Source organism: Hemicordylus capensis, chromosome 1, assembly GCF_027244095.1.
Source record: "Hemicordylus capensis ecotype Gifberg chromosome 1, rHemCap1.1.pri, whole genome shotgun sequence".
Lineage (NCBI taxonomy): Eukaryota > Metazoa > Chordata > Lepidosauria > Squamata > Cordylidae > Hemicordylus > Hemicordylus capensis.
Window position 1 is genome coordinate 276,650,009 of NC_069657.1, and position 72,089 is coordinate 276,722,097.

The 72,089-nt window shown below is 44.7% G+C and overlaps 1 protein-coding gene and 1 long non-coding RNA gene across 5 annotated transcripts; one reads left to right on the forward strand and one right to left on the reverse strand.

Moving 5' to 3' along the window:
• The first annotated feature begins 7,985 nt into the window (after positions 1-7,985).
• LOC128340388 (uncharacterized) lies at positions 7,986-28,178 on the forward strand. The gene is made up of 2 exons (XR_008313670.1): positions 7,986-8,827; positions 26,156-28,178. It is a non-coding gene; the product is annotated as an uncharacterized LOC128340388 (long non-coding RNA).
• Positions 25,624-32,723, reverse strand: MYCN (MYCN proto-oncogene, bHLH transcription factor). 4 transcript variants are annotated; one of them, XM_053285407.1, is made up of 3 exons: positions 32,610-32,723; positions 29,203-30,164; positions 25,624-27,149 (listed from the first exon to the last, which is right to left on the reverse strand). In XM_053285407.1, exons 2-3 carry the CDS (start codon positions 30,044-30,046, stop codon positions 26,551-26,553), a joined length of 1,443 nt encoding a protein of 480 aa, XP_053141382.1. In that variant the 5' UTR covers positions 30,047-30,164; positions 32,610-32,723; the 3' UTR covers positions 25,624-26,550. The 4 variants fall into 4 exon arrangements, with proteins under 4 accessions (XP_053141382.1, XP_053141378.1, XP_053141381.1 ...); XM_053285403.1 differs by lacking the exon at positions 32,610-32,723 and adding an exon at positions 31,762-32,571; XM_053285406.1 differs by lacking the exon at positions 32,610-32,723 and adding an exon at positions 31,462-31,739.
• Between the last annotated feature and the right edge of the window lie 39,366 nt (positions 32,724-72,089).

A 72,089-nucleotide genomic window follows, 5' to 3' on the forward strand; every position in this document is an offset into this window, starting at 1 on the left:
TCAAAGTTAATGAAGCTTCCTTTCCCCACTAAAACGTTACTACAAAAGCCCTTATTCAATGTGAGCTTGATTCTGTAAATACAAGTCCAATGCTTTTCAGTTTTACCCATTGTCAGCTCATTTTTGAACAATCACACTTTAAATTCATAATGAAAACCTTGCTTTTCATATTCAAAATATTGTGCATTCTCAGCAGAGACTAAGGTCATTCACACAATCAAAAACTTGTGTTCTACCTAGGTTTGGTTGCTGAGCATGCTCCCAATTTTTGGTTGTGTGAAAGCAAGGTGAGAGGAAAACCTGGGTAGAAGTGATTGTATGGAAGCAAAGTAGGAGGAAAAGCTACCCAGGTTTTCTTCCTATCTTGCTCCCACACAACCAAAAATTGGGAACACACACTGCTCCCACACCTGGGTAGAACACAGTTCTTGACAGTGTGAGGCTGTTCCCATATGCAGCAAAGACCGAGCGAAGGCAGCCAAGCCCAGTCTTTGCTGTGCATGGGAACTGCTGGGAGCCACATGGCTTCCGGCAGCAGTATGGCAGCAGCAAACGCTGTAGGGAGCCCTACTGTAGCTGTTAGCCAGGGTTAAGGGCACAATCATGTACTGCTGCCATGTGACTCCACGTGGCACCTACACACAAGGAGGCAATTCTCATGATCGCCAAAAACCGAATTAAGGGAGTCTAGCCTGCTTTTTGGCAATCGTGTGATGCCATGCGAGCCGTGCAGCTCCCAGAAGCAAACCGCCAAAACTACCTTTCCCCTTAGCCGAGGTTAACGGAGCAAACGCTCCATTATCCTTGGCATTCTGCTCGTGTGTCACTGTGGAGTGCTACTCCCTGAGTAGCTACCAGACGAGCTGGTGGCAACTGCAGACGAACCTCTCCTCCTGATGATCTCAATGGGCGGTGGGATTCATGACGAAGAAAATTTTCTCTTAAATACCCAGGGCCCAGGCTGTTTAGGGCCTTATATGTTATAACTAACACTTTGTATTTTCCCTGGAAACATATCGGCAGCCAGTGTAGCTCCTTCAGTACGGGAGTAATATAGTCTCTCCGAGATGACCCAGAGACTAGCCTGGCTGCCGCATTCTAGACCAACTGTAGTTACCGGTCTACATACAAGGGCAGCCCCACATAGAGCGCATTGCAGTAATCCAGTCTGGAATGTTACCAGCAGATGTACCACTGTTCTGAGATCGTTCATCTCAAGAAACAGACGCAGCTGATAGAAGGCACTTATGGTCACTGCTTCAACCTGGGACACCAAGGAGAGGCTTGGATCCAGAAGCACCCCTAGACTGTGTACCTGTTCCTTCTGGGAAAATGTGATCCCATCCAGAACAGGCAGATCAAGATAATCTCTCGAGTTCCGACCCCACACAATGAGTACCTCCGTCTTATCTGGATTCAGTCTCAGTTTGTTATCCCTCATCCAGCCCATCATCGAAAATCACTTACTTGAAGGCACAGTCCAATATCCAGGATTAATTAAACTACTTCCATGACCCAAAAGGAACATAAGACTGTTTGCACAAACAGCAGCCTCTCTCATGCTGCATTCTGTAGCAAATTGCTTTTGAAACTGAGTAGAATTTCAGATGCACTTTGTGATATGGCATGAGTAGGGTGCCAAGTTGGATTCATATCTGAGATTTCTGAAGCAGGGCCTGGTGATGGCACAAGACTGCTAACCAGTGTTCCCCGTGACAGAGATTCCCAGATGTTGTGGACTACAACTCCCATAATCCCCAGCTACATTATGGGAGTTGTAGTCAACATCTGAGAATCCCTGTTACAGGGAACACTGCTACTAACCCTTGAACATTTGGGGGAGGGGAGAAGTCCTGAAATAAGAAGGCAAGAACAGGAGCATCCCAAATGCGGTCTAAGATTAATTTTTGTCACTTGTCTGAGAAAAAAGGAAAAAGCTGAGGAACAGAGACATATTTGGCAAATTGGCAACTCTAGGCATGAGGATCTATTGTTCAAATAAGTAAAAAATTCCTCTCAGGTAGTGCAAGTGCCTTGTCTGAGCCTAAGCAGCTCTTTGGAAACCAGAACTTTCCAGAACTGGAGGTGTAAATATTGAAGCTATTCTGACGATCACTAGAAAGTGGGCTAAGGCAGCCTAGCCTGCTTCCTGGTGATCGTCGGAACCACTGGGCTCACAGGCGAGCCCAGTGGTTCCAAGGCAGCTAGACCACCTAATTCCCCCTCCCCTTAAACAAGGTTAACAGAGCAAGCGCTCCATTAACCCTGTTTTTCTGCTCGTGAGCCGCCACAGCCCGTGGCAACACACGAGTAGACCCCCGACCAGGAGGCTGCAGTCAGCCTCCTGGGCTCGGGGGTCTCTTCAGAATACCCCGCGTGCTCGCATGGAGCATCCTGGGACTTCCAGGGGATAGGCGGCCCCCGATCCCAGCAGCCCCCACTGGCTCTGTGATGGAGCCAGTAGTTGGCTGCAGACTTGATTGCTTGCGGGGAGAGCAATCGTGTGAAGTGGGGAGAATGGGCTTAGCCTGCTCTCCCCGCAAGCGATCAAGTCTACTAATTGTGTGAAGTGCCTCATTGTTTAATTAATAACACATTTAAACTTGTAAAAACTTAATCATTGACTAATTATGGTCAATTATGACTAATTATGGTCAACCATTATGGTCAATTCCAATAAAACCATTCACAAATGCGGGATATGGTGAGGAAGGTGATCCTGATGCCTGCCAGGGACCGCCTCAGAGCAGTATTAAGCCAGAGTGGTATAGGTAGGTGAAACGGATCCAATTTCTGGAGCACTGAGCTTCTTTAAGTTAAGTTACCCTCGGTGCAGTGGGGAAATGACTTGACTAGCAAGCCAGAGGTTGCCACTTCGAATCCCCGCTGGTATGTTTCCCAGACTATGGGAAACACCTATATCAGGCAGCAGTGATATAAGAAGATGCTGAAAGGCATCTTCTCATACTGCGTGGGAGGAGGCAATGGTAAACCCCTCTGTATTCTACCAAAGACAACCACAGGGCTCTGTGGTCGCCAGGAGTCAACACCGACTTAACGACACACTTTACCTTTACCCTCAAAGTGCTATGGAAAATTAGCAACATCACATGGATTATCATGACAAGAGTCTAGCAGATACTGCATAGGCAGTAACATGGAAAGACTGATTCAGATTTACATGGCGCCCAACAAGGTTAATGTCGGGGTCGTAGCAAGAAAGTGCCTGCCCTGACATCATCAAAGAATGTGCTGATGTATCCTCGGTATGTCTTTTAATTGCATGTGAGAGCACGTAGAGAGGCGATTCTGATGAACATCCCTCAAATACAATTAAAAGTCATGCCAAGAACATGCCGGCACATTCTTTAGAGAAGTCAGGGCAGACATGGCCACAACATTATCCCGTGTAAAGAGCCATGTTCATCTGAACCAGCACAGAGTGATCAATGGAGTGATCAATTATCGAAATAGGAACACTTATTATCTAACTAATTTTAAAGTTTAACTTTCCTAAATAGTAAGACCTATCTTAACAGTTAAACACTTAACTATTTAATGCTTTACATCCCAATCCAGAACCAAGGGGTGATATTAGTTAGAAGACGAGATGGACAGTGAATTTCTGAGCTGGCTGGTTGGTAGAATCATAAATATTCACAATTTATCATAATAAGAAAATGGGGCTTATACAATTTCATGGAGGACAGGTCTACCAATCGCTACTAGTCTGGTGGCTATAGGCCACCTCCAGCCTCACAGGCAAGATGACTCTGAATACCAGTTGTAAGGGACCAACAGTAGGAGAGAGAGCATGCCTTCACCTCTTGCTTGTGGGCTTCCCAGAGGCATCTGGTGGGCCACTGTGTGAGAAAATATGCTAGACTAGAAAGACCTTGGGCCTAATCCAGCAGGGCTGTTCTTATGTTAGGAAATACAGTACATGACCTGTTGTGTCATTTTTATAATGACTGAAGTCAGTATATCTGCCCCACAACCACTGCCTCCAAATGCTAGATCTTGTACATGCAAAAGCAGGCTTTTCTCGTTGTATTTAACAGAGGAATCACTGATCCAGTTTTAAGGGATTATAAACAAAGATTTTATATGTTTGTTTGCATTATATTCAATTTCTTGTTAAACTAGATGTGTGTTTTTTTAAGATCAAGGATCAAAAGAGTTGCATTCATTCACAGAAATAACAGGAGAGAAAATATCTGATTGTGTCAAAGAAGACTGATTTATTTTTTAAAGTTGACCCAATTTGTTTCAGTCTTACCCTTCAAAAAGCATGGCAACAAGCTTGAAATGCACTGGGTCAACATATAAAAATTAATCCATAGCACCCATTCCACCTGTTTGTACTATTTTTGAAAAGGCACACTATCTGACATCCCAACTAATGAGAAATGAGTGAGCTTAAAGGGACTGTGAGGATGAAACAAGGAGCCTCACACAATTTGAAACCTCACACAATTCCTCCAGCCCATTAGAGTTCAGAGTGCTCCCCACGCTACAGAAGCGCTCTGCAAGATCAGAACTATGTTTCTGGGGTTTTTATTTGTTTTGGAGGAGAGATTAGTGGAGAGTTATGGCATCTTTGTAGCATTTTGTTTATTTACAAATGTTTATTTACAAATATTCAGGTTAAACTTCAGGTGGAGGTGAACAGCACACACTCAGACAATGAGTCCACTACCTCATCTCAGATCCCCCAGAGAAATATCCCTGTAGCTACAGGTGCATTCTGTCAGTTCTCAGATCAGTCTTTTTCTATCACCTCGGCCTTAAGTTCTACACTCTGTACACTTATACACCAACCCCTCCCATCATCTTTCAGCTCTGGTAGTTTCTCCACATTCCAGACATGCCCAATTATCTGTACATTACCCAGCCATTAACCCCCACCCCCAATGAAGAAACATCTATTGGCCTCCTGGACTATTAGCCAGGAATTTCCCTAACAAAAAATTGGCTGAATTGCATATTTATTTGGAAGTAAGGCCCATAGAACTCTACAAGACTTACTTCTAAGTAAACATGCTTGGGATTACACTATGTATAGGCTTGGTCTTCTCCACAAACCTTTATCACTGTGCTTCCTTCCCAGAAGTTGGTGCTGGACTGAGGAAGTATTATATCCTTATGTCGAGAGTGCAAAAGGTCTCATATGGAATACGGATTCTTGCACATATATGACAATGTTCATGCATATGGCAGCAATGGATAAGCAGGTTTTGCTGCCTCCATTACAATGTTGTCTCCAAGTCTAGCAACTATTTCCCCTCACATGTGTGAACAGCAACAATCTGTATAATTAATTCTCGCAGACATGCCGGTGGGGATGCATGGGAATGTGTGGCGGAACTCTTGAGAGAGTGGCAGCACCCTCGCAAGAGTTGCAGTTTGGGCAGGCGGTGGAACCACATGGGTGGCAGGAGGCGGTTGGTTGGCTAGCTGGCAGACTTGGCCTTGCCGGAGGCGACCGGCCAGCGAAGAGGAAAAGCAGCGCTGCCGCTGGGCCGGCTGGCAGAGAGAGAAAGCACCTGCAGGGCTGCCACTGGGCAGGCAGCGAGGGAAAGCGGTGCCACCACCAGGCCAGCCGGGGAGGGAAAGCACCAGCCAGGCACTACAGCGCAAGGTAGTACCCCGGGTGGGGAGGGAAGAGAAAACGGCATGGGGGTGGGAGAACAGACTGGGGCTGAACTGGAGTGGGGAGAATGGACTGGGGCTGAAGGGAAGGAGGAGAGACAGGGTGGACTAGGGAGGCCAACTAGTTCACTTATATTCTAGAAAGTAAAGAGCCATAGTCAGAGGCTAATTCTGCTCAGATATAACACTGTTTTGTGTTTTTCCTTTTACCTATGAAAACAAGTGCGGTGTTGAGATGGGGTAGGTGGAGTTCTGAAACTGAAACAGAACAGTGGACTGCATCCCGTCTACTGTTGTGCTAGTGCAAAGGCACAATGATGTTGCAGAAAGAGAAGAACATCCGTTCTAAACAAGTCCGTAAGCTAACAGAAGATGTTGACATGCTACACAACATATTATACAACAGGTCATATGGTACACTGCACAACGTGTTGCAGAACCTTGCATGTCTCTTGGAGAAAGTCTTGCACTAGTGGTTGCACATGCTGTGGAGTGCCACAAGTTCATGCAACTCTACAAACTTCTTTAATGAGCACAACTTCTCTCATTGTGCTAGCACAACATTAATCTGGATGTCAGCCAGTGTCCTGAACATGCATATGAACTTTCAGTCTATATCAGCCTTCAAGTGAAAGATCAGAGATGGTGGGGTGTTTACCTCTTTCCTGCCCCACCTTGAAAAAGGGTGAACCCTTGAGCTGGGTTCAGACTTGAAACATGAACAGGTGTCCAGAATGGGAATGCCAACTTTTATTCGGATATCTCACTATTCAAGGGACACATCACATTGTGGTGTGTGTGTGATCTTTCCTCTGTTCTGAATTATGTACTAAATTTCATTCTGATATCTCAGTGTTCAACAGAGTAATCACACTGCAAACAAACTTACTAACAAATTGAATCAGTAGGGAAGCTAAACCAAAGGCTTCATTTTGTTTGGCCACAGGACTGCTGTAAATGCAAAAAGACAGTTAATTGGTGACCACCATACATACAATATTAAGTTTGAATGGAGTGTATGTGCATACATCAGCACAGAGATCACTTTATTTGTACAATGCCAGTACCTTTTTTGAGGCAGAAAGACTACATGCCTGATGCTCAGAAAAACTATATGCCTGATGCTCATGTTTGTGGGCTGACCCTTATCTAGATATGTGAAGGCCCAGAAAAAACTCAGGGGAAAACAGCGGGGTGGGGAACAGATTTTTTTCTGGGTTTTTCTGAAGGACATTTTTGTTTTGTCTTTCAAAAAATTTGAAAATTGGAAAAAATTGATTATGAATATTTTCTTCTGAAATTATGAATAAAATATTTAAGAAAAGGTGTTCAAATATTTTCAATAACTGTTCTGCCTTTACTCTCTCAAGCTTCTTGCTTACTTCAGATTCCTCCATCTTCTACAGCATATGAAAGAAATTGGTCTAAGCTCGGAAATATACCAGATAAAGAAATAAAGGAACATGTGAAAAAGTAGAGAGAGGCATGTCTCAAGCCAGGCAATTCAGTTTTCATAAGTCATTAAGATGATAAAAATGAAGTATCAGAAGAAGCAGAAACTACTGATAGTCATAGCTCAGAAAAGGAGACTAAGAAATGTTACATGTGGAAAAATTATTCAATAAGTCTTCCCCCCTGCCTTTTCTCTTTTTCTGAAAGTGATGAGAAGTTCATCACTGCAGCAATGACACAATTGTTATATAATGACGGAGCCTCTGCAAGCATGGCAGGAGCAAGGACATGGTTTGGGGATGTATGGAATGAACATGCTTACCTCACCCCACCCTTCAATTGGCAGGGTGCTGCACTGTATGTAAGCCAGTTTTTTTCTGTTTTCTATTTTAACTGTTTGCCTGCTTCTCTTAAACAGTTTTTGACAGTTTATGAGAAGCAGGCAAAAAGTTGATGTTGAAAATAGAAGAAACTGGCTTACAGAGATGCTGGACTCCATGGAGTTCATCAGATTGCAGTTCATTTGTAACAAAAATTAAATAACATTTAAAAGTAAATCACTGCATTTTGACCAACGGTCTGAATAAACTATATTTCTCAATGTAATATACCAAACATTATCCATGTTATGAGCAAAGCAGGTTGTACATAATGAGCCCTTTCTCACAATCAGTGAGAAGGTCTTGGTGGTGGGTGGTGGGGAAAGCAACAGAAGCTCCCCTTCCCTGCAGACAATCCAGGTGCCAGGGCTGGGAAGGTCAGAGCGTGCGATCCTGCGTGCCCAGAGAGCCCACTGTTTCCCCTGGCAGCACAAAGGTGGAGGAGTTGGGAAGTGTCGCCGTGTCTCCTGGAACTCCCACAATGCACCACACAAGTGCACAGTGCTTTGTGGGGATCCCTGAGGATCCTGCTGGTGCTGGTCAGGAGCCTGCTCCTCTGTTGGCACCATGTGGCTCCACATGGCCACTTAGTCCGAGCTAAGGGGGCCCTTGCTAAGCAGCGGGCTCCCTAAGTGGGTTTCCTGCCTTGCTGCCAGGAGCCAGGTGGCTCTTGGCGATTCTCATGCACAGAAGACCAGGCTTGGCTGCCTTGGCCTGATCTTGGCTAGGCGTGAGAACAGCCTCAATAAATGCTCCTAAAGAAACAATGTGACTTTAGAGCTGTGAAGGGTCCTAAAAAAAACCAAGTGTTGCATATATTCCCCCCTCCCCAAATCATTTTCTTCCGGGGGGAGGACAGGAAAAAAGTGTTTTTCCATGACTTCAAAATTTTTGGAAATTTTACACCTCTACCCTTGTCCCCCACTTGGACAGTATTTCTACTTTGCCAACCATGCGAACCTTTCTAACACTTTAGGGCAAAATTCAGGGATCGATAGAGCCACTTGCCTGGTCATCTGTGGTAAGAAAGAACTGACAGTCTGTGACTAGGTGGAGAAGTTTTACAAAAGCTGGACTGAGAACGGAATGGGAGGCTGTGTTGTTGTTTTGCACACAAATGATTAACAAGTATATAAATAGGCAATGGGGGGGAAATCGGCTAGTGATTTTTGTGGCCTAATTTTGCAAGACTGGTGAAACTGATTACTGGTGAAGACTAATGCAAAAGATTATTAAATTTATTTCCTATGTGGCTAGGCTGACTTACGACAGGAACATTCTGGGAGGAAGTACTAACTGGGACTGATGCGCCAAGAATCCATATGAAATTATTTTCCTAGAAGGTAAGAAAAACAATTGATAATGGCCGGGGGGGGGGGGGTGGCGATCCATTACTTACTGGAAAAGGAATAGTATGTTTTTAACTGCTAATTATGTATTGCAGTATCTAAATTATTTTATTCAGCTTTGTTGCTTTGTATTTTCTTCCTCTTTAGATGACATAGGAGCTAGATAAGATAAAATAACCTATATATAAGTTTAATATTTGCATAAGTACTGGCAAATGAAAAGCGTGAATGAAAACAAATGTTATTTATATACTGTTATGAAAAGGAATTATCGCCTATGGTATCACAATCTTGAACTTTTGTTATAAGTGTGTGTGTGTGTGTGTGTATACACATATATATATATATACACACACACACACAAACCACCCCAAAACATTTTTAATGTGGGGGGTTGGGAGTCTGACCTTGCCAGGGCTAGATAGTGGGGGACCCTTTCAATAAAAGCTCACATGCTAGATTTCCAGCTCATTGTTCAGTTGCCAGTTGCCATGGCAACTGGAGCAGCTGCTAGATTGTAGGCTTCGGCTTGTGTTTCCTAGGTAGCTATAGCTGCCTGTGTGTCCAGTTCATGTGGTCTGCCAGCCATTCACCCTCCCGCTGCTGATGGTGTCCTGCCAGACTGTGCGGGATAATGTTTACTAACATCAGCCACATGGCTCCCGTTTTACCATAGCTCAGTCCAAAATATGTCACTCATAGTCAATTGTCAGGCACTAGGCCAACCTGCCTGCAACACGCTGAAAAATCTGTCACAGGGGACCTGCTACCAGTGATCTTTCGCCAACGATCCTCTTTCATAAGAAAGGGAAATCAATGGGAGCCTCCACAGTTGCCCTTCTGCATAAGCTACATTATGATTTAGGATGCATAATGAGTAACGTGGGTAGCTGTAGGAGCCACTGTGTACATTTATACAGCAGACAGTGTTCGGTTGGAACTGGAGCTCATTGTCTACAGTGTGCACTGCCATTTCCTTTCTAGTACAAAGGTTTCCATGAATGTAGCATTTTAATTCTCTTGATAATGCTGACAAGGCAGAAAGAAAATGAGAGTGTTAGTGCTGACAATATTGTTAAAAGGAGTCTATTTACTGGAATACTGTTCATCCAGCAAATTTCTAGCAGGGGATTTCTTCAGGAGCTCCTCAAAACACACACACACACACAAATGTTGCAGTTCTAAAATGTTTTGCTTTCATAGCCACATGCTGGAGACTTTAAAGCACCAGCAGGATACTCAGGGGAAGCCTTTTTGTCACAAGCACCAGCAGCCACCACACAGAATGTAATACCAGAATTAAAGGAAACATGCAGAATTAGAAGAGGAGAAGTCTGGCCTTCCATATAGATGTCACTACAAAGTCAGTAACAGTCAAATGACTTCCAACTCGTGTGGCAGAGCAGCCATGATAGCATACTCTCTGACTACTAACTGCATAAAGCATTAGGACTTAAATTACACGAAGGGCCCATCTAGACAGCTCTCAGTTTGGCTTTTTTGTCCTAAACCATCATCTCCCTGTGAGAACTTTTCCCATCCCTGTCAATTAAGTCTCATTCATTCTGGCTGCACAGCACTGGATATAGGGAACATGGCATAGCTATAAAGGCAACAGCTTTAAAGCTCAGGTGGGAAGGCTTTCTGTTTAATAGGACAATGGTTTGATCCTTGAAAAGGTAGGTAAGAGCACAGTGCAGCAAGTGTAAGCAGTTTCTACCAAGAAAGTGTGGTTATGTATTTTGCTTCAACTCCAAAGCCCTTTTCACACACTGAGGTCATTCACCAATCAAAAACTATGTTCTACCCAGGTTTGGGAGCTGTGTGTGCTCCCAATTTTTGTTTGTGTGGAAGCATGGTAAGAGGAAAACCTGGGTAGAAGTGAGTGTGGCGCTTCACACGATCGGTGTGAGGCGCCGCTCGGGGTAGTGGAGGGAGAGTGAGCTTAGCCCACTCTCCCCGCACACAGGCAGGGAGCCATCCCTGGGGGGGTCCGTCTACGCTCCATCACGGAGCCGGCAGGGGCGGCAGGGATAGGGGACCAGCCAGCCCCTGAAAGTTCTAGGATGCCCTGCGCAAATGCGTGGGGCATTCTGGAGAGACGCCTGGGGTCAGGAGGCTTGTTTCAGCCTCCCAGAGGGGGGTTTCCTCATGTGTTGCAGAGGTACTGAGCCGTGCAGCAGCAGCATATGATCAAGAAAACAGGGTTAGCGGAGTGCTCGCTCCACTAACCTCGTTTAAGGGGAGGGATAGTTTTGGTGGTTTACTGCCGGGAGCCGTGTGGCTCCCGTGGCAGCAGACGACCAGGGAAAATCGGGCTAGGCTCCCTTTAGCCCGATTTACCCTTGTTGTGAGAATAGCTTCATTATGTGGAAGCAAAGTGGGAGGAAAAGCTGCACAGGTTTCCCTCCTACCTTACTTCCACACAATTACTTCTACCCAGGTTTTCCTTTTACCTTGCTTCCACAAAACCAAATGTTTGGATCACACACAGATCCACAATCTGGGTAGAGTTTTTGATTGTGTGAATGACCTCATTTTATTCAACACTCGTGCAGTCTATGTAAACATATACAGATCTATATACAGGTACAGTTATTCTCATGTTATGCTGAATATAGGTATAACAGTATACTTCCTCTGTACCATGCATTTGGGTATATATGACAAAGAATATGACAATTGCCATACAATTTACAGTATGTAGTTATAGTATTAACGGAACAGTTCCTGCCTACTGAAGGGATGTGTATATGTGTGTGTCTGTAAACTGAAGGTTCATCAACTCCTAACCCACCTAATGGCGCAGCGGGGAAATGACTTGACTAGCAAGCCAGAGGTTGCCGGTTCAAATCCCCGCTGGTATGTTTCCCAGACTATTGGAAACACCTATATCAGGCAGCAGTGATATAGGAAGATGCTGAAAGGCATCATCTCATACTGAGTGGGAGGGGGCAATGGTAAACCCCTCCTGTATTCTACCAAAGGCAACCACAGGGCTTTGTAGTCGCCACCGACTCAACGGTACACTTTAACTTTACCTTTAATGCAACAAAAAGTAGCCCTGCATCTAATCCTGACATATTGCATGAAAAGTAAAAGCTCACTTTAAAGAGGTCCCTTTCATCACACGAAGGCCAGTTTAAAACTTCAACTCAGTGATAATTTAAAACTGCAAGTCACATAATGCACAATATAGTCATATAGGTCATCTGAGGGGGCTCTGCTCCAGGTGCCGACAATGAGGGAGGCTCGGTTGTTGTGCACGCGGGACAGGGCCTTCTCTGTTGCTGCCCCCAGACTCTGGAATGCTCTCCCGGTGGCTATTTGCACCTCAGTCTCCATCACAGCTTTTAGAAAGCATGTTAAATCGTGGCTTTTTACCCAGGCTTTTATATGATTGTCTCTGCTGCTGCTCTTTGTACTCTGTATTGCTTTTTGTTTTATTTTTTTTATTTTTACATTTTATATCCCGCTTTTCCTCCAAGGAGCCCAGAGCGGTGTACTACATACTTAAGTTTCTCCTCACAACAACCCTGTGAAGTAGGTTAGGCTGAGAGAGAAGTGACTGGCCCAGAGTCACCCAGCAAGTATCATGGCAGAATGGGGAGTTGAACTCGGGTCTCCCCGGTCCTAGTCCAGCACTCTAACCACTATACCACATTTACGCCTTACACTTTTAATCAGATTTGTTTCATATTTTTAGCTTAATATTTTAATTGTGTCTTTTCTACAATCTTGTTTTTAAATTTTGCTGTAAACCACCTTGGGATTGTTTTAATGAAAGGCGCTATATAAATTTAACAATCAATCAATATAAACCATTTGGATTTATTGGTTAGAAGATAACCACTTTGATACCCTTATCTTTTGCCTGGGGTGAAGGAAGTAGCTGGGTGGGCAAGGTAATTTTGAATGGAAATCACTTAAGAGAAAATGCTGAAGAAACCTCCTTTTCTTTCACCAGTCCTTTTTTTTAAATATACTGCAGCCACCCCAGCAGCATTCTGTGAAAGAAAGGGGTGGGTGGGGGGTTAATGGGGGACAAATGACACATGCATCTGAGTGTCATGTGTAGTTGGCTCAGCCCTCAGTTTCTCTAGGAAAATTGTGGGCTGGTTTCTTCTTGCAGTGCTTCTGGGGAAGTACTGTAGAGTAGAAACAGCTGCCATGTTTAGAAAACAGCAATAAAGGGGGAACCCTGCACCCTTTTGCAAGTTAATTGTGTGGGAGAGCAGATATGCCTGGGTCACTGCTGCATGAAGTGAGAAATTACTGAGGAACTTAACGGATGCAGTCTTTCTTGAGATGAAGCACCTTACACTGCTACTGCAACAGAAAGTGGAGGGAATAAAACAACAAGCTGAGATTCAATTTTTTCCGACAGTATTTGGCAAACCATCTTTCACCATAGAAAAACAGGGCTCAATTATTCATTTCTCTACAGTCTTCAGAATATGATGAAGCTCTGACAACTGGCTTCAATGAAAACAAAAATGCACAGGGCAGAATAATCTATACAAGCAGGCTAAAGCAAGAGCAAAAGAAAAGCAAGAAATAATCATTGCCTTTTCAGTGCAAACCGCTTTGTGAAAAGTGGTATATAAATATTTGCCGCCGCTGCCATAATAAAAGAAACACAAAAAACCTGAATGAAACCCAGGGGCTGCAAACACCATCTTCTCTCTGCCAGATCTCCATTCCACAACCATGTATCCATAACATTTTATACTTCCATGTGATAGGTTTTTAATTGTTGTAAACTGGTTTGGCTGACATTTTGGGTGAGAAAGTGTGGTATAAATATAATATATACATACAGTGACTGGTTTGTATGAATGACACTGCTAGTTATAACTTTTGTCTGAGTTGACCCAAGTACATTTTGTTATAGTTTTAAGGCAAAAAGGAATTCTTATTCACATATTCACTGCGTTTGACTCTGTAGAATTTAACACAGGAGATGCTGCATTAAGAACAATAGATGCTGACCTTTGGGATTGGTTCTGCTCTTATCCTCAGATCTTTTCTGATTCCAATGAATGCGTGAAGGGATGCTGGGTTAACATAAGAATGGAGGAAATGTGACCGTACTTAAGTACTGTCATTTGCAGGAAGTTTATAGAACTTTAGCTACAGAAAAATTTAAACCTAGCTCAGACAAATCACCAGACAATTCACTGAAGGGAATCTGTGCACAGACGTTTAGTAGGCCTTTCTCATCTTCATTTTAAGTTTTTCAATTTCTCAGGTAGTAAGAAAAACCAGCCTGCAGTAAGAAATGTGTGTTAATGGAGGTGAAAAGTCTAAAATCAGCTTGTCTTCCTCCCAGATGCATAAAGTTCTCCTTCCTAATTGTGCCCTGATCTCTTGCGAGCCTCAAAGCATCAATGGGAGTGTTATGTGTGGTAAGGCTGCAGGGCTGAATATGTAGAAATATGTCTGGGCTTCACATTCCATCCATGGAATTGGATATGCTACTGTTAAGCTCACCATTTTAAGACAGAAAATAAAGTAACAACATAGACTGAAAATACTGCAAAATGAAGACATGCTTAGTTCACTTCATGTGAGGGATTCCCCCCACCCCCACCCCCCTATAGATGAATGGAAGATAAAATCAAGTAATGTCGAGGGAATAGCAATCTTCGCTGAAGGAAGAAACCTCAGAAATCCTATATAACTTGCTTTTTGTACCTACATCTTGTAGTGTGTAATGTGGCATGCCAGGACAACTTTCGAACAGGTCTCTCTGTTCCTTTAGGCCCCACATCTTCGCTTTTCTGTAAAAAAAACTAAAGACCCTGTACTCTGTGTGGGGCTGTCTTTGAAGAATGTTCAGAAACTGCAGCTGGTCCAGAAAGTGGCTACTAGGCTGTTAACAAAGGCAGGCCACATGGAACTTAAATCTCCAATTTTGAGACAACTTACATAAGAACTCTTCACTGGATACTGGTTGCCTCAAGACCTAACAAAAATGTTGGTTCTCAGCTTTAAAGGCAGGGGCGTAGCAAGGTTGGAGTGGGCCCAGAGACAAGATTTTAAAATGCCCCCCCCCATCACTGAAGCACAGCTCATGAAGTAAAGTAATCTTAAATGAGGCTGAATAGTGGTAACAAAAAGCATAGTAAACATCATCCTAAATTATTTTTTAAAAGGTTTTGTAAATTGTGGACGATGCAAGTCATTTAATTGTACTAGAGAAAGACATGCTGTTCTGGTAGCTCCAGGTCTTAACACTCACATCCATTTCAGAGGATGAATACAACTGAAGTAAGCCCGGACGGGTGTGCAGCTGAAGGAGTCAATCATGTGACTTGCCTCTGGGGGGCTCCCCAAGGCAGTGGGCCCCCAAACAACTATTTCCCTTGCCCTATCATAGTTACGCCCCCTGTTTAAAGGCCTAAAAGATCTGAACCCAGAATACCTCCTGTACAAACCTACCTGAGCTGTGCTCTGTATCATCCCTGAATTATAGGTGGTTACATGGGACAGGGCATTTTCAGTGGCAGCAGCACTAAAGAGGAAGATCCTGATATTGTATGTGTTAATTCTCGAGGAAATTAAATAACTTCAGCTCTGAAGAAACAAGATGGCTATTCACATGACTGTGAATAGGAAACGGGAGGAAGATTGCACAAATCTTACCTTCCCCGCAGACGAGCGCACATATGTTGCTGGGAGCGTGGACTGCACTCCCAGAGAAACAATGCTTTGTGGAGCAATGGACATCTCCGGAGGCCAGGATGGCATGTCCTGGCCTCCAGGCATCCCACAATGCACCACACGTCAAGTGCAGCGCATTGGGGGATTCCCCCAGGAGATGGGCACTCTAGGCGCCCTTCTCTGTGTGCGGCCAGGCTGGAAACAGCCTGAGCTCCCACACAATCAGGGACCAGGGGAGGGTTAAGGTCACTGGCACCTTTAACCCAAGCTAAAAGCTGGGCTACAAAGCTAGGCTAGGTGCTGTCAGCACGGTGCTGTCCTGCCGTGATTCAGCCCAATCCTGGCAGTTCTCATGTGCAGACTGGGCCTGGGTTAGGCTGTGTATGAGAACAGCCTCGATGTCTATTCATTTGTGAAGAACATAAGAACAATCTGGAGTCTTTGTAAAGAAAGTCAGTCCACATGTTCATTTGAAGCATTACTTACATCGGCATGAGGAGGGGTTCATGAATGCCACAAGAGCCAGCCAATCAACACTTTACAGCCAGCAGGAGAAGGGAAAGGAAAGTGGTATTTTTCACACAGCCAACCAATCAGTACTCTGTCCAGTTGTCTACTACTGGAACTCGGAAGAACAAGTTACTCCAGAACTCAATTTCTCTGAGGAAGGTTGTGCATCTGGCCAAAACAGGTGCTCAAACTATGTAAGCCTGTATATAGCCTTAGTCTCAATAGATGATGATGATGATGATGATGATGATGATGACATTTATATCCCGCTCCTCCTCCATGGAGCCCAGAGCGGTGTACTACATACTTGAGGCATGTGATTTGTAGCATACAGACCAAAACCATGCCAAATAACCCCAGACAATATATGGGGCTATGTATTTCCATCTGCATCACTAGACAGATGGGGGTGGGGGGGACACTTCCCCTTGGCACTGTGCAGTACTTATAGGGTCTCCATGTGTCCAATGCATATTGTGATGTGGATACGTATTTGGTTGCAGCAGCTGCCATATGTTCCCAAGCACAGTATCAGGAACCAAATGTAGCACCAATTGCTGGAAGAAGGCAGCCAGCCGATCTGCACTTCCAGATCAAATACTATCGAATACTTCGATACACACACAGATCTTGATCCACCAAGTACATTAAAATGCAGATCCTCCTTACTAAACTGGGGGAAATTATTTTTATCAAGCTTACTAGTTCCATGTGATACATTGGAGTGGAAACCTGAAATCTGGAATACGTTTATATGGGATCTATTTTAAAGAAATACCTGTGTGGTTATTTTGGTACAAACCATGAACAATATGAGTGCCAGAAAACATATCACAGTCATTTGGCTACGAAAAAGTGATAACTGGTGAAAAAAATACCTTCTGCTTGCAAAAACAAACAACTTACAGCATCCCCCCACAAAAAAAGATTTCATTTTAAAAAAACACCTTCCTTCCCACTGTGTTGTTTCTTTCTTTTTTTTCTTGATGGAAAAATCCACACCACACTGAAATGCAATGCTAGGTTTCTTCAATGAATGAACTTTCTCAAAATGATTCACTGCTTTAAATATGATGCACTGCTTTAAATAGAAGCATGGTTGACATTTTGCATGCATCCAGCACTCCCTAAAATCAATGCATGTTACATAGCAGAAGTTATTCAAAGTATTACAAACCATTGGGAGGGTGTCCATGAGAGAGTGCTGATACTTTTAACAACTTGTTTATTTATATCTTAAAATTCCCATAGGCTAAATGCCTGAAAATAATACACATAGCTGGGTTGCATACCTAGGGTCCTGTTCAGTTACCCACCCTTTTCATTCTCCATTCACTATATTTGTTCTGTCTAGATCTGGTCTACATTTCCCCCCCAAATATTAATTTTCTTCTGGCTGCATAAGAAGATGATAGCAAGCAGTATGTTTTAGCAGCAGCAGCTGGTCACAATAACATCTCTGAAACCGCCCCGCCCCCATTCCTTACCATAGAAAGATGCAGAGCCCATGTTTACTTGGAATTAAGTCCCACTGTATTTGATGAGTTTTATCCCCAAGTAAGTCTGGATAAAAAAATGCAGCCGTCGTGTCAGGCAGAGTCAATGTGAAGTTGCAGGCATGCCACACTGCCTGGGCCTACTGCTACTGTCAAGCCTCCCAGCTGGATAAAAGATATCCAGCTTTTCACCTACTAGCTTTGGCCATGTTAGTTATTCCAACTGGGAAAGAATTACATACAACATTTTTTAAATAACTGTAAATATTATATGACTCCATTTTGCTTCCCTGGCAGAGCATATTTCATGGACACAGGAAGCTACAGGCAGGTGGTCAGAGTAAACAAGGCAGGTTTTATAGTCTGTTATAAACTTATCGAGCTAGACTTACCAGAGTTTCATAGCGTGATGCTTTCTCAGGTCCAACTTTTGGGGAGAATGAGCCAGAAGTAAAACCTGGACTGGAGTTTCTCCAGATATGCTGGTACACTGGAAAATATAAAATGGGGAGTGGACCCTTAACCAGTATAGCTGACTAGGATGTGCCTGAAGCAGATTTTCTAACAGTCCTACCATAGTTTGACAACTGCTCCATGCAGCATGCTTCCAGCTCTCTTCATGAAGCTGTGAACATGAGGGCTCAGAGTAGCAAATAACCCGATATCAATAGTACAACCATTTACACAACTCTGGGTAAGACCTTTAATGGACTGAACTAAATTTCTTGTTCTGTTCCTCCTTCAGTCATGAAGTCAAGGTCAGTCACTGGCCAACCTTGGGCCAGACACCATCTCTCCACCTCATCTCATAGGGTAGCTGGGAAGCTAAAAGGTGCTGGGAAGCATGTATGATTTCATCAGTTCCTTGGAGCAAGAGGACTGAATGTAGTAAAAATGTAGTAATTAAAAAAAAAAATGCTCCCCACCCCCTCCAGTTGTTGCTGGTCTTGTAGCAAGCGCGACTTGTCCCCTTTGCTAAGCAGGTACACCCTGGTTTGAATTTGAATGGGAGACATGTGAACACTGTAAGATATTCCCCTTAGGGGATGGGGCCGCTCTGGAAAGAACACCTGCAGGCTTGCATGCAGAAGGTTCCAAGTTCCCTCCATCATGGTATCTCCAAGATAGGGCTGACAGAGACCTTGGAGAAGCTGCTGCCAGTCTGGGAAGACAATACTGAACTAGATGGACCAATAGTCTGACTCAGTAGAATGCAGTTTCCTGTGTTCCCATGTTCCTAAGCAGCAGGTTGGGATACTAACTTGCAGGTTAGCTTTCCCTCCCCTGCTTGTGGTGAGGGCTTCAGGTTGCTACTTGACCCATATAATCCATTTCTGAAATAGTGTAGATTGGAACAGGCCTGTGCAACTTGTGTGACTCACCAAGCCAAATACATCCCACTTTTGTCATATATTGAGCCGGGTCTCCCGGTTTTGGAGAGTGCGCTGGGAGAGCGGGCTAAGCCCGCTCTTCCCGCACACAAGCAGGGAGGGAGCCCTGGGTGGCCAGATCGGCCGCCCACACAATTGCTGGCTCCGTGACGGAGCCGGCGGGGGCTGGGGAGCTCGGGGGCCGCGCGGCCCCTGGAAACTCCAGTATGCCCTGCGCGAGCACACAGGGTGTACTGGGGAGACCCCCGGAGCCGGGAGCCGGCTTTTCGCCTCCCCTCCGTTGATCTACTCATGAGTAGCCGCAGCATGGAGCCACGCCGCGGCTACTCACAATCTTTAAAAGCAGGTTTGCGGAGCGCTCACTCCACAAACCTGGTTTTAAGGCAGGGGTAGTTAGGCGGGTTACCCGCCTAGGAACCACCAGACTTGCAGCCCAGCCCGGTAGTTCACATGATGGGGTGAAATCAGGCTAGCCTCCACTAGCCCGATTTCACCCCATCGTGTGAATAGCCTCATTGTGATCTGCCAGGTGCTTGAGAAGCCCTCTGGGTTTTTTGCACATTGTAGCACCTTGTGCAAGCCTGGCATCGAACACGGTAGCAAGGATCTGCTTAAGGAACATTCTGGCCTTTAAAATGACAGCCTGAAAGCCATATTCTTGTCAGTGAGCTGCTTGAACACTATTCCCCGTTAAAATGCATGAGGCCCAATCTGAGCATGTTTGCTGCTCATGTGTATTTTAAAATGGAATGCAGTGAAAAATAGCACATGCACCTTTCTGAACTGATGGGCATTCAAGTGAACAAACCACCTTTCAAATCATGTTCCAATTAGCAACTTGACTCTGTTAAAAAGTACCAAGGTGGCAAAGCTCTACAAGAGGATTAATTGGTGTCTGTAGTTCTAACACAAATTCTGTTTTCCCTGTATCACGGTCCTATCATATCATCATAGGCCTATTAATGCTTTCTGTTGTGTAAGGGAATACTTCATATTTTCACACACACACACACACACACACACATTTTGTGCTGATTGAAACAGGGCGTAAGATTTCAGTGTTTTGCCCATTCTTCTCTCTGGGAGAACTCTGGCCCACCTCTCTTCTGACACCAAGGAAAGAAAAGGCAGCAATGACAAAATAGTTTCTGATTGCTCCACTACATCATGCTGACACAGGCTAGGGAGTCAAAGGGGATGGGGAACACCTTTATTCAGGATCAGAGACTGTCTTATTAGGCCCCGTAAAGCTCACTAGGAAAGCAGACATTTCCTCTTATGGAGGGTTTACAGGCTAGGTGTTAAACAGGATATAACTGCAAGAGGATGAATTGGAGGAGGAGGAGGATTGCAGTGACAATAAAACAATCAAAGGGTAGTATAAGAGCAGAAGGCCCAGCATGTGATTTGCCTAATCAGTACAAAATACACATGATTTATACGGTCCTATGGGAAAGATCTGCCTACAAACTATCTAGTAAGCTGTTAAGAGAATAACAGAATGATATACAACTGAAGTATAGCCAGACCTACAAAACAGCCACCTCACAGTGATTCCACTGAAGCTGATTCAACCAAATCTGAATTAACTAGGCTAGATACAAAGGATCTGAAATAAGGATGGGTGGCATTCTGCCCCCACTGGAATCTGGGCCAGATCCACAGGTTCCAGTTTACACAGGACCTGTTGGCAAGTTCCCAAACAACCTAGGACCTGCTGGCAAGTTCTAGTCCCATTTTGGAAATAGTAAAGTGGGCATAGTCGTGTGACCTGGGATATGCTCCAAAGCTGTCATCAAACTGAGAGGGCAAAATCATCACCATCCCTTGGCATGCCAGAAGCCTTGGAGCATATCAGCTGGGGGCACTATTCCCACTAAGGCAGGGCTGCTCAACTTCGGCCCTCCTGCAGATGTTGGCCTACAGCTGCCATAATACCTTACTGTTGGCCACTGTGGTTGGGGATTATGGGAACTGTAGTCCAAAAACAGCTGGAGGGCTGAAGTTGAGCAGCCCTGCTTAAAGCATGTGCATGTGCACGTGCTCACACATTTTCTGATGTCCGCTCAGTTAATTTTTAGATCCCACTCAGGTTGAATCAGGAAGGCCTCATTCTGAATGCATGTGCGCACACACTGCCTTGATACTGCCGCCCAGAACAAAACTCATTTTGCACAGATGAAAAAAATTAGAGAGAACACTGGCTGGGGGCCCAGGTACATCCCTGATGTGGTATTTAGGATATTTCTACAGATCTTCAAATTCATGAGGCTGCTGTTTAATTGGCTGTAATTGAGGATTTGGTATATGACTATGATGTAAAATAAAATCAGAGCTTTCACTGCGATCAATTATACAGTCATCAAGAATCTATAGTATCCTTTTAAAAGCAAAACCAGCACAGGAATTCAAGTTCAAATTCACCAGGAAATTGAGGAAGAATAATGTATTGCACAGACTCTACTGCGATATGAGTATATAGATATTTATATAAATTTGGACTCAGTCCTGTAGCAAAACTGAACTTGCAATTAAGTAAAAGCAGTCGCTGGAGAAAAAAATTGAGTGACAGCTGCAGATGTAATGCCTAACAGTATTTTAGCAAGGATACTCTGCTAAAATAGGGAGAGGAGAGCTGGTCTTGTGGTAGCAAGCATGACTTGTCCCCATAGCTAAGCAGAGTCTGCCCTGGTTGCATATGAATGGGAGACTTGATGTGTGGCACTGCAAGATATTCCCCTCAGGGGATGAAGCCCCTCTGGGAAGAGCATAAGGTTTCAAGTTCCCTCCCTGGCTTCTCCAAGATAGGGCTGAGAGAGATTCCTGCCTGCAACCTTGGAGAAGCCGCTGCCAGTCTGTGAAGACAATACTGAGCTAGATAGACCAATGGTCTGACTCAATATATGGCAGTTTCCTATGTTCCTGTTATAGAGCGTGTGTGTGATCTGAACCACCCCTCTACATGCACTACAAATAAGAGTTTAAGCTAGTATTTGTAGCTCTTGTAGAGGAGCAGTTCCAATGAACCCCGCTTTCCCCCATGTTTATGGAAAGGTGCCTTGGCATGTCGGGAAGGAGGAAGGATGTGTTTGCTTACAGAGCACACACATCCTTATCGCATGTGGCTGGGCCAGTTGGGGAACCTTTCTCCAAACTGACCCATGGTTACTGCAAACCACCATTTGTCTTCAAACCAGAATTGGAAATTCAGTTCAAACCACATTTCCAATTCTGATTTAGAGCAAATTATGCTTCGTAGTAACCAGCGATTACCCAATCTTCGTGAAATGGCAAACTAGTTCCTGTGAACCAGGAAGTGCCTGAAAGGGAAGGAAGAGCGTGAGCCTGAAATACAGTCCCAATGGCCAGACTGTGGTAAGGCAGTGACGTTTGAACTGGACCAATGTCACACTCAATCACAAAGGTTCAGAAAAGCATAACACCTTTCAAATACACTTTAAATGTAAAGTAAGATTTAAAAGCATAGTATTCAGTTTTAAAAATACTTATCCTAACTTTACCACAGCTATCAGTACATCTATTCGTAAGCATTAAAGAATCTGCAGTGCCTCTTGATAATGCTCAAGCATGGATTGTGATAAGTCTCTGGGGAAGGGACTTCCAAAACTGGAGCTGCCAAAAGGAATATATTCCTACACACCCTCATTCATTCAGTTGGTGTAAAAATAGGACAAGTTTTGTTTTCCTGCCATAAAAACGTGAGCAGTTTCCAATGTATTTCTGGGTACCAGATTAAAAACCACAACACGGAAGAACACTGGCTTGGGTTGATATAGCATTTGTTATGCAACCACAATTTCTGGAGCTGTTTTCCACAAACAGCAACAATCTGAACATTCCAGGATGTTTCCGCTACAGCCTTGCTGTTTGTCTCACTCCGCAACTTGCAGAACTGTGCTGGGCTCTTATTATAATGTACAGTATTTGTTTAAACAAGAGCCCATCACAAAACAATATTCTGAGTCAAACTCAACAAAGTGAAGTACATGCAGGCATACTTACAAATAAATTTAACCTCTAGGGTCACTACAGAAACACTTAGGGGTGATGAGGAGCCAGCATGGTGTAGTGGTTAGAGCACTGGACTAGGACTGGGGAGATCCAAGTTCAAATCCCCATTCAGCCATGAAACTAGCTGGGTGACTCTGGGCCAGTCACTTCTCTCTCAGCCTAACCTACTTCACAGGGTTGTTGTGAGGAGAAACTTAAGTATGTAGTACACCACTCTGGGCTCCTTGGAGGAAGAGCGGGATATAAAATGTAAAAAATAAAATAAACAAATAACATATAATCAGACTACTTTTGAAGCTGCAGTTAACATTTGGAGTAAGAGTCTAGGTCAGATTATCTCCACTACAAAATACTGCATTTGTACCAACTGGCTTCTGGTTTTCAAAAGCATTGTCCTTTTAGGGGCCAGTCTGTCTAACTCAAATAGCTAGTAGACTTTTTGAGTGTCTGAACACCCTAGCAGAGGACGGTCAAACCCTGACAAGAAGCATCTGGGGACTTTATACAGTAGTCGGTCACGACGGCACACAGGACCCCAGACCCCACACAGGGGAGGCGGTGGGGGGGGAAATGGAGGCAGGCTTCAACCTACCTTCCCCCAAATGATCGCTCCAAGCCCCTGTGGCACGCAAGCAGTGTGCCCACACCACCAGTGTTGCCAGGAGCAGCCCGGATGACTGTCTGCGGTGCGCTGCTCCTGGCAATGCAGGTGAACAGAGGCTGGGACTCGTTCTGGCCTCCAAAAACCCCAGTGCACCCACAAGCCAAGCGCACTGCGGGGTTCCCCCCAGGGGACAGGCACTTTAGGCACCCATCTCTGGATCCGCTGGAGCTGCAAGCTTGCACAGACACAGGATCCCAGGAGCCAGGTTAAAGGTGTTTGTGCCCTTAACCTCGGCTAACTGCGCAGATCTCTCCATGGTTCTCACAGGGTCAGCCTGGGTTGGTGGCTCGTGAGAACAGCCTCAGTGACTGTAAGTCACCACAGTCTATGTCCTTACTGGGGTCCTTACAATGGGCAGTATGTCACTGAGGGTTCCATGTAACAAGGATTCCCATTTGCAGTTGACTACGGCTCACACAATTCCCAGCCAAAAGCTAGTGCAGCTGAGGATTGGGAGAGCTGTAATCAACAGTATCAGGGAACTCTTGCTACAGGGGTCACTGACTACATCCTCAGCAGCATTTTGAGCACATATGCACATTTGTTTGGCAGGAATTCTTCATGAGTTAAACCTGGCTAACTTGTTCTGGGGGTTCAAAACCCCCTGATCATGCCTGCATGTGTGATTAAATTGGAGGTTGGAGAGAACTCAGGCAGTGTTATCCAAGAGTAACCACTCGTTGAGGTCATTCACACAATCAAAACCTGTGCTCTCTCTGGGCTTGGGAGCTGTATATGCTCACAATTTTTGGTTGTGTGGGAGCAAGGTTAGAGGAAACCCTGGGTAGAAGGGATTGTGTGGAAGGAAAATACAGCTCCCAAACCCAGAGAGAGCACAGGTTTTGATTGTGTGAATGACCTCATTGTGTTCTGCCCAGGTTTTCCTCCCACCTTGCTTCCACACAACTGAAAATTGGGAGCACACAGCTCCCAAACCCGAGTAGCAGAGTTTTTGATTGTGACTTGGCTTCCTGATCATGGATTCTATAGCTGAATATGAGGCCCTGGATCCAGAGAGCCAGCACTGTGGACATTTGTTTTCAAATGGCACCCTCTCAGTGTGGAAGAACCAACTTCTCTTGAAAAGGAGGCATTTCAAAAACAGCAGTGGGGGAGGGAGTCTCCTGGCTTCCTAGTCAAGAAATCAAAATCCAACGGGCTATTCCCAAGGCTGAAGTAGCTCTTTCGATTCTAGCGGAGAGCTGCAACCTTAGGCATACTTCTTATTAGCAAACACCATTGAACTTAGTGGCTGACATCTCAACACTGAGTGCATGCTTTTAATAATGCTCATAGCACTAGCCTCTGCGCTTCTGAAGTGCTGGCACACTTGTGCATGATTACAACTATTTTCAGCCCTCTCTCCAAGCTCCAGAAGCATTGTTACAGCAGAAAGTGTGCTAGTACCAGAGCTAGCACTGCACGTGTATTGTTGTTAGAAATACACACACAGCATTAGTCAGGATGTCCAAGTAAATATACTTGGAACTGGGGTTATGCCTGAAATTCTGTGCCAGCTTACTTAGGAATAACTTCCACTAAAATCAATGGGACATCTATTATTTGTATTGCCACTACATAAACACACTCAACAGGTGTAGTGATCAGGATGCATACCCGACTGAACAGACAGTGCAGCACAATGGTAAATGTGTTGGACTTGAGTACAGGAAATGCAAGTTCCATTTCCCACTGAGCTACGAACCCTGAAGGTGGCATGAGCAAATTACGGTCTCTCTTCCTAGCCCGCCTCACAGGATTGTTGTGAAGAAAGGAAGGGTATCCAGTAAATAAAAGTCCCCATAGATTTAATGGCTGTGGATTTCATTCCAAGAGCCACATTTCCAGCTGATGAAAATCCTTAATTCCTGGCATGATCCAAAATTAACTTAAGTTAGTTAGACACATACCCCAGCAGACAAATTAGCACAGAAAGCACTTATTACATTATTGGGTGAATTACATACTGTAGAGTGACAGAAAGCAATATAGGAAACTGTTTACTATGGGGGAAAAATAGTAAGTGGCACATCATTTAATTGCTATTTATTTTCATAAACATGAGGTATTTCAAAGTGCTATAAAGATGCAGCACTAAATGTACATCGTTGGAAGAAATTAAACACAGAACTTTGCAATTACCCAGTTCTATGCAACAAACATTAACAAATACATTAACTGGAAGAAACAGGCTAGGAAAAAAGGCATATATAGTAAATTTCTTTACAAAAGTTTTCTTAGTTCAAAAAAGTGATAAAGTAATATCTACTCAAAACTTTCCACAACCATTTTCATACGAAAATATAAGTATCAAATTTAGTTATGTATCAGCATCATTCTAAAGTATACAGGCAGTGTAAGAATTAGTACAGTACATAACAGAGATTAACAATATATTTGTATACAAAAACATGCTCCTCAAACATTGAGGTATTACAGTACTTAGGTATGAACTTCCAGTCTAATATTGGTAGCAAAAGTCACCTCTCATAACCCAAGACATGTACAAAAGGCAAGTGTGTATATGGTATTTACAGAGGTGGGTGTTTTGTTTTTCCCACAGGGGTACAAAATGGTTTTGCCCATAACACCTGGTAGAACATAAGCACCATTAAAAAGGAATGAATGTTTCCAAACTCAACTGGATGTCATAAGCAGGTCCAACGCTCACAACATTGAAAGAACATATACAGTTCTAAGAGGAAATACAAAGGCATTCCATCACGGTTTGGCAGTCTGTTCAACTTCGTACAAGGACATCCATCTACTCTCCACGCAGATAAAAGAGTTCTGTCACCTACTTCAGAGACTGGATTGAAAGGAAAACCAACATTCTTAACGTCAAAAAACACAACTCTCTTTAAGGAATCAAAAATGTGCAAAGTGGCAGTGGCTGTCCAGATCAGACAATTTAAAAACAAAACAAAAGAATGAAAGAAAAAAAAATGTTTTTAAAAATTAGCAAGTCTGCAGGTGTTCTAATTTTTTTATCAACTGCTGTTGCCTGACTTGCAATTTTTCCTTTTCGAGCAATAACTTGTGCTCCTCAGCCTGTAGGGAATGAACACACTCAGTGGCTTTTTTCAAGATGACAACTTTTGCTGCCTTTTCATTTTTAACCAGTTCTGGCACATGGTCCCTTAACGTAAGGAAACTTGACCTCAGATCATTACGCCGCTGGCGCTCCAGAATGTTGTGGTTCCGTCGACGCTCACTGTCTTCCGAGTCAGAGTTTCGAGGACTGGAGCTCTTGGGCTTTGGCTGAGTCATGGGCTTCATTGGACGGGGTGCTTCATTTTTTACCTTTTTCTGGGGTGGCGCATCTTCACTTTCCATATAGGGAGAAGGTGCGGCATAGTTATGTTGCTGGTGGATAGGGGCGCAGCGCTTTAGGATGACTTCATTTGGCTGAGTTCTCACAGAGGCAAAGGCAGTGGCATTTTTAGGGCGCACCGTAATAGTCAGAGTTGTAACAGCTTTGTTGGATGAGGAGCGCCTCTTTTCCACCGTTACCACATCTATTTCTTCTTCATCATCCTCTTCTTCTTCGTCTTCATCTTTGAAAAGAAAGAAATAAAGAAACCCAAAAAGTTATTCTCTCAGGCAAACATACCAGAAGGCTCTGAAGCATTTAGCATTAATTAGCATAATGTGTGCTAAATAAAAGCAATTCCCAGGGCAAATGCCAATGTATAAATATTTAAGTGCTAAACATATGCAGTGCAGTCAGGAGAACAGCATTTGAAGGTAAAAAGCAAGATTTTATACTCAAGCCTAACAGACTACATTAATTGTAGCCAGCACACCTTTAATAAAGAGTGGTTATACCTCCATCTAAAATACTGAAACGAATGGGATTCAAGCTACATGAAATAAATGCAATCACAATCTAAATAACCACAGAAGGGTGAAATGTATATTAAAAAGAAACACCCTAATTTGCATTTCAATCAACCATTTTGTTCTTTTAAATTACATGGGCAAAATGCACAGGCACATATACACCAACACACCTTGCTTGATTGAAAAAGGGCTGGAAAACTGAACAATCGTTGGATTTGTTCTAACAGAGAATGCAAAGCTGTTCCAGTTGGTAGGTCCCTTTAAGCCAAAGTTTTGGTTTACTGCCAAGAAGACAGCTGTTGGGAGGAAGTGCTCCCTCACTCAAAGCTGTCAGGATGCAGACATGAAGGGGGCAATGAAGTCTTTTGAAACAGGAGGCTGATCATCAAGTTTATGATTATGGTCATATGGATCCACTCATTTACATAAGAGAAACTTTGTTTATGACTATACCAGATTTTCTTCTCTTTTCCCTTAAGAGTGTAGATTGTTCCCCTGACCTTAAAGCTAGCATTCTACATTTTGCTCTGCTGAGATCAAAGATGGATATTTGTCTGCTAGTCATTGCATAGCTGAATTATGAGGTCTTGTGAAAATAGTCTGCCCCACCCCTCTGAAAATAGTCTGCACAACATTTTTTTTTTTTTTACAGGAACAGAGCCTTTGAGGGCAGCAGAAATGGAATAAACTTGCATTGAGATGTTTAGCATAAGTGTATAAAATAAAGGAATCTCTTCCTTTCATCAGTCATCAGCACTGAATTTTTTTTAAACACATGAAGACCCATATAACTGCCTGGAAAGAGTTCCCAAAGGAAACTTTTCCATATGATACTGATCTAAGCGAGGCAAGCACACTGCCATCTACTGGTCAATTCTGTAACACTTTTACCAGAGAGGCAATAAAACTCCTATCCACCTGGACAACCAGTGAGTGTGCTAGTTTATTTTGTAATAATAATTGGGGGGGGGGGGGAAATGCAAATAGACTAAATATTACAAGCTTTTTCTCGTTACAAAATAATATCAGTAGCGCTATGTATCTGTCTGATCTCTGGACAGCCCTTGGTAAATGTGTCTACAGTATTTACCCAAGCTCAGTACCAGAGATTTACATACACACAACTACAGAACACCTCTTATTGCAGGGATCAAAAATTTTCTCTTCTTTTTCACATCTGTCCCATCTCTGTTTCCTCATTAGTTCTTCCCCCCCCCATCTCTCTTCCCATTGTGCTAAGCTCCCCAAAGGTTGTGGGCACCAACTTCCTCCCATTTCCAAACACAAAAAGCCATGACCTGAGAATATGGAGTTCTTTGATCCTAAAGACCTAGTTTAATTTGGTCACAGGAAGATAAAGGTAGAACCTGAGAGGGACCATGGGAAAGATTCCTTGTTCTCTCCCAGTATCCACAGACTTTAAAAGGCAGTCTGTCAAAGGGCAGTCTGTCACCAGCCTAATCACAACATCTTCACTGTGGGTAGTTACACTTCAATGCACGCAGGAATGACAGACAACTGCTGAGGTCACTGTACTGGCTGGCTTGCAAGAGCATTCACATCAGGTGAGTGCTGTTGGTGATCTGCCTTTCTGACACTTAGGAGTGACCCAACTTGCTGCTGCCACTCTGGCTAACAAATGCGTCTGCCCAAAACTGAGGAAGCCCACCATGCTAAAAGTGGGCGTAGGGGAAAGGGGAGAGGGAAATCTTGCTCCTTGAAGCCCTACAGCGATGCATGCACACAACAAAGGATGTCGTCATTTACCAGAATCACTGAGTGTATCATCCCCAGAGCTGCTGTTGGCTCGGCTCTCGCTGGTTGCACTTGGGTGGCAGCCGCTGCTGCTGCTGCTGCTGCGCGGAGTAGGAGCGGCTGCAGCTGCCGCTGCCCCTTGCACGATCCCGCTGCTGCTGCTGATATTCACCCGGATCCCGGCCACTCCCCCTGCCGCCGAGGCTGTCGCTGTAGCCACCGCCGGCTCCCTCTTGTTCATGGGGAAAGGGAAAACCACCGCGGGATCGACACACTCCGACACAGAGTTGTTGAGCTCTGCTTGGCTGCTGCTATTGTTTCCCGGGCTGGTGCTGGGGGTGGCAGCAGCGGCAGCAGCGACTGTGGCAGCCGCAGCGGTGGCAGGAGCGACAGCTGTCCCTCCTTTGCTCTGCAGCTTCTCGCTCACTGCCCGTTCCAGCTTCTCGCGGGCAGAGAAGCCACTCCACATACAGTCCTGAATGATGATGGCATTGAGGTTGCTGCTTTCCCCCAAGCCCGTTTCGAAGGCGTCTCCTCCATCGGCACTGCCCCACAGGTCACCTTCCGGGGGCAGCAGCAGCAACTCCGAGGCCCAGTCCAGGTGGTCGCTGGTTCGGAACCCCCCTAGAGCCGCTCCTCCCCACGACATTGGGGCTCCTCCTGGGGGGTTCTCCTGCAGACCTGCTGGGCTCGGAGACAGAGGAGGTGTAGGCAGTAGCTCAAACTTTTTCCAGATGTCCTCCCCTGGGGGAGCCGAGTCCGGACCGCACAAATAAAAATCATCTTCGTCTGGATAGAAACATGGCTGCAAAGAGTCAAATTCAAGATCTGGGTTTTTACTGACCATCCCCGGCATCTCCGTGGTTTTCGTCAATAGGAGAAATCCTTAGTGTGGGTATTACAACTGAGAGGCAAACGCGTTTGTTTTCCACTGGGTGGGAAAGGAGATGTCCCCTTCTCAGCAGGATCTTAACCTAAGTGGGGGGGAAATATAAATTAGATTTTTAAAAAATTAGCTAGATACAGCTGTATTGTGATGCAATCACGTTATAATCTATAAAGGGGGTGGGGGGAGCAAAGCTCCATCAATATTTCAATGGGGCATGTAGCAAAGATGTAGTTGGTAACCAAAGAGCAGATAAAAACCAGATTGCACACATATGCAAGGCTCCCTGGCTTTCTACCTGCTATAGGGGAGAAGCAGCAGAAAGACCATCTGAACAGGATTGTGCTCGATCTGGATGTACAGGGCTTGTATGCAGCTTCTGCAAGCCTCTGCCTCTCAAGCCTGTTCCTTGGGCGGTGAACCCCCTTCCATCCCAGCAAGAATGTTCACAGATGCAGAGAGCTTCGCCCAACTCAAGCCCCTGCAGGAAAAGCCCTCTGGATATTCCAGCCGAGTAAAAGGAAGTTTCTTCCCTCTTTTGTCATCGGCAGGCTATGCAGAGAGAAAAGGAGGACGACGGATGTAAAGAAAAAGGCGAGGGAGGGGAGAGGCGCCCAGTGCTACTTTGCAAATTGCCATTCCATTCACTCCTAAGACCGCTTCCAGAAACCCACACGCAGAGATAGTGGGGGGCGGAGGAAGTCTCCCAAAGCAGCAGCATTATGCAATAGAATGAAACTCACACACACACACAGAGTACTATCCCGGTCATCATAAAGTAAACGAAGTTATTGCATGCAAACAGGCACACAATGAAGAGATGAAGGGAGAGCGAAAAGGATGCGATTGAAAAAAATTAAAAGGGTGAGGAGGAGAGGGGAAGGAGTCTTCGTGTTGTCATTTCGAGTCACTGCTAAAAATACTACAAGTTTCATTCACGTCTCGAGTCCATTCCCATAGCAACCCACCGAAGATCCCCACCACGACCTTGGGGCGGGGGGCGGAAGGCGTTTCACCCCAATAACCACAGCCGAGCCACCGAGGAGGCGCAGCGCCACCCCATCCTCCAGCAGGACCCCCCTCTTCTCAACGTGTAAAAGATTCGTCTGAAATGGGCTCCAGCAACCTTCCGAATGGCGCACACACGTCAGAAGACCCCCGGGGGGGGGGCTGGGTTGGAAAGGAGAAAGAGGAAGAAGAGGAGAGGCAGGTCTCTGCTGCCTTTACAGGAACGGAGTCCGCGATCAATAACAATAGTACGCAGCGAGCTTTTCCGACCGAGGAAGGCACAACACAGCCGCTACCAACCAACCCATCCCGCCCAGCTGCTCTCGCCAGCCTGCCCCGCCCCCCTGATCGCTCGCACTATTGTACAATATTTCTACCTTGGTCAAAGCCCTTCTTAATTCGCTATCGAGAAATTGCGCGCGGAGGGTGGGCAGGGAAGAGCAGCCTTGCCAGGCACCTAACAAAAGCCATCCTGCTGCAGCTTCTCTCGCTGGCGACAACCGTTTGTTGCAGGATTGGCTTCTGATGAATGAAAAACAGGAGCCCGGGAAATGCCAGCGTTTATACACAGATTTCCCCCTCCCTTCTCTCAGATGAGGTTTATCTCCTGGTTTCGCCCCCCACCCCGTCCTTCCCACGGACATTGCGTCCCTGGCACTTCTGCCTCGTCTTCTTACCTCCTGGCTGACGGTGGCGGTTTGCAAAGGGCGGGGGGGTGAATTAAAGCAGATGATGATCTTGTATCTAGCCCTTAAAAGAGCGCCAGCAGCCCGATCGGCCCCCCAAGCCAGCCTTAAGCTTCCACATTCACCCTTTGCTTGCAGACAGATGACTGTCAGTGAGTGGGCTTTGAAGCTCTTGTATATTATTAACTAAAAAAAAAAGTCCTGACACACCCGGGGAGGGAAGGGGGGGGTGAAACGAGCGAGCGACTTAACTCCACCCCCCTGATTTCCATAAAAGCAGGGGAGGTGCCAGGCATTTGGCGCCAAAATCCCTTTTGCTGCCTCTTTCTTCTTTGCAAGGGAAAGCAAAGCGGCAGCAGCAGCAGCAGATAGGCTTGCAAAAGAAGTCGCCGCCGCTGCATTCCCGCTGGGTTTGCTGCACCGCTACTGGCTGATCGTGGGTGGGTCGCACACACTGCAAAGGAGGAATGTTGTTGCTGTTTGTCCTTTCTGACTACAACGGCGCCCGCTCTATCTTTCACTCGGATCATGGTTCCGTTTACTTGGAAGTCGTCTGATTTGAATGGGGCTTGATTCGTAGTAACCGTGCATAGCAGCTTTTAAGTACCGTGCATACAAAAAGAAAAGGAGGGGAGAGCCCTGCCTCTTTCCCGGTATCATCCTATTCCTTTCTTTCTGACAAAAAACAAAAAGTGCAAAAAAAAATAAATTAAGTTGTTTCCATTCTGGCTTGCAACAGATCGTTAAGGGGGCGGAGAAGTGGGGTGTTTTTTATAAGCACACAGGAGATGAAAACAAAAAGGAAATAATTCTCTAAAGCTTTGTTGCAAGTAATTGACCTGGGATTGCGTGGAAGGGGAGAAGTAGCAGGTTTGTCCTTAATCCATAAGCGTCTGCAGAGCAGAATGTAAAATAAATGAAGCTCTCTGTCCTCTTATCCATCTTTCTCTTGCCTCCCGACAACTATATATAAATAATGCACAACGGCTGCAGAACCTGCTAGCTTTGCTCTGCAAAAGGCGACACCTTGCGGGCGCAGAAGGAAAACAAGCCTTCTCATGCTAGTTTAGGCTCGACATTGTGCCAGGGTTAGGCTCCATCCTCCGTCCTCCCTGCGACTCCCTTGAACTTTCATATCTAGATAAAAGCATCCAACTTTTAATTGTGTGTGTTTATTTTTTTAATCTGGCTTTGGTGCGTGTGAGAGACTGAACAGGTGCTACTGTCTGCTTGTGGCTTTGTGTGAAGTTGCACAAATTGCAGGAACATTATGTGTGTAGGCTGGTAGCAGCAATGACTTCTGTACATTTGCCTTTTAGCAAGGTTGATTAAAACAAAACAAAAAAGCAAAGCAAAAAAGAGCATCATACACTTTTTGAAATCAAGTGTGGCTTCTGTGCTCCTCCTCCATCACTGGTTTCTGTCCTGCTCAGTACTATTCCTAAAATCAGGTCAGTGCTACAACCGTGTATATACATGGAATTTGTTTCACCTGCAGGTACGAACATGTTTTTTCCACCCACACACCAAATTTTCTTTGTGAATCAGAAGGGATTTTGTGTGTGTGTCCTGGTCACATGCTGAATTGATTTTGGTTTCCCCCCCCTTCGTGGAACACACAAGGCTTTCCTTAATCATGGGTTCTCTAGGTACAATTGTCAAAACCATTATGTAATTGGAGTAACTAGCTCCATGCGCTCTGACTTCCACCACAATACAAAAATGGACTGTAAAAACCATCTGTGTCTTGATTACAAAGCACTTGAGTTTTGAACACTCCTATGGTTGACGAATACCTGCGAAAGCTGCGTAGGAGAATGATTCCTTGGAGCAGGGATTCTGGTATTTTAATTTGCCTGAGAAATGTTTGTCATGAGATGCATGTTGATGGACCCAATTATATTTTTTATAAAAAAAAAAAATCAATTATCTTTCATTTACAAAAACAACATTTCCAACGGCAAGATATTTAATTATTTTTACATTTATGTCCGCTCTTCCTCCAAGGAGCCCAGAGCAATGTGGATAGTGCTGCTTATCCTCACAACCACCCTGTGAGGTAGGTTAGGCTGAGAGAGAAGTGGCTGGCCCAGAGTCATCCAGTGAGTTTCATGGCTGAGTGGGGATTTGAATGTGGGTCTCCCCGGTCCGTGTGCAGCACTCTAAGCACTACACCATGCTGACTCTCTATGTGAAAGGAGTATTTGTATCACACATGAGGAGGCATTTCAGATAAAATGTTCCACACATGATTAGGAAAAGGGGAGTGGCACACTAGGAGGAGTGGGAGGTGCTTTGTGGCTTTACCACAAATCATTGCAAGGGTGTCATTTTCTGATTGCTTTTGTACTCTCAAGCATAAACAATGATATGTCACTTATCACTGATGTGGTCTCTTGCAAGTTCAGAGAACTGTACAACTATAATCAGCTAGGAACTCCTCTAAGAACTCCAGTCATAATTTCCAGTCTTGTCTCAGATCTCATGTTTGTAAACCATTTATATTTTTAAAAAGATAAATCAGTGAAATAGTAATAAAACTCTTATGGATGTTCAAGATCAGTCCTCTCTAATCCTGTACCCATTTACAGACATTTAATTCCTATTAGTCAATGGGATTTATCCACACAAAAGGGTCAAAAACTAAGATGTTAGTAAAACATTTATTCTTCCTTCCATGTCCAATAATTATAAACAGCTCCCAAACATCCTTAAGTGGCGCAGCAGGGAAATGCTTGACTAACAAGCAGAAGGTTGCCGGTTTGAATCCCTGCTGGTACTATATCGGGCAGCAGCAATACAGGAAGATGCTGAAAGGCATCATCTCACACTGCGCAGGAGGAGGCAATGGTAAACCCCTCCTCTATTCTACCAAAGAAAACCACAGGGCTCTGTGGTGTCCAGAAGTCGAAATGAACTTGATGGCACACTCAACCTTTACTTTGCCCCAAACATCAGTCTGGTTAATCGGGGTGGGGGGGGGTGGGGGTGGCATCACTGGGCTTCTGTGCATGAGGGGTGATCGACATGTTATTGAAATGTCCTTTACGCGTGTGTGAGAGGTGATAATCCAAATCGCCCCTCTACACCCGTTGTTTAAACAGGTTTGCAGTGCATATAGAGGGCAATTCAGATTATCACCCCTCACCTGCGATTAAAGGCAAGAACATGTTGGCACGTCCCTGGAATGATGTTGGGGAGGATTGGGTGTGTTCTCGCAGTAGCCCTGAGATGACTGTGTGCTGGGGCCACCGTTTGTTTGAACTACTCATAGAAGACTGAATGAGAAACGGAGCTGAGAGAAAACTGAAAGCACCTGCATCTGAGATTAGGTAGCGGCCTTCTTGGCTGGCAGGAGCCTATCCTGTTTGCCTTCATCTGATGCTCACTTTATATTTTGGTAAATATACCACAGACATCCTTCGATTACAAAGACACCATAACTCTCCAGTAATATCTCCTCCAAAGGGAATAAAAACTCCAGTATCTCTGCGCCTGGAACTTCACACCACCTGGGAAAGGTAAAAGTTGGTAGCAATACAATGGCCTTCAATTGTTCTACCTTCATCTTCTCCTTTCTCCAGGGGCGTTTTATCATGTTCAGAAAGTTGCCCCTCTTTCTTTTCAGCACAAATGATTAATCAGCAGTGATATAGTCGCATATGCAAAAAACAAACAAACAAAAACCAGAAACCCCTTTAAAAGAAACCTGTTGAAAGTATACTACACTATATTAGCACCACCAATCAGTTATACTAGCGGACCTGGCACAGAGCAACTGTGCCCCTAGTTGTCCCTGTCTCTTCCCCCCACCTTTCAGCCCCATTTTGTTCTCCTCCCACCCCGCCCCAGTTCATTCTCCCCCCTCCCCGCTCCAGTTCCTTCTCCATCGGTGGCTTCCCTTCTTCTCCCCGCCCGGCGGCCACCCAGCCTGGTCTCTAGTTCACTCCCACCCCCCACCATCACCGTCTTCTTCTCTGCCCGCCTCTGCTGCTGTTTCCCCCCTGCCCACTGCTGCTGCCACTGCTGCTTGCCCTCCCTGCCCACTGCTGCCGCCACTTTCTGCCCACCCACCCTCTCTCTTCCCCCCACCCGCTGGCCAGCTGCCTCTGCGTTTTGGTTCTCCACCGGCCAATTGGCCAGCTGCCACCGCCATTCTCTTCCCTCCTGCCCGTACCTGTGGCTATCCAGCAGCTCTCCGAACTCTCACGAGAGCTGCCACATATGGGATCAGCCATGGGTACGTCTTAGAGAAATAAATATAAAGAAGATTCTGAGAGAAAGAGATGGTGATAAAAACTCAGCACTGTGTAATTGGGTGGATACCCACAATGACAAGTTTTAGTTGTTGTACTCTATGGCCTCCCAAATTGGGTTAATTTCAACATTCTGGCTAGCCGCTCCGTGTCCTCAGTAGCAGTGCACACTGAGTTCTTAGCCACAGGTCAACATAACTCTCTGGTTGCCACTGCCCAAAGGCAGCCATTAATTAAGAAAGCTGCCTTGTCCTGAGTCAGACCATTAGTCCATCTAGCTCAGTATTGTCTATATCCCCTGCTAACTTGGCAAAGAGGCACCTGTTAATGTGGTGATTCTCTTTATTTAGCAGGGGCAGAGTAACTGGCCCTATCCACCCCCAGCACAGTACCTCCAGTGACTGTTGCTGGTGTCTATCTCATGTTTCTTTTTAGACTGTGAGCCCTTTGTGGACAGGGAGCCATCTTATTTATTTATTTCTCTATGTAAACTGCCCTGAGCCATTTTTGGAAGAGTGGTATAGAAATCAAATTAATAATAATAATAATAATAGAACAGCAGTGGCTGTTCAAGGTTTCAGGCTGGAGTCTCTCTTGGCCCTACTTAGAGATGCTGCCAGGGAATGAATCTAGGATATTCTGCATATAAGCATGCACATGCTCTCTTCCATCCCCGTCTCATAAGGGGAATATTTTATAGTGCTCATTCATGAAATCTCCCATTCAAATGCAAGCCAAGGAGGAACGTGCTTAAGCAAAGGGACAATTCCTGTTCACTACCACAAGATCAGCTCTCCTCCCTTTGTATCCTGAGAGATCATTCAGTCCACCCCTCCCAATTCATAATGGATTACAGAAACCAAATACAGAATAATTACTCCTACAAATATGTATACCACGTATTAACAACAGTTCTCAAAGTGTATACATAGAATTGCTTGCCCAGCCAATCCCAAAGCAGCAAGCAACCTTCACTGCCCCCCACCCCCCGTTAGAAAATTATGGGAATTTCCATAAAGCAGAAGCTGATATCTTCACTGCCCCGCTACACACACTTGCCAAATTAATTTGCCTACTTAGCAGTAGCAGCAGCAAAGCCCACAGTGCTTTTAAATTAATGTCAATCAATCAATCAATCAATCAATCAGTTTCTTTATTACTATCACAGACCAGCACAGTTTACAAACAGAAGTCCAACAAAAACCTACATAACCTACAGATTTGTAATACAGTGGTTAAGCACATACTTAAGCATGCAGATAAGTTAACAAGGATTCTTAACAAACTCCTGGTGGACTTTACTGGCTATCAAACAGAACTTAGCCACATTATAGGATCTCAGGTCATTCTGGTCCTTTAAAAGATAATCAAGATAAAAAGATTCTGTACAACCTGGATGGCAATTAACAAAAGTGGCTATATTATTACGCCATATATCTTGGTAAAAATGGCACTGGAGGAGCACATGAGCCGTTGTTTCTATATCACCCGATTTGCAGGGACAAGTGCGTTCTTTGTAGGGGATTTTTTGATCTCTCCCTTCCAGGACTGCTGATTGCAGTCACATCACGCATCACGCCTGTGTCCGAGCTCTGTGGTATTTTGGCACAATTATCTGGTTTAGGTATCTGGCAGGGTTGAAACTCAGAACTTGGTTGCCCAAATGGACACCAACAGGAATTGAGCCCTGATCGATTTGATGCTCCATATCGTATATTCTTTGTCTGAGTTTGACCCTGGCATTTTCATACCCCAGAGTTATTAATGCAAGAGGGGAGAAGTCATAGTGGTGCAGCCCTTCCTCCAGCTCTCTTTTCCACCTGGAGTGATAGCTATCCTTTAACACAAGTGGAGCTAGGCCTGCAGGGTGGAAAACCAGCTTCAGCCAGAATTCAAAGATATTAATCCATGCTCTGGCCTCTGCTTTAAGCAGTCCTGCTTCCAGGCAAAGGACAGCACTGGGCACACGCCGGGGTACCTGAGAAATGTTCCTCAGGAAATTAGATTGTATGGCTTCTACCTTGGGCATGTACTCTTAACTTCTCTGTTGGAGTACATGCCTAGTTGAGCTCCATATAGGAGCTGTGTTTGTACTTTGGCCGAAAAGAGCTTTATTGTGGAGGGGATAAATTGGGCACCCCTGGAATGATGGAATGACTGAATTGCTTGTGTACTCTTGTGTGCATTCTGCCTTACATATTCTCAGTGTGCACCCCTTCTGCCTGAAAACTGGAATATTACACCAAGGTATTTGAAATACTTAACTTGTCCTAAGCTGTGCCCATTTAGTGACCAGTTCCGAATCTTTGGTCGCTTTGCAAACACCAGGATCTTAGTTTTGTTATAATTTATTTCTAAACGTTGTTCTTCGCAACAGCTAGCAAGAGAGTGCAAAGCCCTTCTTAGACTTATCGGAGTTTGTGAGAGAATGACAGCATCGTCTGCCTATAAAAGTATAGCAAGATGTCTGTCTGCTAATTTTGGTGGTTGATGGTCTAAATTATGTAAATTAATGGGCGACAAGAGAGTTGATATAAAAATTAAATAGCAGTGGAGACAAAATACATACTTGTCTGACTCCCAGGAATGTTGGTATTTCCTTGTTGAGGTGGCCCTGAGCACTGCAGCGCACCCTTACACGAGAGTTTTTGTATAATCTGAATATCAAAAGAAGTTAATGGCCGTCTACTGATGATCTCAATAGCTTGCACCAAAGTTTTTCTCTGGGGTAAATTAATGTAAAATTAGGGGATGTTTTAATTTTATGGGAGGTACAAATTCATATTAAATTACAGGAACCCATTAAACCAATAAAAAGTACAACAACAACAACAACAACAACAAATCACACACTGTAGGTACTACATGGGGGCAGGAGGACTCTGTGCTCAATCTGCAGTAAATCAGCTGACATGTTAAGACTTCTTTTTGGGGCAGAAAGTTACAATAAGTTCTGTAACTGAAGGTCCTGCACTGACCATCATTCAACAATACTATGGAGGAAATTACCACCTTTCTTCATAGAAAAAAAGTAGTAGTATTCTGTTTTTGCACCCCATGATAAAATCCCAGAATGGCTGAGCAGAAAGTTCTCCCAATTCATATGGTGGTAGCACATAATAGTTGCACTATGTGTGTTGAATTAAAGTTAATTGGTCCACTCATCAATCTTCAGTGAATTTATTTAGTCATGGCAGAAAATGCTATTGTAATCCAAAAATCTATTGTTTAAGATTAGAGTTAAGATGCTTTACATTTTCACTTGTGCTCTAAAAATAATGAAAATTGTAAGTTAAAGTGCCCATCTTAATTTCCATGCCATATAAGCTGTAAAGACTGTACAGTCTGCCATATGATGATGGCTCCATGTACCCACACTTTGCCTTGATAAGAGATGCATTAGGCAGAAATTCATCAGGAGCATCTCTAGGAAGTGCTTAGGAAAACACCTGTTAAATGTCTGCCTAGACGCATCCCTCCCCAGCGCAGTGTCGAACTGAAAGACCAAGGCAGTGTGGGTGCACGAAGCCTCATTTCTAAAGCCTTCATCATATTCCAGACTATACAATGTCTTTGCAGCTTATATGGTGTGGAAGTTAAGATGGGCACCTTAAATTGCAATTTCCATTCTTTTTAGGGCACGACGAGTGAAAATGTAACGCATCTTAACTCTCATCTTAAACCAAAGGTTTTTGGATTGCTGAATTTCCTGGCATTTCAAACAGGAAAACCTGATTAGACTCTATGGGGAAAAGCTTACCCATACTGGTTAAGTGGAGTCTTCCCATTCTTAGGCAGTATACCCCTGATGTAAAACCTCTGTGTTCAAAGGCATTCTGGCACCGCCTTATCTGCCACCGCAAAGTCCCAGTCATCTTGCCTCTGCCTTGAATTCCCTGGTAAGTACAATTGCCAGCTCACTGCTGCCATACATGCCTTCAGGAATCCATTCACCACCCTGCCCCCACTGCCTCATATAGCTTATAAAGACCCCTGTTACCTTGCCACCAGCTTGTGCTGCCTCATAAGCATTCACCCTATCTTGAGTTTTCTTCTACAACCTTTTGCCACCTCCTTGCATTCCCTCACAAGTTCATTCATCACTCCACCGCAGTCGTGGAAAGAGAACGGGGAGGAAGTACATTTCCCACCATCCCTGGGTGAATCCTCAGCCTCATGGGCTGCTTCCTTCAGAAGAGGCCCTCCCAGCACCAGGAATTTAATAACTGCACCAGAGATGGCCATGGTGGAAGCAGCACCAGGGAGGTGCTACAGATTAGTTGGGATTTCAGAGTCCAATGAACAGCCCTAGTAGCCAGCACTTGTTTTCTAGAGTTTAAGGGTCAGTTTTTAAACTGTTGCATCTTAGCCACTTTCTGCACCAGAGCTGAAAGGGTGGTGTCCCCTAGTGGATGCCTGCAAACTCTGAGGCAGATAGGGCAGACCATTTAGATTTGATCACCAAGCAAATATTCAGGGCTTATAATGTTAGAATCCTGAAAGAACTGCTGCATCTTAATTATATTAACAGGACTGTGACATAAGGAAAGATTCTTTAGTAGAATATTCCCTCTGCAGTTGGAGGGTAAATTTTCCTTTCTATTGAAAAAACATTGATTTTGATCAGTATTCTTTGAAAGGTACTGTAGTATCTTAAGCCTTGTTGACAGCAGTTACTACCGATGCCTCTCTAGACTAATATATAGGCCTCAAGTATAGGCCTCAGTAACTGGGCTGGGCACATAATTGATCTTTAAACTCACAGAATACCACTCCCAGTTTAGTAGCACAGATCTCTTTTTCTTTTGACAACACATGGATTTGGAGTATTTTAAGTCTGCACAATTGGCAACACTCCACTCAGCCCAACGGAGTGATCAGGATCTAAATTGTAAAGTTGTCAAAGTTCTGCTTTGACTGAAATTCTATACATTCTACCAAATAATATAGTCACGTGAGCTCAAACCACAAGGTAGAACTTCCTGATGTTGAACACCAAAATCTTTGTATCACCTTCAACTAAGATAAAGTCACACTCCCCCCCGCCAAACCCCCCCCCCACAATTAAATGAAATTAGTGGTTTCAGTAATAGTGGCAGTGTGATCCCACCTCATGATTATTCAGCAGTGAATAAGGACACAACAAGAAGCAGGTAATGTGTGTTCACTTTAAACCTCTACTTCATTTTTGATTTCTTTTCTTAAAAAACAACAACCCACAAACAATGATAATTAAAGATAACAACTGCTTTAGAATCTACAGATTTTCTTCCCAGAAATTTTGCACAAACTTCATAGTTTTCCTGCTTGATTTAATTTCCTTCAGGATGATGTTATCAGCAATGCTGTCTCATGAAACAGTGGTAGGCATTAAGCCAATCTGACTGCAGTGGTAGGCCTTCACCCTCTGAACTGCGCCTTTTTACCATATGTAGTGACTCATACTCTGCTTTATGACTCCCTAGAAAACAAATGCCCCCCCAGTTCTTGAAACCCCAACTCTTTTAAAGGATGGAAACCTAGAAGAGGCCTTATATCTGCTTCTTTTTTCTCTTTCCTTCACTGAGTCAGGACACACAGGCCTTGAGCAGCGGCTCTCTCCGTCCGCCCACCTTTCCAGGGCCTGTTCTCTGGCTACAGTTGAACCCTGAGGAGCCAATATTAGCTTTTCTGGCATGTTTCTTCTCCTTTTAATTGTGGCATGTCTTAATGATGTGTCATTTAAGTTGTGGCATGTTTCAGTGATGCTTATTAGTGTCTGTCTCTTTTCCTTCTGGCTAGAAAGCAGTACATTTTAAAAGTTGTACACAAGTGATGTATCTTCTGAGCATAGACAGAGTACATTTCTTCCTTTTAAGATTCAGGCTTCCACTTAATGGTTAATGGCTGAGAGGATAATGGCTCACTCAAAGTTGTCTCATTGAAATTAAAAGGACATTAGGCATTCCTTAGCATGTTCTTTTAATTTTGGTAGGATTATTTTGAGCAATGTTCCTCATTATGTCAATTGCTTTCTCTTTCTTGCTGTATCCTCTACAAAGTAGGGATTATTGGCATTTTTGTTTTAAATAGACTAACAGATCTTATGCCCTGTGGGATGCTTTGGCTAATGTCAGATTCTTTGAGGACAATCTGTGTGCTGGATGGGGTGGTGGTAGGTTTACCTCACAGGATTTTGGCATTGTTTTCCACTCACTTTTTAAAAAGGACCTTTCCATTATTCTTCTATCCCCCAAGACCATTATTCAGGGATTGTTTAAGTGTTCCCTCATTATTTGGAAGCAAGTCCCACTGAGTTTAATTGAGTTTACCTCCTTCTAGGTGTGTCTGTACTGTAGGATTGCAGGTTCTGTTATCAAAATGCTGCTGGGAAAAGCATGTGTAATCCAGCCGCCCATCCGCTTTCTCACAGTGCTCAGCTACTTGCTTCCAGAAAGCTCAAAAGAAATTCAACAAGGAAATCCAGATAGCATTCCCACAACAAACTCTGGTTGTGATGTGGACTGCCTTTGAACATGGAGGTTCTTCATGAGAGCCAAGCTGCCTGTGAAAATGGAGGCTTCATTTCTTAAGTATGGCCAAGTGGAGGTTTCATATTCACTGGCAGTTTGGCTCTGATGTAGAACCTCCATATTCAAGAGCAGTCTACTAGGGATATGCATGGAACAATGGGGGGAGGCTCAAAGGCAGTGGGGGTGCTGCTTTAAGAGTGGGGGAGGGTGCACTTACCCCCCGCGCCAGCATCTGTTTTTTTAAAGCCCACTGGGGCGACAGCATACCTCCCTGCTGCCCCGTTGCTCCCATTGTCCGAATATGACCGAAAGTCCCTGACACGCCTGCGCCTTCCACTCATATCTGGACTATGGGGGCAACGGAGCGGCAGGGAGGTACGCTGCCTCCCTGATGGGCTTTTAAAAACATGGATGCCGGGAGGGGGGGAAGCAGCGGGAGGGGTAAGTGCACCCTCCCCCACTCTTAAAGCTAGACACCCCCCCCCCCGCCGTCACATGGCAGAACCACCGGTTCCGTGCACATCCCTACAGTCTAAATCAGAATGATGGTTTCTTGGTGATGGGCAGGAATGGATTTTTAGGATTTCCTTGAGGTTCCTTCTTCGGAACTTCCTAGCATGGCGTCCTTGGTCCCAGTACTATACATTTTTGCTCAGAAGTAAGCCCCAGAGAAATAAATGGGTTTCTCACCTCCGAAGAGTTCCCCCTTCTGTACTTTGCTGAGGAGCTGGGAGGAAGGGAAAAAAGAGAGAGAGGATTCACATTCTTGCCTAGGATCTCTGCTGGTCCTGATTCCTAGGTGTGTTGACTCAGAAGTAAGCTCCAGTGGACTCAATGGACTTACCTTCGAGTATTTTATTCCAAGCTTTGCTGAGGAACTTTGCACCCCCTACTTTTGGTGGGGGTGAGGGAAAGGGGGCAGAGGGAGAAAACAAATGCCCATGAAAGGAAAAGGAGGGGAGGAATGTTTAACATAAAAGTGCCAGAGTGCTCATAGACTTTTGGCTTTTTAATCAATAGCTGAGCTTATAATGAAAAGACTTCTCATCTTAACTATACTGGCACGACTGTGTTAATATAGACACATGAGAGAATCCACTCTTTGTGTGCAAATTTAAAGCTTCCTTGCCAGCCAGCCAGCCGAGAGTGATTATTAGAACAATTGCAAGGTCTATAGTTAGCAAGAAGGACACCCCCATGGCCCCAACCCAGCTTTGGGCTCTTAAACTGTCCACACAGCTCGTACATGCCATATCTGCCTGCCTCCCATACGCTCCAGATTAATTTGCCTAGGTGGCTGTTTAGCAAGAAGTCATGCTCCCCGCCCCCGCCACCTGCTTGGCAATGAATTTGCCTCCCTTGGTCAGATAGGCACAATCCATGGCGTGGCTGGCTCTTCCAGACTCCTAGTCCTAGATAGCCAGCTCCCGTAGCAAGGCAAGCTGGCAGTGTTGGGCTTGAGTGGGGGGCTGAGGCTGGCTCAGTCCACTCTATGTTTCTTTTTTGTCTATTGCCCAGACCCGACACAGACTCCATGTGGAGGAGGAGGAAACACCTCCTCAGCAGCAGCCTGCACTAGCCTAGCAAACAAGTTTAAAAGGCCCACACCCCTAGCGCCCGTTTTTATTAAATAGGGGCAAGAAGCTGGGAGTCTGGAGATTGGGACCCATGATCGCAATATGTGGGGAAGAGCCACACAGAGGAATTGGGTGGCAGAGGGTGACCCGAAGTGAGCAGCTGGGAGCAGATCAGCAGGCGGGACGAGCGAGGGAGGAGGAGGAGGGGAGCAAGGGAGGTCCAGCCAGTCAGCTCAGAGAGAGGAAGCATGGCATGGAGCAGGCAGCGGGATCCGTCCAGCCTGCTTCCTGGATGCCGTGGTGGCTCTGTGGGCGCGTGCTACACAGACTGCTGAACAAGGGTGTCCTTACGGAGCCCTGATGGGGGTTTGGGGCCTGGGGCAAATCAGCCAGTGTGGGGGCCCTTCCAGTTAAGTTCAAAGGGGGTTAAAAGAATGGGGACAGGGGTGGTCGCCCTGCTTGTTCTGACCTAAAGACAGCCCTGCTGCTGAGTGGGGCAGGGGAGGCCACCAGAGGCCACCAGGTCCAGGAGCTAGCTGCAGCTACTGGTTGGGGGGGGCAGTGAGGGTGGCACACAATTCCTTTAAAAATGCCACTCTTTGCCACCTGCTGAGTGCTCAACAGGGACGAAGAACAATGGTGGTTTTGAAAAAGAATGCCACTCTCACCACCCCCCTTGAGCCGACCTCACTGCCCGCTGCTGCATGGTGGCTGCTGTGTGCATGGTGCATGCAAAAATAGAGCGGGGGGGGGGGTAGGGGCTGCGGTGGAAGGATGCTGGAGACCAGGGAGTGTGCTGTGGGCTGAAGACGTGTCAGATTGGCACTGCACCCCCCCACATCCAGCTTGACCCTGTTAATCGGTACCTTTCATCCAGTGACAGAAATAACGTCTCAACACTTGGCGCTCACTCACATACCTAAGGTGTGCAGCCCCTAAAATAATTTATCCCGGACCCATGCTGTGCAGGTGAGAAGGTACGAGGAATGGCATGCCCTGAGCAATTTGTCGTAAGCACCGATCGCCAACATTCCTGTAAGAAGCGATGCAGTTTTCACACAGTTCATTGCAGCTACACTCCAAGACACACTGCAGCCAATGCAAACTAAAATACAAGGGCAATTTTCACTCACCTAACATAGCAGTCTGCAGCAGAGGTGGGACCATTCTCGTTCTCTCTAACAGGGGCAGGGGCATAGGAAGGCTGGTGGAGGCACTGGGACAAGAAGAGAGGAGGGGTGCTGGGCCTGCCTGCTGCCGCTGATAGACATTGCATCTGCACCCTCCTCTGCTCTGCGTACTACCCCACACTGGCCACGCCCCCTCCAGCTGCATCAACACACCCACACAGCGGGTGTTGCCGGCACTGGGCACCAATGCATGGCCCATCCAGCTGGCTAACGCTTTCTTTGCTGGCCCAGCTGGGTGCTTCTTTTCTCTCTCACACGAATGAGGGAAAGGAAAGAAGCACCCAGCCAGATGGGCCCTGCCTGCATGTGCAGTGGCAGAAGAAAGCAGGTACAGCGCCAGGCTGCTGCATCAGCAAGAGCACTCACCAATGTGGGTGGGGGCTGCGGAAGCTGCAGCAGCACTGGGGGCAGTGAGGGGGTGCCCCGGGGAGGAGGAGGGGCATCCTAGAAGCCCCTGCACCCCCGTGGCACAACGGCATTGTCTCCCCGCCCCCACCTTGGCTATGCTACTGAACTCCATTTCCCCACTAAATTTACCTCTGTTCACAGTAAAAGGTGCTGGTTATTACCTATAAAGCCCTAAACAGCTTAAAGGTAAAGTGTGCCATTGAGTTGATGTTGACTCTTTGCGACCGCACAGAGCCCAATTGATGTGAATTCGGTTCGTCCCTGGGTCCGCCTTTTTGCCAATCAAACAGACACAGTGGGAATCTCTTTTGAGGCAATTTATTGCACTGCAGTTGCAACAGGTAATCAGTGGGCTTTACGCTCTCAAACTGATTACAGTTTGGTTACAGGTGCATCTTACATTTATACAAACAATCTGAATGATGTGGACACCCTAAACATAGTATACGTGGCAATAAAATGGTGGACTAAGTATCTAGTACGCATGCGAATGATTCATTGCTCATCTGGTGATTACTCCTTATTTGGTTACATCCTGTTTTCTAAACTGTCAGCAAAGAACAGTGAGAATCCTGTGAGAACCAATTTTCTTAGATACAATTTAGTGGAGAGAGATAATGACGTTGATCATGTGAGGCCGTGATGTCCCTGAGCTGGCCTGAGCTGGGCTGGGGTTACTTTAAGTTAGAGTGAGGTATTCTAAGTAAAATGGAGTTACTTTGGTTTTCTAAAACACATCACTGTGGTTGTCTTTGGTAGAATACAGGAGGGGTTTACCATTGCCTCCTCCCACGCAGTATGAGATGATGCCTTTCAGCATCTTCCTATATTGCTGCTGCCCAATATAGGTGTTGCAAAACATATAATCTGGGAAACATACCAGCGGAAATTCGAACTGGCAATCTCTGGCTTGCTAATCAAGTCATTTCCCCACTGCACCATTAGGTGGCTGGTCCTAAACAGCTTAGGCCCTGGGTATTTGAGAGAACGTCTTCTTCACCATGAGCCCCACCACCTGTTGAGATCATCTAGAGAGGTTCACCTGCAGTTGCCGCCAACTCTCTTGGTGGTTACTCAGGAACGGGCCTTCTCCGTTGCTGCCCTTGGACTTTGGAATGCGCTCTCTGTTGGAATAAGAGCCTCCCCATCTCTGGCAACTTTTAAAAAGGTACGGAAGATGCATTTATTCACCCAGGCTTTTAATTAGATTCATCATTTAAATTTTCATGCTGGTTTTGAATGATTTTAATGTTGATGTTTTTAATATTTAAATGATTTAAGTTGTTTAATTGATTTAGTTCTGATTTTAACTGTTAATTGATTTTAATTGTTTTTATTTGTTGTAAAACGCCCTGAGCCATTTTTGGAAGGGCGGTATATAAATCAAATGAATGAATGAATGATTGTCCGGGGGGTGGGGAGCCACACATTCCAAGCATTTATAAAAATAGGTGTTTAGAAAAAAATTTCACAATTTATAAAGTTTTAAGTTTTCCATACCAAAGAAATCCTCTGAATCATAATAAACTCTGAAAACTTTGAAATCTACTTAGATTCTGCTTTTCATGGTGAATGACAAGTCTTCTGGTTGTTAAACTTAAGTGGATAAGCCATTTTAAAATGCTGATAATTGACATACGAATAGACATTTTAAGAAGACGTAGCCATGCAAATGTAGACATCATTTACATGAATACACCAGTTTCATTTCGCTTCATTTTGCTTTTGGTTGGTCCTCACTGTCCTGTAACTAATGTTTTCGCATTTCCTCCTGTACATATATGTAGTCTTTATTTGTAACCTCCTTTCTGCTGTTCTGGTAGCTCCAGGTCTTAACACTCACATCCGTTTTGGAGGATGAATACAACTGAAGGAAGCCCGGACGGGTGTGCGGCTGGGAGAGTCAGTCATGTGACTTGCCTCTGGGGGCCCCCAAGGCAGTGGACCCCCAGACAACTGTCTCCCCTTGCCCTATTATAGTTACGCCCCTGGTACTGTTCTAATAACTTCTGCATTTACAGTCCAATAAAAAGCATATAGGAGGGGAGCATAAGGGACCCTGAAAGAGGGTTTAAAAAACAAAAAACCAAAAACCAATCTGCCATCTTGAAACAAGGCAATCCTTTGTAATCCCTGTGTTGACAGTCAGATACAAACCAAATTCACAGCACATAGGAGAGGTTCTAGAGTCACTACTGTATGTTAAAAGAAGCAGAAAGTAAAACTACACAGAACTCCTTGTTTTTCCCTTACTATGGGTTAACATTGTGCAATTACACCCATGTATAGTGCACACATGCCCAAAAGATATTCTGCAGCATACCTAAAAGAGAGGAGAGGAGGTCCTTGAAGTGAGACCCTAAAAGCAAATATGAGATAAAATTAGCAAACTAAATTAAGTGTACAGGTGGCAATGCACCATGAAATGATAAAAATCCTCTACAATGGTAGAGGAGGGATGGTGCAAGAGCTTGGTCCAGACTAAAGGCAGGAAAGTTTGTATTTGTTTCATGCAAGGCGAAGAAAAAATGGGGAAGTGGAGTAGAGTGCTACATAGGAACAAATGGTAACAGATCTCAGAACGTGCTGAGGAGATCTTCCTCCTTGCATGATTTTCTGTATCGGTCTGTGTGAAAAATGACTGGCCCAGCCACATTTTAAAAGTGACTAACACATGCATAGACTTCAGTCATTCTGTTATATTAACCTAGAGTCTCAAGAATGTTTTGCTGCTTTTGTCTTTTGTGATTGAGTAGCTGCCCTAGCCCTGAAAAAACAAGCCACCTTTCATGACCCTTTTTAAAGGGCTACAATCCTGTCAAATATTTTACCAGATAATATAAAGAGGAGGGGTAAAAAGCAAAAACCACAATTGCAAATACAGAATTGTAACCAGACATATAAACCTGTCTTCATTAGTCCCCATCTCAAATATATCCAAATGGTATCAATAGAAAAAGACATCCTCACAGAGAGCTTGAAGCGTGAATCCTTTCGCTTTCCATTGGAATCTGCTTTATGTTTAAGGGGAAGGCTTTCATTTCCTGCATCTGATACTCATTTTCAAGAATCAGCTAAAAGGAGGATGAACCCTGAACGGATTTGTAGCTCTGGATATTCGTGATGGTAGCCAGCATTGTACAATGGACAGAGCATTTGCCACAAAGTTGGGAGTCTTGGGTTCACGTGTACTACCTCAGCCAGAAAAACATTGGAATCAACTAGATGACATGCCTATCATTTGGGGCCTGCATCTGTGCTTAATATTTCAAGTGTAAATAAAGCAGCCATGTGGGACCCCAACAGATATTGGAACCATGATGTGGGAGGAAGGTCATTTTAGAAATTTGCACCTGTGGTCATGATCCGGATTGTGTGACCCCTCTCACCACCATGGAAACTATCTGACAAGTTGTGTGGGGGTGGGGGGTGGGGGGAAGCCCTCATCAGCACCAGTGGGTGCTTTTTATTTGTCAAATAGCAGATAGGAAGGGAAGGCTATTTGGATTGTGATTGTAGGGGGAATGGTATGAGTCCTGTCCCCTTACACCATAGAGCCAGCGTGGTGTAGTGGTTAGAGTGCTGGACTAGGACCGGGAAGACCCGAGTTCAAATCCCCATTCAGCCATAAAACTAGCTGGGTGACTCTGGGCCAGTCACTTCTCTCTCAGCCTAACCTACTTCACAGGGTTGTTGTGAAAGAGAAACTCAAGTATGTAGTACACCGCTCTGGGCTCCTTGGAGGAAGAGCGGGATATAAATCTAAAATAATAAAATAATAATAATAATAGACCAACTTGAATCAGGGATCCATGTTACTACTATTTACATTTGAAACATTAAGCACCCAGGCCCCAGTCACAGAACAGGTGTATTATCTATGCCTGTATATATGCGTGTACATTTATATTGTACACATATGCACATTTTAATGACTGTACCTGTGTACTTTTTAAAGGTGAACTTGGGCACAGGCCTCCACAAATGCAGGGCCAGTTCAGATGGATACCCTCCTCTACATGTGAACAGGATGGGACCGCAGCGAGAACATCACTAAAGGATGTGCTCACACGATCTTGGCATGTGTTTTAATAGCGTGTGAGGGGTGTTCATCTGAATTGCCCTTCTACATGCGCTGCAAAACCCTGTTTAAATTCTAATAAAGCACTAGTATAGCATGAGGGCTTCTGAAAAGTTCCAGACTAACACTGCACGTGTGTGTGTACACATGTGTGGAAGAATTTCAACAAGTTCCCCTAGAATCTCTCTATGTCACTCAAAAATATGTCCCTGAGGGCTGCATGACTCTCAGGGACATATTTTCAGGTGGTACAGAGTACTTCCTGGGGAACAAGAACTTGTTGAAAATTACTTCTACCACTGAGCCAGCAGTGGAGCTGAGTTAGTTGAACCTTTCAGAAGCACCATTGCTTTTTCTGTTGCTTCAGTGCCTCATGGGTGATGATGTCAGCCACCAATCCTAAGCACACTTTCCTGGTAAATTCATTTGAAATCAATAGGACCTTACTTCCAAGTAAATGTATTCAGAGCCAGGGTGTAAGGTCTGCCAAGAAAGGGAGAGAGAGGGATATTTCAGAACAATACTCACTGGTTAGTGTAAACAGATGTTGATCCCTTGAAACTAATCAAGCCTTTCTCGCTTACACTGACTAAAGCTCCTGGCTCAGCCTGAATTCTATCGCTAACCATGGGCCAGAACTTGAAAGTTATTCCTCTGTTTGTTCTTGTTTTACATGCAGCAGATAGAGCTGCGCTGATAAGCTCTGGAACATTCTTCAAAGGTTTGCCATAAAAACTGTTTACAGCAAAGGAAACAGCCTCACACTTATTGCAGCAATGAAAGTACCTTCAGACCTTTTAAAGTCCTTTATGGACTATTGATGGTTTTACTATTGCCAGCCCAGCTTTAGTAAATAAGTGTAAAACATTTGTTTATTTCTGTGTCACGTAAATAATTGGGCTATCTCTGGCTGTTACTCTAGCTGGACTGAGGAGCAATAGGGGAGGTTACTGATGTCTGATTGCCTCTTTCTTTTATACACATACATACACACACACACGCATCCGCCCACAGCCACCTTTAGAAAACACTATTGTTTTATAGAAGAAAGAAATTAACATTCCTCTCTTTTAAACTTCCTATTGCCACCGGTTTCACTTAATCTGAAACTCCCAAGATTAAGTTTTAACCACACAGGGCAAAGTAGTTTTTGTGTATAACATCTCAAGCAAGCACATTCTTAGGGTGAATATGACTGTGTCATTAAAGACTGTACATCTGAGCAATGGTTTTCCATAAGTAGCCCATGAGCCAGTTCTAGCCTTCAAGGCAATTGAGCCTCAACTGGCTTTGGTGGCCCAACTAGATCTTTATCAAAGCAACAAACTGCAGGGGATAGCCATGTTTGTCTGCTGCAGCAATGAGTCTTCTAGCCCCTTAAAAGACTAGCAAATATATTGCCATATACACTCTCGTGGACTACTAGAGCCTGCTTCACCAGGTGTAGAGAGGATGAAGGTATGGCAAACTTTATCAAAGTATGGGATGTGTTTGCTCGCAATTTCACTCATCAGGAAAAGAAAAAAAGTTTAAGTAGGCAAAACCCGAATGTTTCTATTTCGTCAACATTACATCCAACTTGATTATAAATCTCACCCTCCTATAGGACCCTAAACATGAACCTAGCCCTTTTCTCAGAGAGTGGTCTGGAAGTCAGAAAGGTATTGTGCCTCTCAGGTTGACTTCTACATATGGCCTCTTTAAACATTGTATGGAACCTGCTTATCCACGAAGAGCTCCTGTAACATTTAAATAGCCCAGGCTTCTTGGTAAGGCTGACTGTATGGTCCTTTCCCATGAAATCAACACTCATCGCCAGTTCTGTGGTCTGGATTGGCCTGCACCTGTGTAGTGGGCCATTTAAATATTACCTGAGGTGCTCAGGAGCCACTCACAGAAAAGTGGCTCCCACACAGGTAGCAAAACATTTAAAAGGCTTCTGTGGAGAATTACTGAGACACAATGAGGCTCTACACACGATCCGTGTGTCGCTTAGCCCGCTCTTCCCGCAGACGAGCAGCCGCTCGTTGCTGGGTGGCTGGATCGGCCGCCCTCACAACTACTGGCTCCGTCACGGAGCCAGTAGGGGCTGGGGGATCGGGGGCCACCCGGTCCCTGGAAGTCCTAGGATGCCCCACGCAAGTGTGCGGGGTATCCTGGGGAGACCCCTGACACCAGGAGGCTTGTTTTAGCCTTCCGGTGGGGGTCTCTTCACAAGTAGCCGCAGCGCGGAGATGCGCCATGGTGACTCACGATCGGGGAAATGGGGTTAGCGGAGCATTCGCTCCGCTAACCCTGTTTAAGGGGAGGGCTTCTTTGGCGGGCTCGCTGCCAAAGAACCACCGGGCTCACCTGTGAACTCGGTGGTTCTCACGGTGGGAGAGAAACAGGCTGGCCTCCTTTAGCCCAGTTTTCTCCCATCATGAGAATAGCCTCAACATGTTGCTGGTTTCTGGGCTGTTCTATGTGAGAAAGCATGGCCCATAGGACTGCAGAAGCTGGCCTTCCCTGTTTTATACCAATATGATCTAAAAGGGGGGAAAGAACAGTATGAAAAAGGACAAAAAGACTGTAGCAGCCGTATCGCCTCATGCTGTGCATGTTTTTGGGGAAACAAGTACCACAAATTAATGAGACCCCTATCGTGCAGAAGGCAGTGGGAACTGCAGAAGTGTAATGAGGACTTCCCTCCCATAGCCTTAATGAGTTGCTTCAGTCATCACGTCATCTGAGTGCCTTGTGCTGAGAGATTCCATACTAGCCTCAGCTGCCCCTTGATGGAATACTTTAATTTCCTCTCTCAAGTTGCTTAGTGTTTTTTTTTGGGGGGGGGGGTTCCAGCTTTTCAGCTCTCCCCCAATATCCCTGAACTGCTAATTTCTGTCTAGAAATTAGGCACTGGTTTTCAGAGGTGCTGTAGTTGAGTGGCAGAGTACATTTTTTTTGCAGAAGGTCTCAGATTCAAACTCTGGTGTCAGCATGTAGGATCAGGAAAGACTCCTGCCTCGAACCCTGGAGTGCTTATGCCACTCAGTATATAGAGTGAGATAGACCACGCTAAGTAAACTAAGACTAAGTAAAAGGCAAGCTTATGAACCAAAACAAGTAAAGCAGTATAGCTCTGCACTGTCAATTACTGCATAATGCATTTAAATACATTCAGTTTTGTTACCTTTCCATCATACCTACTAATACCCTGGGGAACACATATCACTTGAAAATATTTTCCTGAATGACACCACGTTCCTAATGTATTCTCCCCCAGGCCACCCCCACATGAAATGTTCACAGTTTGTTGATTAAAATGAATTTGGGCTGCAATTTTGCTCAGACACTGGCAGAGTCTTTCTATATTGAGCACGATTAGACTTTAAAGTAAAGGTAAAGTTGTGTCGTCAAGTTGGTGTCGACCACAGAGCCCTATGTTTGTCTTTGGTAGGATAGAGGAGGGGTTTACCATTGCCATCTCCCGCACAATATGAAATGATGCCTTTCAGCATCTTCCTATATCACTGCTGCCTGATATAGGTGTCGGGAAACATATAATCTGGGAAACATACCAGTGGGGATTCGAACCAGCAACCTCTTGCTCCCTAGTCAAGTTACTTCCCCGCTGAGCTATTAGGTGGCTCGATTAGACTTTACATGTTCAATATTTTATTCACAAGCAGTGTAATATACATCCAGTTGCAACATGGAACAAGTACTGGGCTAGGTGTTCCTTCCTCAGATTATATCTGTATTTGTTTTTGCAGTCATTCATTTCACTGGGCAGATGATATTGCTTGACTGCCTGCATTTCCATAGCATTATGGGCATGAGCGTGCATGTCTAGCCTCCCTCCTGGCATGCCACATAAGCACTTGGGAACTGGATTGTCTGAATTGCCTCTCCACACACCAGGGGCAATTCAGAGGGGCAATTTGGACAAACCATCTCCTCAAGTGAGCAAGCAATGGCGTGACGCAAGGGAGGCGTCCATCACACAACATGCTCACAGGATACTCATGTCTCTAACCACATGGAAATGGGGCCAGCTACACACTATCACCGGAACTAGCCCCTTGCTAAGCTGCAGCCAGTGTGACACATTTTGCTGTTGGGATGTGCCCTGCATCTGTGGACATGGCTTTTGCATCCTCTACAAATTCCCTGAATAGGAGTACTTTTATATTTATCCCAATAAATGTCTTGGATTACTGGATTACTGCAATGTGCTCTACGTGGGGCTGCCCTTGACAAATATTCAGAATGTAGCTGCCAGGGTTCTCTCTGGAACATCTTGCTCAGAGCATGTTACACCTGTTTTGAAAGAGCTCCACTGGTTGCCCATTTCTTTCTGGATCCAATTCCATGTGCTGGTTATTACCGTTAAAGCCCTTAACAGCTTGGGCCCTGGATACCTGAAGGACCACCTGCTTCCAAGGGTTTCTGCCCACCCAACAAGATCGTCAGGGGAGCCCTTGCTCCATGTCCCAACAATGAGAGAGATTAGATAGGACAGGGCCTTCTCTGTTGTTGCCTCCAGACCCTGGAATGTTCTCCCAGTAAACATTCTCTCTGTAACAGCGGTGGCTGCTTTTAAAAAACAGCTGAAGATTTTTTTTAAAAAAAAAATTACTCAGGCTTTTACCTCCTAGAGGCTCTAGAGACTTCCTTGCATTTGTTTCTTTTTTAATTGTTTCTTGGTGTTTTATGGTTTTAATTAATTTTAAGGTTTTAAATGTAACTTTTACAAACTTTTATTGTAAAATTTATTTTACAGGTAAACTGAGTAAACTTTTGTAAACTGCCTTGAGCTGCATTATGAAAAGCGGTATGAAAACTGAACAATTAAAAAAACATTTTTTTTTAAATGAAAATGAACTAGACTAGGAGATTGCACTGCTGTTTTCTGGCTTGATATTAAAGTTGCCATCTGGACCTGGGGCCAAAGCAGCCTTGATTTGGATTGAGCCTGTAGTGCAGGGGTGCCCAACTCAAATGCCCTGGTGGGCTGGAATTAACCATGACTTCAATAAAAATAATTATTAATTAAAGCAGTTATTAGTTACTTGTGGATCTTTTCGCCTCATCAAGGCACCCACAGCTTTAAGCAAGCACAGTGGCCAGAAAATATGCCCTGCCCTGACCCTTTTCAGTCAGTGGGGCACTTGGAGTTCGGAGACAGACCCAAACAAATGCAAAGTTTTCTCCTCTCCCTAAATCCTTGCTTTCAGGTTGCAATCCTGGGTGTGCTTCCTTGGGAGTGAGCCTTACTGAGTACACTGTGAGACATATTTCTGAGTAAACATGCATAGAATGGTCCTGCAAGGCAGAATAGTCCTACCTGGGGGCCAGCAAAAAAAGTCCCCGTGGGCTGGATCTGCCCCCCTCGGGCCTTATGTTGTGCAGGCCTGCTGTAGTGTGAGGGGAGCTCTAACCCTACCATGCCATGCCATGAATCCATGCCATAGATTCAAATGGCATCCCCAAAGCTGAGATGAGCCACAGAGGGGGAAACTTGTGGTCATATGCTCATAGGTTTTCTCCTCCTTTGTCATGTCCCAAAGTTATGCACAATGTTGCCCCATGTGGCAGCCTGCTTTTTATTCTCTAAGCTCCACCCAAGTCCCACCCTGTGGAATCACTCATTCAGGCGAGTCTCACGATCAGTGAGAAGCGCCGTAAGGGGGTCTGCGGGGCCCGCTCTCCCCACAGACGATTAGAAGGCAGCCCTGGGCAGCCAGATCGGCCACCCACACGACTGCCGGCTCTGTCACGGAGCCGAAAGGGGCTGTGGGGATCGGGGGCTGTGTGGCCCCTGGAAGTTTCAGGATGCCCCGCGTGAGCATGCGGGGCATCCTGGAAAGGCCCCCGAGCCTGGGAGGCTGCTTGCAGCCTCCCACTCAGGGGTCTCCTCATGTGTCACCACGTGCCGCAGCAACAGACGAGAAAAAAAGATGAGGTTAACTGAGCACTCTCTCCGTTAACCGTGGCTAAGGGGAGGGGTATTTAGGGTGGCTAGCTGCCGGGAGCCATGAGACTCCCGTTGCAGGACACGATCGCCCCAAAGCAGACTAGGCTCCCTTAGCCCACTTTTGGGTGATCGTGAGAATCGCCTCATTGGCTCTCTCTGCAGTAGGAAGGGACAACTGCTCAACTTACGCCCCCCAGCTGTTTGTGAACTACAATTCCCTTAATCCCCAGCCACAATGGCCAATAGCTAGGGATTATGGGAATTGTACACCGACTACGAGGGCCAAAGTTGAGCAGCCATGGCCTAGATCCTAAGATTCCCAGCCATCCACTTGGCTTGACCACTGATGTTTTCCGGGATCTCCTAGTCCTTGCTTTGGGCTCATGCCCCCTGGTGACTACTGCCCATGGCTCATTCTGATATCCATTGCTAATAGCAGCTTGGGAAGGGATTTAAGTCTGAGAATTAGCGGAGGGGATAACCCACTCCCTCTGCAGGCCCAATTCAAAATGAGGGTCCCTGTGGCTGTTTGCAAATTTGGGGATTCCAAATACTGAGCTTCCATGTCATTCCTAGTTTGGCCCTAAATGGCCAGCTGAGCTGATCATACAAAAAAATATGTCCTGGCCTTGCTCATATTCCTTTAATGGCATAAAAATCATAAAAGAGATAAACGCTGCCACCTGCTAATGCTGACATACCAACCTACATTTAAAGGCACAGGAACAGGGACCAGTTTAATCAGCTGACGATTCCTACACGATACACAGAATTTCTCTTAATTTCACTGCATTAGCTTTAAAGGATAATATGCTTAGTAAGCGAGACACCCTAACAATATGACTCCCATCATATACTGTACCCAAATCTACATCTGTCAACACCAGAAGTGCCAAGTCTTTGCACTGCTTGGAAATATTTTTTCATATGAGAAGGAAAACAGCAGCAGCAGCAGCAGCAACACACACATGGCAAAGCAAAACGCCATGCCAGCGTTTCCACTTTCAAGAGGTAGTGACTGCTAGTGTGGAATCTCTCAGCACTAGCATTAGAAGATGGCTGATTGGCAAAATCTCTGAACAGGCTTGCTTGGAGGGAATCACTTTACCTAGAATATATGTTAGGACCAGTTAGGGTGATCAGATGCAAAGGCAGGCAGGACTCCCATATCTTTTATCATTATCACTATGAGTATAGAAGAATTTCAACAGGTGCAAATTTTCTCCTCCTACATGACAAGGTGCATCTGCCAGAATTCCTTCTACACAAATATTAATGGCATGTATTAACAACCTTGTCATTATATACAAATTATATACTTTTTATGATAAAAAAAATTATGGTGCCATTTGTTCTGGATGGATGAGGACAGCATCTGCTACAATTACCTCTTTTATCCAGCCACTAAAGGTATTGGGACCCTGTCCTCTGTTGCATCTGGTCACTCAAAAAGTGGCACCCAATCAATAAAGCTTCCATCATCCAATAATCATTCACCACAAAGGGTCAAACTACACCACAGTAGTAAATATATAATTGTAGTTCTTTCTTGCTATTGTTGTTGCTTTCGAATAGCAGCCACAGGGTCCTGATTCAGATTAGGACCATGGCATGCAGAGCGCTGTGGTCTCAATCTGGATTGGGTCCCTGTGCCTGATATGTTAACCTGCCTCTCATGAGATTGGGTTCCTGTGGCTGCTATGTTAACCTGACCCCTGTGCAATTTCCTGATTAAAATTCCCCCTTCTGCTAAAGGGAAGCTGATACTGAATTTTGTCATAAAAGCAAAATGGGAAGAACAGGCTTAAAAAGCAACCTTTTGTATGTGTGGAGATCCTGAACCGGATTGGTCCCTTCCCTACTTCTGCCATTTAAAAAAGAATAAGTTGTTCTAGTAAGAACTAATCTGCCTACATTCCTATCACTATCCCTACAAATGAATTAAATTTGGTCCAAATTGGTTAGGCAATTCACAGGTTAGCTCACTTACACCGCAAATGAGAGCAGGTGAGAGAATGTGGTTGGGGAGGTGGGGTGGCTGTGGTCTATAAGAATACCATCTCCCTTACCAGGATCCCTGTTAGGGATTTGGCCTATACTGAATGTGTGTACCTAAGCCTAGGGACCAGGGACAGACTGGGACTTCTGCTGGTGTACTGATCACCCTGCTGCCCAGTGGAGTCTCTAACTGAGCTGACGGACCTGGTTGCTGAGTTGGCATTGGAGTCGCCCAAGTTGTTGTTGTTGTGGGACTTTAATGTTCATTTTGGGACCGGGTTGTCGGGGGCGGCTCAAGAGTTCATAGTGACCATGATGACTGTGGGCCTATCCCAACTGGTCTCTGGTCCAACACATGATGTTGATCACACACTCGATTTGGTCTTTTGCTCCGATCAGGGAGGTGTTCTGTGGGTGAGGACTCCTGTCATCTCCCCATTGTCATAGACAGATCACCATCTGGTTAAGGTAGAACTTACAGCCATGACCCACTTCTGCAGGGGTGAAGGACCTATTAGATTGGTCCGCCCAAAGAGGTTATTGGATCCAATAGGATTCCAAGAAGCCTTGGAGGGGTTTAGAGTTGGCTCTGCTAATGATTCTGTCGATGCTCTGGTAGAAAGATGGAATAATGAACTTACTAGAGCAGTAGACACAATAGATCCTAAGCGTAGTCTCCAGCTTGGTTTAAAAACAGCCCCATGGTATTCGGATGAGTTACGGGAGCTGATGCGGTGAGGTAGACGATTAGAATGCAAGTGGAGGAAGACTTGGTGCAAGTCTGATTGGGCACAACACAGAGTACATTTGAAGACCTAGGTTCTGGCAGTACGGGCGGCAAAGAAGCAGTTCTTTTCTGCCCACATTGCTTCCGCAAATTCAGGTCCAACTGAGTTGTCTAGGGTTGTGAGGGGGCTGGTATGTACCCCTCCCCCTTGAATTTCAACTTTGAACCATCAGTCACTCGCTGTGACGTCTTTGATGACTTTTTTGCAGATAAAATCAGATTCAGGCCGAGCTGGATTCTACAGTTACTGCAGAGTCTACTGTGGAGGTGTTCAGCAACTCCTCTTATGGGATTAGATTGGAGCATTTTCAGTTTGTGCCTCCTGAGGAAGTGGACAAACTGCTTCAGACTGTGCATCCTACAACCTGTTCTCGTGGCCCTTGCCCAGCTTGGCTTATCTCATCTGATAATCGTATTATCAGAGAAGGTCTGGTTAATATTATAAATGCTTCTCTGAGGGAGGGCAGGATGCCTCTTTGTCTTGAGGAGGCTATTATTAGGCCACTTTTGAAGAAAGCTACGCTGGATCAGATTTAGCTAATTACAAACCTGTTTCTAATCTTCCGTGGTTGGGCAAGGTGGTTGAGTGGATGGTGGCCTCTCAGCTCCAAGCAGTTTTGGATGATGCAGATTATCTAGACCCATTTCAAACTGGCTTTTGGGTCGAGACTGGCTTGGTTGGCCTAATTGTTATATCCAACTGGCTATCAACAGAGGGAGTGTGACTCTGTTGATCCTTTTGGATCTCTCTGCGGCTTTTAATACCATTGGCCATGATATCCTTCTGGATCGCCTGAGGGAGGTGGGATTGGGTGGCACTGTTTTACAGTGGTTCCACTCCTACCTCTCTGGCAGATTATAGATGGTGTCGCTTGGAGACTGTTGATCTGCTAAGCGAGAACCGAAGTGTGCAGCCCCACAAGGCTCTATACTGTCTCCAATGCTTTTTAACATCTACATGAAAACGCTAGGAAAGATCATCAGGAGGTTTGGTGCTTGGGAGTGCTCCTGGGTGCTATCAGTATGCTGACACCCAGATTTACTTCTCCATGCCTACCTCCTGTTCTCTCAGGCTTTTAATTAGAATTAATTTTAATAATTTTTAAAACTTATTTTAATAAATTTATTTTATTTTTTATTGTAATATATTTTAATTTGTGCCTTTTAAATATTTTATATTTTGTACATCTCCTAGAGAGATACATATCAGGTGGTATAAAAATATGATTCATAAATAAATAAATAAATAAATAAATAAATAAATAAATAAATGTTTATGCATTTGCCATCTTGAATCGGGATGGATATCATTACAAACTACGCCCTTGAGTCATCCCTATGTGTCCTTATACCTGTAGCAAATTTGGTTCAAATTGGTTATGCGGTTCACAGGCCAATTGTACCTCAAATGTTCTCGTGTCTGCCATCTTGGACTGGGGTGGATGACATCAGTTGATGGGGGGGGACACACACACAGACGAACACACAGATGGACATACACATGGAATGCTGGGTGATCCCATAAGCCTACTGGGAAGTAGGCTAAAAAAGAAAAAGATAGAATTACAATGCCATACTTAACATGTGGAAGTTAACAGCTCATCTGGAATGTTTGCAGGTGAAATACAAAGTTAACAGTTCCTCTAGTGGGGAAAACCTCCCCTGTTGGATTTCTGCCTGGTAGGCACAAAGGCAGGCACACAGCTTCTGTCAGTAAAACAGGTAGCAACTCTACAATGTTCTCTTGTACTTTGGGAATTATCATTTACTGGATTGAAACCATGACCCCTTTGTAATAAACCATGGAGAACGCTGAAGAAGAAGATTTATCATGTCTTGATGTACCTTCCTTAACTGATTTCATGCCAGAAGCTGAAGTGCTGTAATCACAGCTGCCAAAGAAGAGTGCGGGTTGGATGGAGATAAAGGAGACCCTAAAAATATTTGTCTATACTTATTTAACCCAATGGTAACACTTTCTGAAAGCTAGCCACTTACAGGACTCTACAAAGCTCCAGCAAATCATTTAGCATTCTATTATAATGTCATAGACCACTCTGAAGGAGTCATATTATTAAGAACTAGCTGACCAGGCACAGAGCATCTGCGTCCCGAGTTCTCCCTGACCCTGACTTCTCCCTGACTCTTCCCTCCATTCAGCCCCATTTCATTCTCCCCCACCTGTTTGTTCCCACCCACCCCCAGTTCTTTCCCACCCCCACCCTCCCCATTTGTTTGCGCTCGGTGGCCAGGCTTCTCTTCCCTGCCCACCGCTGCTTCTCCACTGGTCCCTTCCCACCCACCCACCTCCCAGCTGCCTCCAGCTGGCCTGCCACCACCTCCTGCTGCTGGCCGCCTCCTCACACTGGCGTGGCTTTGTCTGCCGGCCAACTGCTGGCCACCCACCTCCTAACTCTGCCTCCACGCCCAGCCCAGCGAGGTCTGGCCTCGCTGCTTTCCCCTGCCCGCCCAGACTCCTGGCTGCTGGCATGTCTGGAACTCTCGCGAGAGTTCCGCCATGCATGTGATCTCCACCACAGCATGTCTACAAGAATTAAATATAAAGATAGTTATTTGATACTAGCATTACAGTAAGAGCATTAAAAAAACAACAACAACAACAATAACCCACCAACCCTACACCTACACACACACACACACACACCCCAATTTTTGTATATATGATGATACATCTTCAGATGGACCCTAATTTGTATGCACTTAACCCCAGATATTGGGGTTAAATAATATTTGCTGTGATATGCTCACATTATTGCTTCCATGAACATCAGTAGTGCCATTTTGAAACTGATGGGACAAAATAGCAAACATAGTGCTGAAGGACTGAAATGTTTCAAGTCATTTCAATTTCAGTTGTGAGCCTAACTATGTCTTTAATACCTTGACACACTACTGACTTTAAATCTCTGTGTCAATGTCTGAACTTTACAAGAGGGCAATTAATGAAAGACACTGGAAAAATGAAAGATTATTTGCACAAATACTGAAGATGATGGGTAGGAAGGAATTGGGTAATGGAGTCATTGAAAGATAGATAGAAACTTGCACTAAACACACAATAGAATAATGGAATGTGAACATTCTAAAAGAAGGACATGATTGGAAAGTGTCACAAGAATGCTGTTTACTACCCCTAGAACAGGGTAGGGTTGCCACCTTCTTTCTTGATATGCTCTTTGTGTCATTAATAACCACATGATAATCAGAGATTCATTGAGATGATGTGTTCAGAAAACAGCATAATAGGCTGGAGTGCTACTGCTGGTTCTGATTCTGCTTCAGATATAGGCTGACCTTATTTATCCTTATATATATTTCTCTAAGACATACCCATGGCTAATCCCATGTGTGGCAGCTCTCGCAAAAGTTCGGAGAGCTGCCGGATAGCCACAAGTGGCAGGGAAGAAAATGGCCCCAATGGCTGGCCGGTGGAGAAAACGGTGACAGGTGGGCGGAAGGAGGCAGTGGGGGGATGGGCGGGCGGGAGGAGGCTGTGGAGGAGAAGCAGTGGCCAGGCTGGCTGGCCACCAAGAGAGAATAAGCTGGGGTGGGGGGGAGAACAAAATGGGGCTGAAGGTGGGGGGAGACAGGGAGAACCAGGGGCGCAGATGCTCTGCACCAGGCCAGCTAATTATTATTCTTTTGAATCAAAATATTGACACAAAGAAATAATCCAACTGGCCTAAAACGAATCACAAGATGTTCCACTCTGCAAATTATTTTGGAGGATTATTTCAATTTGGTTAAAACAAAGGGTTGTGTTTTCCCTTGCAAGCATTTTGCCTTCCAAAGCACTGAGGAGCAGATTCCTACCAGCAACTTAAAGCTTATTTACATATAATCAAGATTCAAAATTGATATTCAGGATATGGACACGTGCATTTAAACTTTTCATGCATGATCATAGACTAGCATTATGCCAGTGTGACAATTGTACTGAAATCTTTGAAGGACATGGTCATTGTTGTTTCTCTTGGGGTTTTCTCAAAGAGAATTAGACCATTTGGGGCTGTAGTTTGGTGAAAGAGCATTTGCTTTGCATGCAGAAGGCCCCAGGTTCAATCTGTGGCATCTCCAGACAAGGAGAGACTCCAGCCTAAAACTTTGTTTTAGGCCATTGCCAGTCAGCTGTAAACCATACTGAGCTAGATGGACCAATGGAAGGACTCAGTATAAGGCAGCTTCCTATATTCCTATGAGTTGTGTAAACAAGCTAAATATTTATGGAGACCCAAGCTCAGGGCAACTGTTTGCACTTTTTGAACCTCACTAAGAGAAGGAGAGAAGTTGTGGCTGAAAGGACAGGACTATTAGTTCCATTTAATCCACCTGCATCTCTGTGTGTCTAAATTGGTATATTTAAGCTCAGCACTTAAAGTAGCAGCAGGGTTCTCAAAGTCAGAATGTTCTTATTTTGCACTGCCTCAACAAGCTGAGAATATTGTGTGGGAGGCATACTCCAGTGTGAATTACCAGGATAATTTCTGGATGTTGAGAAACATGACAAGCTCCTTTTCAGCAGCTGATTATTTCAGCCAGTTTGGAGGTAATTCCAAATGAGGCAATTTTTCATTTCATCATGAGGCAGTTTCTCAGAATTATTAAAATGACCACAGAAGCTTAAGTATGTATGAAATGTATTTATTTACGGAACATTGTACAGGTCATATGGTATCTCCTTTCGCATTTCTCTCTGACTTCTACTAGTTTTCCCCTTTATTTAAAAAGGGCTATTTGTGCATATAAAAGATAATTTACATATTTGTTTTTATTGGATTTTCTTGGTGAAAGGGCTAGATAAGAGATCCAGACATCTCAGTTGCTGTTATTGTTTGTTGCTACATACTGCTTTCCACAAACAAGGCTCCCAAAGTGGCTTACATGGGGCGGATTCAGACAACCTGTGGAAAGTAAGTAAGTAGGAGGGAACCAGAGGTTCCTGGTGAGCAGGCACTCACAACACAAGCCAATGCTTCTTCCTTTTTCTGAATCATCTGAATCCACCAGTGTTGGGTGGACAGTGTTGGGTTCCCTCTGCCACCTAACATTTTCTGCCCAGCCAACTCTTTGTTTGTTTGTTTGTTTGTTTATCAGATTTCTAAACTGCCTTATGTATATCTCTCTAGGTGGTTTACATAGAATTATTTTAAAATGCAGCAGAAGTAAAAACACAATACACAATCAAAACAATTAAAGCAGTTTCAAAATCTTAACTATAGTTACAGATGTTGGGCAACTGTCAGGTGGCAGAGGGAACCCAACATTGTTAACTTGACATTTCCAGGTTCAGACAACACGGAAGGGGGCTGGGCGTGCTCGCTCACCAGGATCTACTTTGAGCTCCCTGCCTTTTTAGAGAAATAATGCATTTGCCCCAATCCCAATGGCGCAGGAGCAAAGCACCGAGTCCAACTGGCAAATGGGCAGTGCTGAGCACACCCAGCCATGGCAAGCAAGGGGGGATGAATGTGGGGGCCCGAAGGTGTGGGGAAAAGCGGGACCTTCCTGTGGTGGACCCTGGAAGAGCTCAGGGCTCCAGTGGCTGAAGGACACCTGTCCCCCCATACTCAATGGAAGCCATGCAGCTAGTGTTAGTCAGTATTGTGTGATTAGATGATTGTCCAGATTGCTAAATGGTGCCCTTCCCCCCGCAACCATTGAGTCCGAATTGTAAACACAGCAGAGCCCAGGATAGGACCATTCACTCTGACCACATTGGTCTGTTGGTCTGAATTAGTTTTCCAAGTGGGTATAAAAAACCGCAGATATACTAATTGTGGTGTTTAAAAGTATCATCTGAATTAGTCCATGGACAATCTCTTCTCTTCTCAGCAGAGATTATGAGCATTCCATGACATCACAGCAGTTTAGCCTTATAAGCACAGCAGGACTAGCAGGTTACAGGCAAGAAATAGCCAGGCCTGTGAAACAGACAATAATCTGAAGACACATTAAACTGACATCATTGGATCCCGCCACCAAAAAAGAAAAAAGAAAAAAAAGCTCTTCTCAACAAAAAGAGTAATTTCCTACCTGATGATAACATTAAAAGAAGAAGAAGAAGCTGAAGCTTAGAAGTTTATTTTGGCAAAACATCACACCACAAGAAAAGATTATGTGTATCCTGTCCAAATTTCTCGCTGCTTGTAGGAGTGCTTTCGGCTATTGCCCTCCAGATGTTGACGCGACTTGCACACTAGTGGAAGCTAACATTTAGAAGAATAAAGCCTCCTGCGACGGCAGACCCTTCTAATAAGAGGAATCCTGTTGTGCTTTCCAAATATAGTTTATCTAATGCAATGCAGGTAATGAATGATAACCTTAGGAAAGCAGAAAACAAGAGATTCCCCCCGCCCCCCTGCCAAAAGGTAGGCCATTGAATGAGAAGCAGGAATGAAAAAGTTGGAAGACTGATTCAGGGGGGTCATATGGAACACTAGTCTTTATGATTCACATCTTCATAAATTGTCATGATCTATGTGGCTGCCCCCACAGTAGAACAAAACATTTAAAAATCACCTTCAGCTTTTGGACTGTCACGACCCAGTCTTTCAGAAGTAGACAATGATTGATCTATAGCAAACAGTTCAAAGAGGCCTATGCTTAGGAGAAAAAGCTTTTCCATATGACCAGTTCATATACTGTAGTCCTCATTATAAATATACAAGTAGGAATTTGCAAGGAAATGTTACATTGTGTCCAGCTCCCAACAGGATCCCTTCATTTCTGGAGAAAGGGGTAGGTAAAAAAGCTTTCATTTCCCTTTCTAGTGATTTGGACAACTTCTCACAGATGGTGTTCATAGGAATATACTTGGGTTCTTATTGCTGCTAAGTATGAAGCAACAGACTTCATAATGAAACCTATAGTTACTGCTACTTAAAAATAATCACATAACCAATGCAACTGTGTTTTGTTCTAGTTGGCAATATGTATATTGTTATAAAACAAGTCTGTTGTGAAAAAATACATTACTTTCAGTCACCTTAAAAAAAAAAGCAAAACTGTGCAGTCTACCTTAGTACACAACACTTTTGCACTCAGCACAATCAAATTGGGTAGGGGGAGGGTATATCAGCTTCTCATCAAAAATGCCACCAGCTCTTTTCATTAATGTAATCCCTGACTAGTGGAGAGACTTCTGATTCTGTGGGTGTGTGGTTTGGGGCAACCTATGGCTTTAATGGCATAGTGGGGAAATGACTTGACTAGCAAGCCAGAGGTTGCCAGTTCGAATTCCCACTGGCATGTTTCTGTTAGAGGTTGTTGATTTTTACTCACAATAGGTAAAACAGCAGAGCACTAAGGAATGAGCACACACTCCAGTTACAGAGTAGGTAGCAGAGGATGGTTTGGATATTGCAGCTGTTTAGAGAAAACACATGGAGATCCTTGTATGACTAAACACTAAATATTTATTGGTTGAATACACTTAGATAGGAAAGACCTATATCTAATCTAAAGGTCTACATAATGGATAGGTAAGGAGAGAGAGAGAGATGTTTCCATCTGCTCTCTAGGAGGAAAGGAAGGATTGTGACTCAGCACAGGAAATGCGGAAGAGTCAACTCAGGGGTCATAGAGTAGGGACAGATAGGGAGAGGGAGACCCTTACTCACTGCCTCTACTCCCAATGCCCCTAGTGGTCATTAGGACAGTTGGTGCAAAAGGTCGATGCACTGGAAGTTCATCTCCAACAGTTTCCCAGACTATGGGAAACACCTATATCGGGCAGCAGTGATATAGGAAGATTCTGAAAGGCATCATCTCACACTGCGCAGGAGGAGGCAATGGTAAATCCCTCCTGCATTCTACCAAAGACAACCACATGGCTCTGTGGTTGCCAGGAGTTGACACCGACTCGATGGAACACTTTACCTTTACCTTTGGGCTATGCAGCATTACTTCCTTATTTATTTAAACATATGCTGGACATTTCTGACCGGGAGGGCAATATGTTTGGTAATATTCTGTGCAGAAACAAAGCACTCAGTCAGGCACTATGCTACTTCAGCTTGTAGGGAAGAGTCTTCTGGTTTTTGTGTGTGTGTGTGGATTTAAGTAATCCAGGGCTTATTTTGGGGGTTGCAGGATCAGTTCCTTATTCATTTAACCCTCGACTAATGATTTTTTACACACAAGTAGGGCTTCCTACTCCAAAGTAGTCCCATTTGATACATTGGATGTGCCCCAACATTTTCAGGCCACAGAACACACAATAATTTAACATTTTGCTCCAGGGGAGTGCAGCGGAGACCCCACATCCCAACCATAGTGCCCTGTGTGACTGCACGACTCACAGAGAATGTGAGTTCTCAGCTAAGAAAAATGAACACTTCAGAACCCACACTAATAAGGATCCATACTTCAGCAGCTCAATTCTCAGCATTTCAGCTGGAAGGATGCTCTGTGACTGACCTAAAGGCAAACATCATAGGTCTGGGAGCTGGTCAAGTGCCTTGTGCAGGCCAGTTTCCCACCATCATCACATCTTTTGCTTGGTTTCTTATCAGCTGTCCTTGGGCACACACTTCTTGGGTACACACAAGACCTTGATCTGCTGTCCATCCAAGCCAAACACTGATGACAGTGCTTCCCTTTGTGAATATGGTTGCATCTCTGGGGGTATGTTTGACTTATTGTGTCTCATAATGGCTACATAGATCGACCCCTTGCTCAGGAGATCCTCTGCCAGCTGTACACTGGAGGGAAAGTTATCCTCCACCACAGTTATCTGAGGGCAGTTTCAGACGAACACAGCCTTGTACACATGATAATGTCAAGGCCACGGCAAGAAGGCATCTGCCCCGATGTCACTGGTGGATGTGCCCATGTGCTCTTGGCACATCCTTCAGTTGCATGAGAGGGATGCGAATCTGAATTGCCCCTCTGCACACACTCCAACAAAGTTGTGGGGTGCAGGTAGAGGGGTGATTCACCTGATACAGCCTCAAACATTGTTCCATGGCTGTACACAAATGCTGCATAACTTGCAGGCTTACTTGTTTTTGTTGCAGTCCTCCTCCAGTTTGCTTCCCATGGTAAACATCGCCTGTTAGTGGGAGGGATGTTTCTGCATAACAGCACCACCATATTTTCAAACTGTACTTCTTAGGCTTGCTTGGAATGTGTTGCCCGAAGGGACAGCACCTCAGAAACCTAACAGCTGCTCATCAACTGTTCACCAACTGTTAGGTCAGACCCAGGAATGTAGCACTGTTGAAGCTGCTGCACAAACAAGGTTCAAATATCTCTAATGGTGCCAGCTTGGCAATCAGTCATCTCTCTTGTTGTGTGGCTTTGCCATTGAACCTTAAATTACTTATGATTTCCTCAAGTCAGACCATCTAAGATGCATTATGGCACTGAAGTAGGAAGGACCCAGATGTACTGCCCATAGTCCCTGTGTCCCTGTGGCTAATAATAATAATAATAATAATCTGTTGTTAAAAGATCGCACAGACTGACTACAAACAAAGGCATGACAAGGTAGCAGGGATGATACACTGGAACATCTGCAAAAAATACAAGCTACCTGTAGCCAAACATTGGTGGGACCATAAAATTGAAAAAGTTGAAGAAAATGAAGATGTAAAAATATTATGGGACTTCCGACTACAAACAGACAAACATCTGCCACACAATACACCAGATATAACTGTAGTCGAGAAGAAAGAAAAACAAGTCAAAATAGTCGACATAGCAATACCAGGGGATAGCAGAATAGAAGAAAAAGAAATAGAAAAAATCACCAAATACAAAGATCTACAAATTGAAATTGAAAGGCTATGGCAGAAAAAGACCAAAATAATCCCAGTGGTAATTGGTGCCCTGGGTGCAGTTCCAAGAGACCTTGAAGAGCACCTCAACATCATAGCGGCCACAGAAATCACCATCAGCCAATTACAAAAAGCAGCTTTACTGGGAACAGCCTATATTCTGCGACGATATCTATAACAATTGACAATAAAATTTAGCCATCCCAGGTCCTTGGGAAGGACTCGATGTCCGGATACAATGAACCAGTCAATAACACCTGTCTGACCGTGTAAACAAGAAATAATAATATAATATTAGATTTCTATACTGCCTATCCAAAAATGGCTCAGGGTGTTTTATACAGAGAAATAATAAATAAATAAGATGGATCCCTGTCCTCAAAGGGCTCACCATCTAAAAAGAAACATGAGATAGACACCAGCAACAGTCACTGGAGGTACTGTACTGAGGGTGGATAGGGCCAGTTACTCTCCCCCTGCAAAATAAAGAGAATCACCATGTTAAAAGGTGTCTTTTTGCCAAGTTAGCAGTCACGCTTTCAATTCTGTTAGGTCAAGGTGCTTCCTTTGGAACATAAGAAGCTGGCTGCCTAATGAGTCAGTCTGTTTGCCCATCTACAGCAGCACTGTCTACTCTGACTGGCAGTGACTCTCCAGAAATTCAGGCAGCATTTTGATTCTTCCCTCAGGATTCATGCTGGCCCCTGCAACTGCTTCTCAAGGTCTTAAATTGCAAGGGATGGAGTTGCTCCACTCACTACCTTTTCCTGCCGGACTAAACTTGTGGTCTGGCTTCTCACTGGAGAACCCAGAACCCACCTCAGCACTCTTCACCTCATAACGGATCTGCACATCTCTAAATACTTCTATTTCACCCACCCATCCCTTCGAAGCCCCCCCTCCTGCTCCATTTCCTTTCACCATCCCTGTCCTTCTCCAAAAATCCCCTTGCCCACCCTCCTCTTGCTGTTTCTGAAGCCTTGGCCCTCGTATTTTGAGGCCATGTCAAGTGACAGAAGGCCCACCTCATTGCCATTGTGCACGCCAGGTGCTACACCAGCATCTGCTGGCCTCTGCTGCTGCCTGGCTTCCTCCCATGGGTTGACCATTATCATTCGTTCTGGCCAGGCCTCATGGCATGCCGGGACCCTGCACCGCTCTGATATCTTCTGATGTTGCTTCCCCCTTCTGGGTGAGTAAGGCACAGGGCATGGTGTGAAGAACGGATGGTACCTCTGAGTCTTCCACACACTATCCCTATTTGCTCACATATGATGTATGCATTGGGCCAGTGATGTAGACCACATTTCTGTTTGTCATGTAACACATTCTCAGAAGACCAGAGATATACTGTGGATGTTTGATCCACTGATGCCAAGCTTACTGAAGTTTGGTTGCTGCTGCTGTTGTGGTTCCTGCTGTTGAGATAGATCCCTTTGACTTTATTCTGCTGGCTGAAATCCTTGCTTCGGCGAGGTCAGATGATTCTGAATGATTTCTGTTCCAAATACTAGGTCTAACAATGTGGGAGGGGCTGGTTTTGTCTTCCTGAACTCAGGAGCACAGAATTCTGCCGTGGCTAGAGTGCTGGACTAGGACCGGGGAGACCCGAGTTCAAATCCCCATTCAGCCATAAAACTAGCTGGGTGACTCTGGGCCAGTCACTTCTCTCTCAGCCTAACCTACTTCACAGGGTTGTTGTGAAGGATAAACTCAAGTATGTAGTACACCGCTCTGGGCTCCTTGGAGGAAAAGTGGGATATAAATGTAAAATAAATAATAATAATAATAATAATAATAATAATAATAATAATAATAATTAATTTTCAGACACTATCATCTTTCAAAGTCAGTGGCTTTCAAGGAGAAGCAAAACTGAAGTTTCCAAAGAGAAACAGGGGGCTCTCTCCTATGCCAAATGGCTTAAAATGAACATGGGATAGGAACCACCCCACCATAGAAAGCCAATTCATTTATGAGGTGGTTTTCCTCCCAATTGACTTAAAATGGGAATGGGAGAGATTTCACCCCACAATAAGGAGTCCATTCATTTCAGGCTAGTTTTCTACCTTGTGTCATATTTTTATTAATATCATAAATATCATAACTGGTGAGTGGCCATAACTATGGATATGTTGTGTACCAGAGTGCAGGTAAGAGTTTGACCAGAAGAACTTAGCTGGAGGGCAATGATCTTCTTGTTTACGCACCTTTATGCAGCTGGGGTGGAAATCTACCCCCAAATCTAGAGGAGGATTAAGGGTGTTGGATATCTTAACTAGATATTTCTGGCTGGGGGGCAGTGTATTTGGCAATGTCCTGTACAGAAACTATGCATTGGTTCAGACACTCTGCTACTACATCTTGTAGGGAAGAGTCTTCTGGTCATGGGGATATGTTTTTTGTGGCAGCCCAAGACTTAGTTTGGGATGTAATATCCACAGTTTCTTAATGGTAAGTGATGCCAGGGGGCATGGTGTGTCAATGAATTTTTATTAAAAAAAAATAATACCTTGTGCTGGGCTGAATCATTGTGAATCCGATATAGGACAGTCTCCTGGTCATGGGCATACATGATATGTAGCACATTTTGGGGTGCAATGACATGAAAATGTTATTTATTCAGGGTTCTCATGCAACTCAACTAGGAACCAGGTTGTACAAAAATGCAAAATCTAGCTTGGGGGAAACTGCCTTTTTGAATCCACCCTATTCACATTAGGGGGAGGGGAATGGATTATCAACTTTTCATTGGAAATGTCTCTAAAGTTGCTTTTTTCATGAAAGTGATCGCTGACTATTTCCTCAAACCATGAAGATAGTGAGGCTATTCTGACGATGAGGCGAAATCAGGCTAGGAGATCCAAGCCCGATTTCACCTGACCGTGTGAGCCACTGGGCTTGCAGGCGAGCCCGGTGGCTTCCAGGCAGTTAACCTGCCTAACTACCCATCCTTTAAACCAGGTTTTCAAAATAGTGAGTAGCTGCGGCATGGCTCCGCGCTGCAGTTACTCATGAGTAGACCCCCAGCCAGTAGGCTTAAAAGCAGCCCCCCAGCTCGGGGGTCTCTCCAGTATGCCCTGCGCACTTGCACAGGGCATACTGGAGCTTCCGGGGGCCGCACGGACCCTGATCCTCCCAGCCCCGTCCAGCTCCGTCACTGAGCCGGCAGTTGTGTGGGCAGCTGCTGCGGCCACCCAGAGCAGACTGTCTGCTCGTCTGTGAGGACCTCACAAGCCCCCTAGAGGCTCTTCTCACCGGTTGTGAGAAGAGCCTCATAGAGTTACCTCTGTTCCCCTCTAGCAGAGTGATTTTGGACAAATGACTGTCTCACTATCTTCAATAGTGAGAGACAATCCTCACTAGAATGCTCCTATATAAGACCTTTGCAGGTAAATTATCACATATTTTAGACAGTGTTGCTTCCTGCAGTACACACCACAGGATCTGTTAACTTCAAGAAGGTAGTAATCTATTTGTGATGTTTTGTGACTTAACAGCTTTTAAAATAAAATCCTAATTTGTTTTATCAATGAATGGATTGTACCAGTGATTCTTAATATAACATCCCTTATTCTCTTTTATGATTTTTTAATGTCAAGGTGGTTAATTGATTATCTCCATGATAATCAGATTCATCTTGTTCTTTTAATGTGATGGCCAGTGGCTAGAACAGTAAATCTGATTCTGTGGTACATTCACATGTACCGTGGAATGCTCCCCACTCCACCCTGCTCTCCCATCCAAATTC

Excerpts from the sequence above, each read along its gene's own strand:
- MYCN (XM_053285407.1), bottom strand. The coding sequence starts at position 30,046 with ATGCCGGGGATGGTCAGTAAAAACCCAGATCTTGAATTTGACTCTTTG. Across the intron at positions 27,150-29,202 it reads TGATACACTCAGTGATTCTG|ATGAAGACGAAGAAGAAGAG; the intron begins GTAAATGACGAC and ends TTCTTTTCAAAG.